Here is a 72,089-nt window from a genome sequence, read left to right on the forward strand (position 1 = left end):
TAACGCGTATGGGAGTCTCCCTCAAACACCCAGCTCTGGCGACGACCGCTGGAACCATCGCTGACGCTGCTGGAGCCTGGAGTTTGCTTCCTGGAAGTTCAATATGATAAATTTCCAGGATTGCAGGTTAGAAGTATGCAAGGAAAGATGTATATTTTATTAAGGGGTTTAATCAATTTCAGTATGCAAGATTTCTGTTAGAGGAATGTTATTAAGATATATATACTGTATATGTGTATGTACGTATGTATGTATGTGTGTATGTATGTATGTATGTATGAATGTATGGTGATGATTCTCACAGTGTGTGGTGCAGTTCAGCCATTACGAAAGAGGTCGAACATGTGGTAATTAAAAAGAATTATTCTGAATCGATCTACAGAGGGAAGTAAGCGCGCGCACACACACGCACACATACACATACACACAAGAGAGAGATGTTTTGCAAATAATCCTATGTGTGCGTATAGATGCAGTGAGGCCACAGCAGTGAGAGCTTAGGATTTTGAAACTGCTGACTGCATTTTAGAGAATGCATGGTTTGAACTTAATTAAAATTTCATTTAATTACTCGCATAACATACGAAGGGCAGCGAAGTAGACTGCTGTAATAGTTTCCCTTCTGACTTGCCATCGATTCATACAGGAAATGGAGATCTTTCTTTAGAAGATAAACTTTCTTGTTGACGTCTAACAACAGAAAAAGACTTACGGCTCGTTGCCCTTCCCCCGTCCACTCGTTCTACGAAGGCACGCCGTGATTTTGTCCGGCTTGTACTGGTAGTAGTCTCGCAACCTGCAGCAGGTGTTGTAAGCCCTCACGTTGTGATAGCTGTAACAGGTCTTGCGGAAGATAGCGTTAGGGGGCGGGGGGGGAGGGTCGGCGCCCTCCGCGGGGCGCGGGTTACACACCCTCCCGCGCAAGTTGCAAAGACGCTGCGAGGGCGAAGGCCCTATGGGAACGGAAGAGGAGAACGTCTCGTTCGTCGTGAATGTGAGGATGACGCAGAAGAGTAGAAGGGTCCACGCCACCAAAAACAGATTACTTTCACGCTGTTGCCGTTGGGTAGCTTCGGTTTGTGCATGGTGCTCACTTTTCTAAGGCACGTGTAATATACTTTATTATAGGAAGATAATACCAGTTACATCATCTTAACTAACAAAATCCTTTCTTCGTCTTTCGTAGGGAAAATAATGCCAGTTACATCATCTTAAGGAACTAAATCCTTTCTTCGTCTTTCGTAGAGAAAATAATGCCAGCTACATCATCTTAAGGAACTAAATCCTTTCTTCGTCTTTCGTAGGGAAAATAATACCAGTTACATCATCTTAACTAACAAAATCCTTTCTTCGTCTTTCGTAGGGAAACTAATAACAGTTACATCATCTTAAGGAATTAAATCCTTTCTTCGTCTTTCGTAGTATTCAATTCGCAAGATGAACAACACACACTTCTTTTTAATATAGCGATAAGTTATTTATTTTTTCAAGCGAATGTTATCATTGCCACCGCTCCTGTGTCATTTCTGTTGAGCTGTTCTGAAGACACCATTGGACAACATCAGTTTGACAATAAATTCATTCAAATCTGATGAAGAATATGACTGTAAGTTATGGATGTTAGAATGTCGAAGAAAGTCTATTTCGTCCCTTCATTTGATGGAAGGTCAGTCTGTTGTATTAAACTTATTTACTACAATAATTTCGTCCTGTTATGGAAAACTAAAAGAATCGTGAGTACAGTAGTACACTTCACTGGTTTCTTACGTGACCTTAATGTGATTCTCTGTAGTTTTCATACATTTCAGTCACCTCGGCACTGTTCTCTTACGCAATGTATTTTTTTTCTTTTTTTGTAATAAATGTCTTGAAAGGCATCCACTTGAGAACGTATTTTTTTCGATTATATATCGAATGAGATCACTTTAGTACGCAAGTTTTTTCAGTAGTTATATCAAAACTGTTTAGTTTAGAACGTAAATAGAAATGTATCGTAATTCACTAGTACTTCAGTACGGACTTGAATCCGCGTCGTTGCTACGGCTTGTGAACTGTACTGTTATAATGAATTCCACTCGTCGGGCAGGTGTTTCAAAATGCTAAATATATGGCAATGAGCTCAGGGTTTGAACACCTGCCGGCAAATGGCAGATTAACGATCAACTTGACAGAGAGACAGATGCTGCGATGATTGTCAAAACAGAGTGGAATCGGCAACATGGCACCAACCGAAAAGTCTTGAGTCGCCACCTCAATCTTGCAAGCATCTTCCCAGTCGGGTCTTCTCTTCCTTATAGGGTTGTTGGATGCCTTAAGAATCAGGGGGCGTTCCCTTTTAAGCAGGTGTGGCCCTGGATGATATAAACAAGACCCTCCTCCTCCTCCCAAGGTTCCCAGTATCCAGTCTTCCAGACGATAAATCCTTGACGTGCCCCTGACTCACCTATACCGTAGATTACAGGTCCGTCTAAAGACCTGTAGGGCGTAAGAGGGCCAATCAACATACCGCGTAGCGCCTTTGCAGGTTTCTGTGAAGGGACAGACTTCAGTTAAGACAGGGCCACTACTTGTCCTGACAGCCGTCACTCATTATCTCCTAGCGTCAGTTCTCTGCAAAGTCTCCGGAGAGATTACTGAAGCGGCCCGACTGGAGGCGCTGATGTAACTGAAGTTTTTCAAACCCTTAAAAGTCCCACCACGGGCTCCAACTTTCCAAATCGTCTACTGCGGATTCCTGGCCAGGAACGAATAGCAATATCTGAAGCTAAATAGAGCGGTCTCTCCGCTTGGGGTTGGTATTACTGAGTAGCAATATCTGAAGCTAAATAGAGCGGTCTCTCCGCTTGGGGTTGGTATTACTGCAATTAAAGCCACATTAGGAGCTGTGAGTTCATTTTTGGAGTAGATTATTTTGAGTTACGTTCCAAAATCATAACATTATCAGGTTATTCCCATCCTTTTGAAGGTATTCCCGTCCCTTTAAAGGTATTCCCATCCTTTTGAAGGTATTCCCGTCCCTTTAAAGGTATTCCACCCATTTAAAAGTATTCACATCCTTTTAAAGGTATTCCCGCCCATTTAAAGGTATTCCCATCCCTTTAAAGGTATTCCCATCCCTTTAAAGGTATTCCCATCCCTTTGAAGGTATTCCCACCTACTTAAAGGTATTCCCATTCCTTTAAAGGTATTCCCACCTACTTAAAGGTATTCACGTCCCTTTAAAGGTATTCACATCCATGAAAAGGCATTCACATCCCTTTAAAAGTATTCCCACCTATTTAAAGGTATTCCCATTCCTTAAAGGTATTCCCACCTATTTAAAGGTATTCACGTCCCTTTTAAGGTATTCACATCATTTTACATTCATATCTTTGAACATGCACGTCTAACTGGCGTATAATCTAGTAGTGCGTTAGCTGACGCATTGCGCTTGTAACTTGGTTGGAAGTAAGTCATCGCTTCTGAAGCTGAAACCGATTGATAATAATCCGTCTATATTCAAGTGGGTGTTTCTTTATCATCTTTGTTCTTTTTCGATGAAACATGGCAAGTTTTCCGTAAATTTTACTCAAGGACAATAGGTTGAACTGATCCTGTGTACGTACTTGTGTAGATAAAATGGTTGGTGGTTGCTTCAACAGTTGACAAGTTAGAAAGCACAAAGATAGAAATCAATAGACGGTATTCTAACGAATAGAGGATCAATGTGTTTTCGCAGCTTGCAAAGTACGATTTTGCTGCAAAATATTGTCCGTCTGTTGAAAATATCTATCTTGAGTTTGTTGCACTGTAGCTTAGAATAAAAAAAATGAGCATTAATTGTGTGCAGTTAGAGAAAAAGGTTGAATTAATTGATCGTCTACGCCTCTTTGCCGTCGCTTTACCAACACTTCATTCCTCAATCCAGCGTTTGCTTTCGTAGAACAACACACACGCACGCACTCACTGCTTAAGAGGCCCACTTTAGCGGCAGACTGTAGGCAAGGTTCCACGTGTTCTAGTGTCGAGGGTCCGTATCGTAGGTGATATTGAAGGGCTTTGCCACAACAATAACTGACGTTAGTCCCTGGAAATGCAATGCTTTGGGAGCGGTTCCAATTCAGTCTGTTATTAATGTTTTTATTAATTATTCCTGGTTTTACACGAGCATATGCCACCGACACGGCTGTGCGTCATAGTTGTATATTGCTTATGTGTATACGTGTATGAATGCATGGTATATATATTTACATAAATATATATACAACACAGATATATATATATATATATATTGATATGTGTAGTACATGTGTCTGCTTGTGTATTTATACTTATTAGTGACCATAGGCCAATATTTCCTTCAGTTTTGACGTAAATGACGAATTTAAGCAATATCTCGTAAACAACAGTACTGGTTCTTGTTTATTACAGTAATACTATTGGTCACATTTTCTGTAGTAAGAAAAACAAGAAGAAGAAAACGAGTTTTAAATCATTCAGGCGCGAGTCTGCCTTTGCAACGGTTCCTCACAGTTTCTCGTATTGAGATTTTTCTACCTATAAACAGTAGTCATCAGTAACTTTCTTAGCAGCATGTTATGTCAGTTCATGACAGGCCTAGCTGTTGACGCATCACTGTTTAATTTAAAGAAAGATGAAAAAATTTCAACGAATAAAACTTGCAATTATTGCCTCTCTCTCTCTCTCTCTCTCTCTCTCCTCTCTCTCTCTCTCTCTCTATTCAACAAAATTGGATCATTAGCGATGACGTCATTCACCCGAGTGCATTTTGACATTTGATTTCTAATTGCACCTGATATGAAGGCTTACAAAAAGCTATATTACGACCAATTTTGTGACACGTTTCTTATTTTCCTGTCGTTTGTATGTTTTATCATGAGGTTTGATGACGGGAATAGTGGAGCCTTCAAAAAGGTGGATTTTGAATGTTTTTAAAATATACATTTTAAGTTCCAGTGACCAAACCTTTTTTTTATTTCAGTGCCAGTTTATCTGTCCAATGCAAAAAAAAAAAAAATTTAGCCAATTTATGCTATTGTACCTGAATCCAAATAAGCGTAGTAGGTTACCCTTTTTGTCACATATTTCGAGCGCCTCAGTGGCGCGATCGGTATGGTCTTGGCCTGCCACCTCGGTGGCCGTGAGTTCGATTCTCGGGCATTCCATTAAGGTGTGAGAGATGTGTACTACTTCTGGTGATAGAAGTTCACTTTCGACGTGGTTCGGAAGTCACGTATAAAGCAGTTGGTCCCGTTGCTGATTAACTATACTGGTTCCACACAACGTAAAAACGCCATACAAACAAACATATGAGCGCCTCACTGGCGTGGTTGGTTTGGTGTTTGCTTCTCACCTCGGTGGTCGCGGGTTCGATTCTCGGCCATTCCATTGAGGAGTGAAAGATGTGTATTTCTGGTGATAGAAGTTCACTCTCGACGTGGTTCGGAAGTCACGTAAAGCCGTTGGTCCCGTTACTGAATAACCACTGGTTCCGTGCAACGTAAAAACACCATACAAACAAACAAACAAACATATTTCAGAATTTCTGACTGTACTTCCCGTGAAATTTGATTTGATATGGTAAATCAATTCAGTCTGATCTCATCTGGCGTTCAAGATCATGAATTATTCAAGGTGAACTTTTATATTTATAAAGATAACCTAGATAGATATACATCCTTTCAGCCAAGTAATTAAGTGTGACCTAACTAATGGTCGTGCGTCTATTGAAGTATTACCATACAAATAACTCATACTTCGTCTGTTAAGGCAACGTAGTTCTACAGTTTGAAAGGGCTTGAATGTTTTGTTTTTCTAACCGGATTTTCAAACGATCATTTATAAATAGTTTGTTTATTTGTTTGTATGGTGTTTTTACGTTGCATGGAACCAATGGTTATTCAGCAACGGGACCAACGGCTTGACGTGACTTCCGAACCACGTCGAGAGTGAACTTCTAATCACCAGAAATACACATCTCTGACCCCTCAATGGAATGCCCGAGAACCGAACTCGCTGCCACCGAGATGGAACGCCAAGATCAAACCGACCACGCCACTGAGGTCAACTATTTAGTTTTGTGTACGTTTATTCAGTGACACGGAAAACCTAACTACGAAACCAACTTAACCATTTATCATCCTGTGCCTTTTGCAAACTGTGTATTGAATTAAATTCCAAGCACTGGGACCTATGAGGTCATTCAGCGCTGAAACGGACATTGACACTAAAAAGGTTTGAAAAGTGTAACAGGAGGAAAACCTCAAAGCAGTTGCACGGGAGAGGGTTAAGGAAAGTAAGATGGAAGAAAGAGAATATAAAAGGAGGTACAGTAAAAGGAACGAAAGGGGGTTGCAGCTAGGGAGCCGAAGGCACGCTGCAAAGAACCTTAAGTAATGCCTACAGTGCACTGCATGAGGTGCACTGACGGCAATACTATCTCCTACCGGGCAATGTGTATAGAGCGTGAACCATAATTTAAAGTATGAATGGTTTGTAGTGGGTGTAGTAGTTCCTAAAGCATCCGGTAAGATTAATGAATGACAGTTCATTCATAAACGAAGCGGACCAGATTGGGACTTTGTTACTACCTCTTTATCAGTGTTGCCATTGGTATGTGTTTACCCTCCAAACTGGGTATAAGACTTACACAAAACCGGGAAAATAAGTGAAATTAGCGTATCTATTTGTAGTATATATACATATTAGAGCATTTTTATCATTATTGCATTACTATGACAACTAGAATTCATGGAAACAGTTTGTAAATGCATCGACGTATGTGTGTGAAGCTCCACTAAATTGGCAACGATGCTCTTTATTGATTGTTAGGCCTACGCTCGGAGATTTTTACGAGCGGGAAATGAATCGAAGCCTATATTCATTCACTCGAAGTATAATATGCTTTATAAATGACGCTCTGGGAAGGAAGTAGTTATGGAAACCTGCTTGATTTGACGTATGGATGTGATAGCAATAGACCGTTTACATTCTGCGCAACTATAACCTTGGCACAGAAATTACGATATTGATTGAATGGACATGAATGGATGCGATCATTTATTTTGCGGCCATGTGATTGCGCAAGCATGCTATTTGTATATATAAGAAAGCATTGCTAAATAAGTAAATGTTTCTTTTAGAAATTTACTGAACAGCATCTCTGACTTATTGTGTGGTTTCGAAAAATAGTGAGACTGCAATTAATGTAGGTTAGTGGTGGTCTGCCTACGCCTCTTAACTTTTTAAAGAGAGCCTATCCACCAGTTGCTCTTGCATAAAGGGAACGTTCCACTACTGTTTCTACGTTCCCTAACCTCCAGCATTCCTCCTCCCCCCTTCCCCCCTTAAAAACGCATCTTTAATTCCCTCTCTTGAATACCGGCCATAGCTTCACAATGAGTCAATATGTACCGAAAGTATTGAGCGGAATTGTGTTGGGGGAATTAGATCCCCTCTTTCTCTCTCTCTCGCTCGTAGCAGAGAATATGGGAGGCAGGGATCTACTACTACTACTACTACCTCCTAGCTCTGTCGTAGCAGTGGAGGAGGACCTTTGATCTTTCCCCCTCCCCTGCCCCCCTCCCCACAGAACAAATACTTGGAAAAATTTAGTCTCCTCCTTCTCCCCTCAGTTACCCTCCAACGGCCCGCCAATACAGGTCGCTTTCGCGCCATATAACGAAGACTCGATGTCCGTTTCCGCGCATTCCTCTCCTCGCTCGAGCTCGCTGAAAAAGAAGGCGTGCATGTGCGAGTCCCTGGACCTGACGCCCTTCGTCTGCGGCCAAGAGGAAGACGTGAGGTTCGTCATGAACCAGATCTCCAGCTACAGCTTCTCCACGAGCGAAGTCGAGCGAGTCACTTCAGCTTCTTCTTCGCCGAAGCACAATAGGAGGAGCACGCGGAGATCCACGTCCAGTCGGCGCTACAGCGGGAGGAAGAAGCCGTCCGCGGTCGAGCAGACGCCGACGACTGAGAAGAAAGCGTTGACCGCGGCAGAACAAGTCGTCCGCCAAAAGGTCGTCAAAGATTACATGAGGATCAGCAAGGTCACGTCGTTGTGAGTGTGAGGCTTTCGTCTCGGATTTCGTCGACGAAAGTTTAAGCTGATACATTTAATCGTTTCCATCGTTCATCACTTTTTTTCTCTTTTTATACTTTATACGAAGTGTAAGATTGTAATGCGTATGCAATGAAGCCGAATTATTACGTAACATCTTTATATTTCTTTTCCTTTACCTCTATTTTTCGATAACGTATATTCAGGCTTGTAATTTCTAGCTATGCATGCGGTAAAGATTGCATAGACTTCGCGCATTCATAAATTGAGGGAGATGTGCCATAATCCAAAAGCTGTACAAAATAGGCCTTTGCAGTGACACAAGTAGATTCATTGATTATCATTCATCTGACGTAATCATAAGAGTTGGGAACAGTCTCTCTAGCTTTTATTTGCGAGGATGGAATCCCACAGGGAAGTATCCTTGGTGATTGTGTGTTTTGAGATAGCTATTAACAACATTGTAGAAGCAGTTTTCTCTCCCGTAAAAAACTCTATGGTGTTGGATTGGCTGTATACTCTAGTAGCCATAAAGCCGCATCAGCCTATAAACACTTGCAGAAAGCTACGTATTAATACCAACAGTAAATGGGCTGATGAAGATTTACGTATATCTTGGAAGGTCACTCACACTAGAGGTTGATCATCATTGGCTCAGTCACTTGCTCCTGATTTTGTGGTGTAAACCCAAATGATTAGTAGCCAGGACCATTCCCTCTTTCCTCAGTCATCCATAACAGAGGACTTCCCTGCTCTATCCAGTGAGTGCTATCATGCTTAATTAACTAAGGATTAGGGGGACCCCATGAATGATTGATTGATTTATGTTTTGTGTGATGTGCACTGGAACTGCTAGGTTGTTCTGTCACATTTAAGCACAATTTAGAAGTTTGTGCTGCTACATGGAAATTCCAGTCTACCTTTACCATGTTAAGATGGGATTCCTCTAGGTCTCGTCAGGAATCATCATCAATTTTCATTCATGGTGACATCAAGATTTGTAGACTTCCAGGATTTATGAACTTTAAATCTCACAATGTCATTGTAACTGTAAGTAAATTTTAAGAAAGCAAAGCAAAGCTGTAAAACAGAATTACAATGTCAGGTTTGTTTGTTTGTATGGTGTTTTTACGTTGCATGGAACCAGTGGTTATTCAGCAACGGGACCAACGGCTTTATGTGACTTGCGAACCACGTCGAGAGTGAACTTCTATCACCAGAAATACACATCTCTCACACCTAAATGGAATGACTGAGAATCGAACTCGCGACCATTGAGGTGGGACACCAACACCATACCAACCATGACACTGAGGCACTACGACGTCAGGTGATGAGAGCAAGGCAGGAGAACACAGGAAGTGTTAGCAGTTTATTTTGACAATTTTCAGTACATCAGATATGTAATACAATTACCAAATGGTCTGAGTCAACAAACTTGCTATAAATATGTGACAACCTGAGCTTGAGATCCAGTATTGGTTGGATGTTTTGAACAAGCATACCATCACCATCCTACATAGTTGCTCAAAAGCTGTGTTGGTTTCTTAATTGCAGAGGAGTGACACGAATGGATCGAAGTAAAGGCAGAAACAATTATTGATAAAAGGAGAGCTAGAAGTGTGATGTCAATGCCCCTTCCATAATAATATTGAGTTTTATGGTCAGTGGTTTAATTAAGCAGACCACAAAGTATATCAGATGTAAATTTAACAACTTCTTTACCATGTAGAAAATGATAAATTACATTATGAAGACACTAAATCAAATAAACCATGGCTCTAATCCAAGTAATGTAGTTACTCCTAGTTTAGACATTACTCTTGTAACATCTAGGCGACAGCAGCAGCTAAATAAGAGGTCAGTGCCTTAGCTCTTGGTGAAGGTGACTGTGCAGTACTTTTTCAAACTGGAGACTTATCTGCTACAAGCCCCTTGCTTTACACATTGTGGGTTTTGTACTATGTTTGCATCATTGTTACCAGAATTGGTTCCTGACTTATATTAACAATCCCTCAGTGCTCTACTGGATCCTAAACATATGAAAAAAACCAGAGGGCATTTAGCATCCCAATTCTAGCCTAAATAGCATTTCAGGCATTTATAGAATTGATGGGGTTGTGAAGAATCACTTTTTTTTATATCAAATTTATTTTCAGCACAGAACCCTTAATCGTATGTGACCTCCGAAAACCCACAAATCTCATTGCCTCATATGGTTTATACCAAAAGAGACGCATGGTAAGTAATCGAGGTAAAACAAAGGAGCCAGATAGCAAATGTCATGTGTCTACCTTTTTCTCTCTGGCAGACAAGAGATTGGAATATTTAGCATGTGGTGTGGGTCACTTGTTCCTCCTATCTACTACCTAGATAATTAACGAGGTTGGGAGATGTGAGCAGCTGGGTCAAAGGCCAAACACATTATTCCAATAATGCTTCCGCTGCATCTTGTATGCTTTCTCTGACAAGAGGCTAATCTGGTTTGTAAAGATATCAGAAATGAGCAAGGAAGCAGAGTGCTGCAGCAACATCCTCCTTGCCTCGAGTGGGTACAGCTCATGCCTCAGTGGGTCTGATGAGTCCTGAGAGTCACTGTTCTCCAGAGCCCATGCTGGCAGAGCTTGAGCAGTATCTATTTTTTTTTTTTTTACCATGCTCATTTGTGATTGTAATAGTCTAAGGGAGGCACCTCAGTTTTATTGATCCCTTCTCAAACACAAAATACTGTTCCGACCTTATCCTTCACTCACAAATGTCCCTGGTGCTGTCAACAGAGGGGAGGTAAAGCATCATGGAAGTCGTAGCTTCCAGGGTTTTACAATCCTCTTTTTTTTTTTTTTGTGAAGTTAAATGGGGGATGGTAAGAGTATGTGTTGTAGACTTGCTTCAAGATAGAAACAGCACATTCAGTGCTGAATTCATTAGAGGGGCGACTATGCTTTTGATAGCCCTAGAGAGGCATACACTTCCTAGCACTTATTCACCAGGATTCTTTTAAGTACCTCAGCTTAGTCTAGAATGGGACTGTAATCCAGTTCAGATGTTATGCTATGCACAGGCAATGGCCTCTTGTGTTTACCTGGATATTCACCTTGGAGTCAGCTATGGCCCAATTGAAACGAATTCACATGTTACTGGTATACCTGGCCAATCAGCAATGCTTCCCAGCTCACAGATAAACACACTCCTAAATGGCACGATCTGTATTCATGCAGAAACAAACATTAGTACCTGCTACAGAAATGCTTTTAGTATAATGCACTGCTACTTTTCAAAAACCCAGTTATAGAATTTGAGTCATGAGGTGCAGCATGGAATAATTGGTCCAACTGCAGCTATATAAAGCACAATTCCTATATGTGGTGAGTTATCAAAGCAAGTTTCATTATAAGCAAACCTACTCTCACATTAACTACTCTAGTTTATTCAGGCCATACACTGCCTTTGGTATACTATATAAATCATAAGGATCTTTGTGTAATTTATGTCTTGCTGCCAACTCAAATATTTTATCTGATCTTCCTAAAAACCCGTCCTTCTTTGAATACCTACTTTCATAACAAATAGTAGACTTAACTGGTAATAACAGCTTCAAAATATATTAAAATAGTTTATTCTAACAACCTATTATGTAATGCCACATATGTACACAGGTGTGCAGAAAATCCTCATGCCCAGTCTTTTATACAAATCATTTATTCTATGAAATAAGCATGGGAAATTTGAACTGGGATGAGCCAATTACATGCTACTACAAAATGATGATGAATATACAATATGGCTTCTTGATGATTAACATGTACTAATACAAACATTAATTGGCTCATGGTTAAGTGATTGAAGATACTGTAGGAAAATGCATCATTCTTATAAGTTTTTCATAACAAAGTACATGGCATTATCAAAACATAATAGCTTACAGCTACCATATTTGATTCACAAATGCTGTGCCTGTATTTTGGTTCACGAAAATAAGAATAAACTTAAGACACGAGGGGGTGAAAGTGCTGCATAAACAGAACAGGGATAACTTATGGCACAGCAAGGATTGGTAGCAAGATAACTAAAACCTTTGCAAAAATGGAAATGTGAAGTGTGATATCATACAGACAGGCACAAACATGATGTAAATTTCTCTTTAAAAATGCACAAATAAAAACTGACACCTTGTCCCCTTGATTTTCACATATTCTTTAAAGTCAGCATCACTATCTCCGTGCATGCATCTGGAACCCATGTAGTACAGTGTCATTACGAGTCACAGAATAATACAAAAATTCAGTACATCTACTGCAAATGCATGCTTTAAAAACAAAATCAAAGCTTACATAACCAATTCTCAAGTAAAGGAAATTGATTTCATTAAAACTCAAACTTCCTATAGTCATTCAAAATAATGCTTGAATTCTACAATTCTAAAAAAATTATCATGTTCAACCAGAGGATATTGCAGGAACTGATTCTGGCAATAAAATCCCTTGACCAACAATGTCAGTGTTACTTTCTCCTCAACCAATATCATCTTTGGGATAAACTTTCCTCTGCAAACTCAAGGAGAACCTTTCAGAAGTGCAACAATAGATACCCAATATTTCAAAGCTTCACTACGACCAAGTATTGAAATCGAATGGCCGTTAAAAGCATCAAACCTTTTCTCTCTCATACCTTGAAACTTCTCAGTTTTTTAGCATTAAGCGAGTTACAGGTTGAAAATATCAAGTCCTATAATCTTCTGAATCCCTCAAGAGTTGTTTTTTACATGATGGGTCAATTAAATGCACAAATTCAGCATTATCGGAGCCCAAAAATGGTCGAATAATATATAATACCAAAACTGCTGTGCATTAAAAAAAAATACATAGCAAAGGAACATGAAGATATGCCAAGGCCAAGGAAAAAATATAACTGAAATTGTCTTGTATCTATAAATACCAAACTTTGTGTAATCTTAACTTCGTGCATTCAAATGACAAATTATCAGTAAGTCCTACAAACAGCAAAACAGTATTATACTGAAAATACATATTCTGCAGCATATAAACACACATTAATACATGAAACCTCAACATCAGAAAAGTTTAAATTAAAGGGGGGAATCTCCCATTACTCATTTCAAAATCGCTCAACCTGAGAAAAGGCAATGAAGCATTCACTCATCTGCACATGAAGGAGAAAGGATTAAAGAGGCAGGCAGGCTATGACCACCAACTAATGGAACCTATTTTGAGTTGTATTACTTTCAGAACTCTGATTATAAAATTCATATGCCTCTAAAAATACAGAAACAAATGGAGCTCCAGTAATAAAGAGTTTTGCTGATCATGTAAAGCTAACGCAAGATTACAAAAATAAATTTTGGCATACAGAGGAACCTCAAAACTTCTGACGCAAAAGGCGTCATATCTTTTATAGCCAGAATTCTATAAAAAAAAAAAAAAATGTTTTTAAAATATCGCTCATGAGGACCTACCACAAAACTATTGACCAAATTCTAGTGAAATCATTCCCATAAATACCATTTTCATATATTAAAAAATAAAAGATGCCAGCACCCTCAAACCAAGTACACAGCAAAGTAGAAATAAGAATGTTTTTCTTGTTAAGTACTCTTAGCACATGGCACCTCTTTAATCACGTATCATGGAACTTGAGCGCTAGAAACTTTTATGTACACATTGTGAATGACTTGAACATCGATGCGTTCAGCTTGGTAATTACTCAGAGTGCAAGCTGAAGAGTTTGGCTACTTCACTTAGGTCATCATAGCTCTTTCCTTCCTTGATTACCTGAAAAGATTTAAGAAAAATGGTTATTGTAGTACAGGTGCTTCCATATTTCAAAGCTAGAAAAGCTACCGAATATATTCCTTGCATAATTTGCACGAGCAATAGCAGCTTTACAATGACTTAAATCCAATTCCTAGTTACAAGGCATTTAATTTTCACGTTGATTTACCAAAGTAAAATTTAAGTAAACCTTCAAGTACCAAAGCTGGGTATATATAAAAGTTTTACAGTATTCATTCAATTCCTTGTAATATTCCTAAACGACAAAAGGAAACTCAAAACAGGAAGTAAAGCTTGATGGAAAGAAAGGAAGCATTAACCAATGAAAAACCTCAGTTTGTGAACCTTACAACACAAAACACACCCAGTAACTCTCCCTCTACGTAAAAGGTGGGGAAAAGGAGTAAATAATTAATAACTAAATTTAATCAATTATGAAGAATGAAGAGTAAAAAGCGTATTAATGCTGTACAGGGTTAAGATAAAGTAGAGGAATGATGGGTGACTGATATGTAAACAATTTTCCTCTCTTAAATACATAACAAGTATGGATTTTCACTTGCTGTTACTCTCATGGTGGCATGACACTGGTAGCTAATTTATCTGGAACAGACTGGTCACAATGATAATAGAACAAAATCCTTCAGTAACAGTGGGCTTTGGTTGTAGCAGTCTCCTGTTATTGCAGGTGACTACTACTACAACATTCTGGGAAATAAAATGTTTTCCAACTTCTATGAAGACTTACCTTTCTGGCAATTGGCATTCGATTGAACACATTCCATAAGACAATTCCAACTACGACGTTATCTCTGAGATAGAATATAACGCCTTTACCGTAGTCCTCACCCTTGACCGGTACATGCGGTGCACTTGAATGTGCTAGGGAGGTTTCACTTGCCATCTATAAATAAAATATATTAAATAAATCGTTCATATTCCTATACCAAATTATTGTGTGGTTAATGTAAAATTTCATTTATAAAACTGCAGAATTTCAATCCTAACAAACATTTAAAACTCTTCAAATGACTTTTGTGAACATAACCACTGTTCTCTTACAATATTCCTAGGCAGTTATTGCTTTTTTTTTCAAAAATCATTTCAGATGGTGACCAAAACATATTTTAAAAATATCAAGGTATATTCAAGGTAAATACTCTATAGGGCAGTGATCTACTTGATACAAAAAAACATGGCTACTTCATAAACTTTGTCAAAGGGTAAACAGAAACAATCAAAAGCACCACACCTCTTCTGTTTCTGATCTTAGTCCTTCTCCTGTCTCTTCAACAACAGCTTTAGGAGTATCTTTCGCAGTTGCTTTTGCAAAAACCCCAACAGTTGGTAGGGATGAATCAACTATACCAATTGCCTCATATCCAACATCTGGACCCAGATCAGACCAGAACATACTCTGATGCCAGTAAGGTTTTCCTGTTAGGAGGAAATGAAAATGTATTATGGCATTATCACACTATCAAGATTAAAAAGTTTCTGAAGTTATGAAACCTGCTCTTAAAATCTTATCAGAGACATAATGTCTGACACAAAAATCTCCACGTTCTTAATCACCTGCACCAGTCATGTTTTCTCCTGCAAGTCTCCCTGATACAATGGCATGGTCATGATGTTCTACACGTCGACGACCCAACTTGATGTCATAAAAGCATGCTGCATCGCCGGCCTAAACAATGAAAATAATATATTTCAGTAGTTTCAGCATATCAAAATATTACACACTACTTTCAGCATATCAAAATATTATAGACATTGTATCATTGAAGAAAAATACAAAAGTAATCCCTCAGTAAAGTACTCCATTATTTCTTTTGACTGTTCATGCATTTCATCATAATGCACAACCTGCTTGACCTAATCAGTATGACGACAACGAAGCTCTCAAAAGGTAAAGAAAAAAAAAAAGGAATGAAGGCCAAAATGCAGAATGATAATTTCTGCAAGAATAAAAATACTTGAAGGATTATTTTAAAAGAAAACCCCCATCCTGCCATTAACCTTGAATAGTGCGAGTTGGTTTGACAAGGATATGTTTGCACAAAAGACAGACAACCTATTTGTATTGAAATTTTTTTTATAAAACCATTGCATTTGTACATACTCAATCATACTTAAAAAAAATTAGTATGACTCACCACCCACAGATTGGAGCGAGCTTCTAATTCTGCATTAACCCTGAAGCCACCATGTGTTTCATCAGTCTCAAGACCTGACGACACAGCTAAATCTACATTTGGTTCCAAACCAACTGCTACAATGACATGGTCTGTAACAATCTGAAAAGTCATTCACTAATTAATTTCACATAACCAATATGTATTCCTGAAAGCAAATTTGAAATGTCTCTTAATTGTAAAGAATTTTCATGCATCTGTATTAAATTTCACATCAATTTAACCTTGTACATTAAGAGATGCATCAATAAGCAATATAATCCTTACCACACTGTTGGTATACAGAAAAACCACATACGTACCTCCTTGCCAGAATTCAATATCAAGGACAACTTCCCATCCTCAGTAGTATTTGCAGTTTTGACATAGGCATTTGATACAATATTTACTCCCTCTGACTGGACTTTCTGGGTAGTCCAAGTGGATAGGTATTCAGGTAAAATTTTCCCCATATTCCCTCCTTCTGGGAAGATCTGTGTTACAGAGCCTTTGGTGCTCTTGGCTGTTGGACAAAAAACGTTTCTCACTAATAGGTAATACTGCTCATTATGATCAGTGTATTTTCATGCTTAAAAACATTAAAAAAATTAGAGCTACATATTATCTTCCTCTATGAAAATATATATATTTTATATAGTACTATCTGTTTTTATGACTTATAAATCTAAAAGTCATTCAATGGAAAACATTTTAAACTGCATCAAACAGTTGCGTAATGAATGACTCAGATATAACTGCCTACATCATCAATACATATCCAGACCTAGTTTCTTCACTACACGAATCACCAACTGTAACTCTCCTAGTTTTGCCAACTGTCTACAAAGTTCAAGAAAAAGCAACATTCATATGGCAAAAAGATTTCCAACGAAGTAATGGAAAATGGGTTCTTACCCATGTGTCCTAAGGCACAAGCAAGTTCAGATCCTAGGAAACCTCCACCAATAATCGTAACGTGTTTTCCTTCCTTGACGACATCATGCAAACTCTTGTAATCAGCAATTGTACGAAACAGTGTAACATGCTTCTTGATATCATCTTCAGCTCTCTCCAAGACAGGTAGTGATTTTGGACTGCCCCCTGCAAATGATAACCTTGCAAATTACTCAAGTGTAAATGACTGAAAACATATATACAAAACATTCATGTAATATTCCATGGTGACATAAAATCATCCTTGAAATCACGTATAACACATGGTTACATGCACAAAATATGGACTAGATTTATTTACCCTATGAAAAACAGATGCATAAAATTTTCAGTATTTAAAATGGTTCTTATTTCTCCTCCTACAGTACTTGAAAACTGTATATATATTATAGATGATTCTGACCTTCCCTGTCATCAAAATTATTCATAGTTTTTATTTAACATGACTGAAATTAATCTGTTTTCAAAACTCCAACAGCACTGCCAACTGTTATGGTGGCCTTCAAAGGTTGAAATATCAGTTATTTTCTCAGTTGTTTGACCTTTAAAAGAAGTGATTATTCAACCCTGCATGCATTAACTTTAAAATAAAAAATTTCGTTACAATCTCCACAAAAGAGTCAAGCTCACCTGTAGCAATAAGGCACTTGTCGTAAGATACTTCGGTCCCATCATCCATGAAAGCACGCTTCTTGTGAATGTCAAGCTTGACAACTTTTCGGCCTTTGAGTATAGCAATGCCTCCATTTTCCCTTGTAGCTAGTTCTGCAACTGGAGTATAATAGTCTTCATGTTCGAAGAAGATGCTGGGAATTAAGAAAATGTGGATATCAAATACAGTGACAAGTAAGGAATATAACAAAAACTAACATATTTGCAACAAAGTATCGAGGAATTTGGCTAAATCGTTAACAAAGGCTTTAAATGGATTAAAACCTAATTCATCATGCCCAGCAAAGAATTGTGCTCACTTCCCTTGGTAAAGGGCAGTAATAAGGGTTCTGCAACGGGTGGCATCAGTTGTGGGATCTACTTCTGAAAGGTTGCTCTCACAAATTACACTGAATAATCTCCAGTTGAGATGCAACGCATTGAAAGTATTACGTTACTTCATTTCATTGGACATGAGTCCGTGGGGTTTAGTGAAATCTGGATGCATGAATGACATTTAATAGCCAGCTGGAGTGTACTTAACTTTTAAGAACTTCAAAAATGCAAACAACAGAAGAATTGTCTTCAAGAAAATGAAGAGAGATTAATTTTTTTTATATTTATACATTTGTATTTGTACTATTTTATTTCACACTGTGTCAGCAAACTATATTATAAATAAAAACTCTCACCTTCTCTCTTTGCCATTCCATTGCTTGAAACGGAGCTTGGAAGGCGTTTCTGGGTCATCGGAATACCACAATTCTTTACTCAATGGTGGTCTCATGTAGGGGCTCTCACCCTCTCCAGACACAACAAGTATCTGTTGAGAAAAAAAAAAAAAAAAACGAAAACAATTTACAGTGTGCTTCACAGAATGAATAAACTTGCTGAAGTATCATCACTTTATAAGCATTACTACAACACATAAATTAAGCAGCTCAGAGGAGATACAATAAGGCAAAAGGATAAATTTAAATCACATGGTATAATAAGTAGTAAATTATTAATGCTTTGGCTTTGCAAAATAAATTAGCATCATAATATATTCAATTTTTCCTAGCATCATTATCATCAATTACGGTAAAAATGCTTTCATTATCAAACAAGGGAAAACAGTCACTTTGTCTAGTAATGCAAAAGTTTGTTTGGGCAGTACTACATGAACTATGTATATTACTTACAAGATAATGAAACACTAATGTGAAATTTACACTGAGAACAAGACATCCATTAGGAAAAATGGTTGAGAAAACTTTTGAACTACAAATTGGAATTTTGGGTAGCCATGCACACATTTTCAACTAATCAGTCTACCTCTTCCAGAGAAATTCACTCAATTTCGAGTTTCTGTAACTATTCCAACAGTAATGTTGGTAACATTCTACTGCAATTATCTTTCAGAGCATAAATCAGAACCTACAACCAATTTGGAGATACATTGCATTTTTTACTCAAATGTTAATGCAAATTTAACTGGGATGATTATGTTTCAATTTCAACTACTCTTGGCAACTCTTAGCAAAGTTACCTAACAACTGTGTCCTTAAAATCACTAAACAGACCTTGGCTTTGGCATCTCGTGCCTTAATGGCCCTAAATGCCGCGACAGATGATGTACCAGCCCCAATGATCAAATATGGAACATGCTCAGGAATGGAAGGTTTAACGGCAGCAACTGAAATAAAAGATAATTTTGAAAATTAATTTTTCTCAAAATTTTTGAAGATAACGAAAAACAAAAACCAAAAATTTGTGTTAAAACAATTGAAACCAATTGGTATTACACAAGTAAAATCTAGATTAAATCTTCAGATACAAAAAGATTAAACAGGAAACCTGATTTTTTAAAATGTTACATTTGGCACAAAAAATAACTGTTAATCCAATGTAAATCCAGCATTAGTTTTTTGATACCCCAATGTGGGAGGGAAGGCCACATTTCTTATTTGCATGCCCAAGGCTACAACTGTCAGCTAAGGTCTCCAGAATTAGGATATATTTCCCTTTACGCTGTATTGGAATACAACACATAGTACTATGTACAGCATAAACAAAGCAGATGTACGCAACACATTACAATGAATTTCTGGTTCACGGATTTAATATAGTACACACAGGGTTAAAATACATATAAAATATGAGTGTCTCAACAAGATAAAGCAGGGCACAACTGAGCACATACAACAATTAGACATGCAGGACATAAAAATTACAGTGCACTCCAAAAAAAAAAAAAATGCATGAAACTATACTTTCCAGAAGTAATATACTCTTAAATTGTATAATTTGGTAGTGGCTATAACCCAAGGATATATTCTATTCCACACATTCCATTTTTCTAAGCAAATCTACTACCTCTTCATCTGTTATATTGTAAACAATAAAGATAGGAATTTATACAATTACAAAATAATAATAATAACAATAATAAACACTCAGAGAGGGGAGGGGGGGGCACTGCAATTCACCTTCCTTCACTACCACATTCTATCTTTAATCCAGAAACAAAACGTAAAATATACAGTAAATGAAAAGATTTATTCATACAAAGAAAAAATGAAACAGGAATGACAATGAAAAAAGAAATAAATGCAAGTCCCCAAAACAGAATTAAGAGTCAATATCACACGAGTGGACAGAAACATCAGTTGATTAAAAAAAGAAATATTCAAGACTCTGAAAACAAACACTAGGATATTATTCTGATGGTCTAAGGAGCTTTCACAGCATTATCTACTCACAATATAAAATTATGATACCGAGTGCCAACCTTGGCCCATGAAGAGTAAAAACTATATTTCCGAACCTCTTTCGTGTTTTTCACAGTAGTTTCAAAATTTAGACTATGACAAAGCAAAATACTACCACCAGACTACACAAAAAACAGACATTTACTTAAAAAGGAAATATGTTATTAAGAACACACAAGAAAGCGGTAGATAAAAAAACCTTATAGTATAATAATTACTTATAACATAACCACCACCAAAGCAGTGCATGCTCAAAAGGCTCAAAAGTTGTAATACTAATACAAACAACATTTAATTTATAAATTTACTATAACAGAGGTAAAGTTCTGTGCCAACTAAATTATGATTCAAAGACATATCACAATGGTGTAATTTTTGAAAACAAGCTTTCAAATATACATAATCATATAAAACAATACGTATTGTTTGGAATATCCAAAATTTGAAATATTCTACTGAAAAATCATAACATTTAACTAGAATGTACAAACAGATTGTAAGCCGCAGCCAATTCGAATGTAATTCAACCAATAATTGATTAGCCATTTCCAACACAGCCATTCTGCAAATTGTTAATAAAATTGATGAGTCACATATTACTGAGGACATAAGAGTGGTATTTCCTTCCACTTATGTAGGTTTGTTTATGCCTACCCTTCTATGGATACAGTTCTTATGAAATTTAGGATAAATATTCACTGGGTAACAACTAACTTTGATGAAACTTTTGGTAAATGTCAATGAACATTCTCTCTAATTTGAGGAAAAATGAAAATAATCTTCATTGATGCCCACAAAAGGCTAATCTCCTGAAGGGGTCGTCCAATTACTATTTTTACAGTATCAAAATCCATTCCTTAGTTTTATCATAAACCAAATACCATACATATAATTGAAATCAATACTACTACTATCACTGATAACATCATCACAGCATAAAAATCACAGCGAATTTCCCACAACCTGCATCAAAATTATTGTAATGTATACAACTACAAATGCTGTGGAAACTAAGTTTTCATTCTTGAAAAGAATAAAAATACTACAAAATTCAAATAGTAATTGATTGCAATCCCAAAATTTCACCCATAATATTACAAAATTGGCCATGAAAACAATATATTACTTTTCAACCGTACACCTCTATAAAAATATCAAAAGCTTCAAGTTGAAAAATAAAGCACAACTACTAAGCACTAGATGTTAATAATGCATAAATACTTATCATTGCAAGTTAAAACAAGACCACAAAACGTGCATGCCAGGCTCTACAAACTTCCAGCAAATAACAAATTATTTGCCGAAAAGAAACAATAAGTCAAGCAAGTTCTAGAATACGTGTTAATCTTTGGATATGAAAAATTTGCAACCAAACCTTCAACTTCTACAAAAATGAAATCGCCCAAGTTTCAGTTCTACGTTCACTACCTGGCTCAGGTTCAGGTTCTGTTGGTGTCTCAAGGGAGGCATCTATAACTGGGGCTTGTTCAGGTACAGGTTCTGTTGTGGGTTCAAGGGGAACATCTACAACTGGGGCTTGCTCAATCACAGGAGCAGTTTTGGCTGGACTTGATTCCTCCTCTGTCACAGGACTGGACTCAACTACAGGTTGAGGTTCAACTTCTACAGGTGCCTCTGTAACGGCAACAGTCTCAGTAACCAGGAGCATCTTCTACAGACACTGCTTAGGGCCCGAAGGCAATACTGCAGGGTTAGGAGATAACAATTACAGAAGTAGCACTTCACAGCAATGAAGAAGAGCGAGCACCTCTCGTAGACATATTCATTAGCCCGTAGGCCATACTACAGGGTTAGGCAAAATAAAGTCTACAGGAAGGTTAGCAGGTTTCACTACCCTGACTTTTGTTACTGATTTAATTGCGTACATACGAATCATACGTCTTCCTTACGGAATTAGACATGTTTACTGATTAATTGCGTACATACGAATCATACGTCTTCCTTACGGAAATAGACAAAGTCTCACACTCCTTACATGACAAATCTCAACAAAGAAGGAAGACCCATACCCCTCGTACATACCAAGTGCGGATCTAACCGAAGCTTTCGGTAGCCACACCCTATCTTTGCAGACAACCCCGTCTGAAACTAGCCTAACTAGATTCAGATATTTTTAAGCAAAAATGAATCAAAATTCAAATCAATTTAAGATAACGTATGCTAGCCACAAATCCAAGTAAATAATAAACAAAAGACAATTAGGATACTTAGGGCAATGAAGTTTCCAAAATCCTAAGACGGAGGTACTGAAAAAACAGGTGTTTTTCAGCACCGGCGACAGAAAAATTTAAAATGAATAGAAAATGGGGAATGGGTTCCTGATACCCGCCTCCCAGCCGGCGGGAATGGGTACTAACCACCTGGCCGACCAACTGCGTGTGTCGGAAAGTTTTTTAAAATTCTGTCGGACTTAAGAAAAAAATACAGCTATATATATTCTGACAGGTAAGTTTTCATGAACAAAACAAAGATTTAATGTCTTTGATCTTGCTTTGAAAAATAATTCCTTAAACCATCTTGCATTAGTATCTACTCTACGATAAAGTACCAGAAAATATAAATTTGCAAATAGGATCACAAAACATTTCTGTACTAACACATCAACATATTCAGCACTTTAATGTTAGCAGGAATACACACAGTTATTTCTCTCCACCTTCTTTTCACATGGACAAATTCTTGACCATGCCATTTCTCAGCGATTTCAGGACATAATCAAGTGTTCAGTATCTTATTTTTATATCTTGCTAAATGCTTCTTCCCCATCTCACCACATGCTCACACTATTTCAACGTTTGAGATAACCTATTTTCCAGTTCTTGGATGACAAATCTCTCATCTGTAGAAGGATTACATCAATGCAATCCAGCCATGAGTCTCAGCATTTTAGTCAACTATCAAAAACCATGTCTTCACTGCATAAATGAGTGAATAAGAACACTATGTTAATATTAACTGCAATTAGAGAACAATCATTATTCCTAGAGAGAGAGAGAGAGAGAGAGAGAGAGAGAGAGAGAGAGAGAGAGAGAGAGAGAGAGAGAGAGAGAGAGAGAGAGAGAGAAACCTAAATTTAATCGTCACATGCAATATAAGGAATTATTTAGATTTTGATGATATAGTTTTAATCCTCAGGTTCCTTTTGCTTAATATTTGAATATTTCTATAAAATCAGATCAACAAAACTGGGCAGCACACAACTCAAGAATGAGAGAGAGAGAGAGAGAGAGAGAGAGAGAGAGAGAGAGAGAGAGAGAGAGAGAGAGAGAGAGAGAGAGAGAGAAGAGAGAGAGAGAAGAGAGAGAGAGAGAGAGGCCTTTTTGCTCGAGTTTCAAATAAAGTTTTTTAATTAAAGATTCTTGCCCACTTTCCACAAATAAAACACATTAAAACACATATGAATACACAATAAACAATAACCTGAAAATACTAGGTAACAGTTTATTAAATGACATAGTATGTAAGTATTGCTGGGATACAAATGCCAAAGATGTTTGGGAACAGTGCCAAGACTGAAACTGAACCAAGCAGGCTCAGTGCCAAGACTAGAGGTTCAATGGCTGCTGCCGACCAAACAACACCAGTGCACTGGTGAAGATGATAGAGCTGGCAAGGAAAATCTTTGTAGGCTTCTCCTGATGTTAATTTTCAAAGTGATACCTACAACTAGATGGTTTGTACCCAACCTATTCCTAATGTATTTCTATGTGATTATACGAGCAGCTGTTTCATTTTGTTTTACTGAACTACTTCGATACAGCAAAAGGGAAAGTCTTCAAATGCTGCAGTATGCAAAATTTATTTTGAAAATCAATCAACACAGCCTTTCTAAATCATGTTGACCTATTTCATTTGTGAGAAGTCAAGAAATATAACTCTCAACCAAAATATTCATACCAAACCTTGGTAAATATTCTCAACCTTATTATTTGAGCAGGGTGAGCGAGGTAAGTCTTACTCTAAAATCTAGTTTTTGATAACGGCCTCTTTCAAGGTTCAAATAAAAACTGACAGAAAGATATTGTTTATTTGTCACTGAAAGAGCTAATGGAATTCTGTACAGTTAAAAGAATACAAGCTGGTTGTTTTGATAAAGTTTTGTACAGTAAAAGAATTACAACAGATTAGGATTAATTTACAAAATATACAATTCCCAACTCTATATATACTGTATATTTTCCTTGCCATCTCCTATACTACTTGTAATCTTTCCCGAAAATAAAATATTACAAATAGTATTTCTAATGTGCTCTTGCAAAATATACTTTATCTCCTTCCCACAACCAAGTCCAGCAATTTCAGAAGAATTAAGAGACAAAACCCGTTGACTTAAGCCAGCATATTAAAACTTTCAAAAATTTGCTGTCCTACAACATATGGGTTCTCTCTTGCAAATTCCCTACAGTTGATTACAGTGCATAAATAAGGCTACACAATGTACTAGTCTACAACAGTAGAAATGGCTGGAGTAACTTGAAAAGAAAAGTGAAGTAAAGAATGCTGAAACCTAAACAGCTGGCGACACCTCAGCAGTAGTGGTAACAGATTCAACTACTACTTCAGTAACAGCTTCAACAGCAGGTTCTGCAGTGGGTTCTACAAGAGTCTGTTCTGCAGCAGGTTCTACAACAGTTTGCTCTGCTGGTGCAGGCTCTGGTGTAGCAGGTTCCACTACAGCAGGCTCTGGTGCAGCAGGTTCCACTGCAGCAGGCTCTGCTAGTGCAAGTTCTACTACAGCAGGCTCTGCCGCAGCAGGTTCCACTGCAGCAGGCTCTGCTGCAGCAGGTTCTGCAACAGTGGGTTCTACAACAGACACCTCAACAGTAACAGCTGCCTCAGCAGAAATTGTTAAACTCTCCTCCCCTACATTACTTTCTGAAGGTGCTACAACAGTTATCGTTGGCTCACCTGGCTCAGGCGTGGGTTCTACCGCTGGTTGTGCAGGTGGTTCTGGTGATGCTTCAGGCTCTTGTGCAAGCTCGCTAACTGCCATAAGGGGAGAAAAAACACAAAACGTACAGCAATACTGATTTCCCTTCCAATAATATGCCAAAACTTAAGTCAGTTTACTATTACTATACTTCGGTACATACATTTATAAGATACCTAACTTTCAGAAGGCTGCAAACTGTGATTACCATTTATAAACTTCCTCCTGTATTACTCTTCCTAAATCTTGAAAAGACATTCCACCACATTTCCAACTTTTAACTTGGAATTTGCCTTTTCAAAAGGAGAATTATGGTTATGTCTACTGTATTAACTAAGAAACAATATGACAATAATGGAAGTAATTATTCTTCAAACTTGATTTGTGGTTATTTAACACCCCTTAATTATTCATCTTACCACCAATAACTCCATTTCTATGAATAACCTGCCAATATCTTACCACCAATACTGAACCTCTCATCCAGCATATTTAACTCTCAGACTAGGGTACATAATTTCTTTTTTGGTAGACTTTAAAAAAATATATTGTGTCTTTTTAAATATTTGCATGAGCAACCATTTCAAGACTCACTGGAGCACAAGCAACCGAGTCTTTCACAGCTCTTGCTTGTAGTACCTGTTAAAAGATTCTAATGAACTCTGTACAACCAGGCACTCTCTCTTAATACTGTACGTGTGATGGCTAGTCTAATTCTAATGTGTGCTGCTGTGGTAAGGGGAGGGAAATGGATAACTGGGGTTAACAAGCCTAGCAACTTTCCCCACCCCCAAATACTATAACGGAATTATGATGAAATAAGTGAAGTAATTAAAAATTATTAAGATGCCCTCAGCATTCTTGCAGAGAAGTCTGGAAATCCACAACAAGCTACCAACAGCACACGAATGATTGAAAAAGTGAGGCAAATGACTGATGGGTACCTCACAAAAGAAAATTATTCCAACTCTGAATTGAAAGGAAGTTGTATGTTAAAGTTTGCCAGTTATTCTTTAAAACGTTTCTGGGAAAAGAAAGAAAGAAAGAGGAAAAAAAAACTCACCTGGTTCTGGAGCTGGTGCTGGAGGCTCAGGTGCAGCAGGTTCAGGGGTTGGCTCAGGTGCAGATTCTGCCAATTCAGACAAAAATCTAGGTAACAGCAATTCAAAGTTTCTAGTCAGTGTGCTTAAAATGTTCTCGTATGTACTGAAACTAATTCTCAATTTCAGTGTGTAATTATTGTATTTACTAGCCGAGTGGTTAATATGATAATTAGCCATTGGATTGTATTCGAATGCATGCCGTAATCTTTACTCGAAAACCGGCTTCATTGCCAACTGGTGCATAAGGCAGTAACTGCCACGTGGGTTCTTTGTCAAATACCTATGGGTTAGATAAGTGTGATCAGTTTACACTTTTTTTCCTGAATGTACAATCCATAATTGGTGTAATCTGCATTAATTTTATAAATTCAACTTCAGTATTCCACAACACAGGCATTTACTCCACATAACAGGTTTCACATAGTGACATCACTGACTCGGACAGCTATATTTGACCTAATAACTGCAGCTTGGGCTACTTTTATCATCATTTCCTTTAATGCTTATATGTGCACAGACTCAGTAGTGTATCTCGGATATGCAAACAAGTGCAGATAGGAAGATGGCTGTTATAAGTGAAACACAGCAAGTTTGTTGCCAACGATCGTAACCTAATCCGGCACCCCAACCGTTCAGTTTCTAGAAAACTTCATCCCAGCAATAGCTTTCCTACAGTTCATTTGTTAATTGCATAATGAAATTTTGAAGAATCAGTACTTTCAAGCTCACTGACCGTAGCATTCTTCATACCTCTCACAACTTTCTCTTGTCTTCAGTCTTATTAATTTTCTCTTATATCAATTTAAGTATATCCTTCAATATTGTTTTGCTTTTTATTATTTATTACAATACAGCCCTAAAGTTTCTTACCACTTTTTTATAAACATGATAAAATCACAACAACATGCATTATAGAAATCAGAAAACTTCCGTCTGTCAAGATTGAGGTATGAACGAACTAAGAGCTCGAGAACATCAGTAACCCCATGGTATGTCTACCAATGCTTCACTAGGGCTGGGTAGGTCTTTGGTAAAAACTGACAATTATAAGAAGCTGCATTTTGCAATGCCTGGAAAATCTGCCAAGTTGTCAAGCCACCAGCCATTTTATAAAACTCAAGTACATGGCAAAAGCACTTCAGCCTAACTGAAATAGGTACTTTTTGTCCATTTTAAAATTATCTTTCCATCAGGAATGGGTTATGATGTTGGACTTTTTGTTCATTTCCTTTCACCCTCCTTACATCATCTGAATTTGGCACGACAGCAACGCATCCAGGAACTACCAACTTCATTTTCAAAATGTGTCAACTAAAACACAACAGGAGGGACGATGCCATAGGCTACAGGTCTTGAGAACAAATTGCAAGCAGAAACCACCTCAGGAGAATTTACACTACTATAGCAAAGGGTAAATTGAAGAGGATCTAGTTACTGGGTACCGGAGTTTTTGTTAAACAGGTTTCACCCACAATTCAGCAAAAAAAAAATATATATAAATAAATAAATAACATACAGGGCCTCATGCCTGCTTGAGACTCAGTTTTTCTGAGAGCTTATGAAAAATTTAAGTGGTCTTAATGAATTTTGTCATCTTGTCTCACTGGTTGTGTCCATATGATTTTAACCAGTTCATTCAAAATAATTCAAGTATCCCCAGTTGCTATTCAGTAGGGTATGAAAGGCTTTAAACATAGCACTGACTGCGTTTCATGTTGCTGATTAGTAACCAAGGAAAAGATGTACTACATGAACTCTAAAAATTCCTGCTAAAACACAAAGCATTTACATAAGCAAACAAAATATTCCCCACTCATTATCCATCACTTCCATGACATATGTGCCTTACTTTCACTGAAAATCCACACATACCTATTTAATATATCTTTCTGTTATTCTAATAAATAATTATATCTTCTATAATGTAAATTCCACTTTCACATTTTCTTGAAACACTTGACAGCTTTCTGTATTATTTTCTTTTGTTGGTGAAAAAGCCAACACCCACAAACTGAGGAACTAACACATCCTCTAGAGTCCGAGGCTGACCCAGTAAGCAGTAAAAATGATTAAGCACTCTCTAGCAAAGGTAGTACAAGTACTTTTCAAATTTTTTACCAGATGAGGCATACTTCTCTAAGGTTCTATTTCATAAAAATAAAGCATACGTACATGGACTGCATTTTTCTTCGAGTCTAGTAGTCATTCATTCAGTATTCAAGCTTCAGCAACATAAAAGTGTTACATCACTCAATTACCAAATCAAATTTGGCTCAATCCCATGAGCATGCAAATGGTGCCTCATTACGTATGTGTACCTTTGAAGTAAGACTGGGTTCTACATATATGCAAATTTTCAAAAAATATATGCAAATTTTCAAAAAATACCTGATACACTACTAAAAATAATCAACCCCAACATCCAAAATTATTTTCTATTAATAAAAAAAAAACCGTTTCCCATACAACTAGCATCATGTCCCAATTATAAAGTGCAGTGCATTCATCACAAGGTAACAGAATTGCCTTTCAGTGACTTACAACTGAAATATTATTACAAAACGGACCAACCCAAAGCTTCGTGCAAGGCCCACATGAATTTTTAATGTGCGGCCTGGCCACTGCACCTGGAATATCTGTTCAGGTAATGGCCTCCTACCAGTGCCCCTCATGCAGAAAGTGTTCAATGAAACAACCTTAATATTTTCAGGCACTTTTATTGTGCTTTTACGACTATATACCATTTTATTTATATATCTACAAACACTATAAAACATAGTCCTTTTTCACAAGCACCAACATATGTGCATTTAAAAACATACTGGGAGGCCCTTCCCAGTAGCAGGCCATTAACCATAACAGAATTATAGTTGAGCAACAATTAAAAAAAAAAAAAAAAAAAAAAAAAAAAAAAAAAAAAAAAAAAAAAAAAAAAAAAATTTCAAACTATCTACAAAAAAAAACTATCCTGACAGTTTCACATGTAGTATCCTGAGGTATGTGTTTGTACTGGGTTTATGATTATGGAAATTGGCAACTCAAAAAATACTGATCCTAGCTTCTGAGATTTCAGATATTTCATCGGGAAATTCTTTATAGATTCCATTTGAAAGAAAAAGTCAGGGGAAAAAATAAAAAGCTAGCTCTCACTACCTTCAGCAGGAGCTGCTGCTTCTGTTTCTGCAGCTGCTTCTGTTTCTGCAGCTGGTGGTGCTTCTACTGGAGCAGGAGCAGCTTCTTCTACAGGGGCTGGAGGAACTTCCTCTACAGGCGCAGGTGCTTCTTCAACAGGAGCTGGCGCAGGTGCTTCTTCAACAGGAGCTGGCGCAGCCTCTTCTACAGGGGCTGGTGCAGCTTCCTCTACGGCGGCAGCTTCTTCTACGGGCGCAGGAGCTGCTTCTTCTGCAGGCGCAGGTGCAGCTTCCTCTACAGCAGCAGGTTCTTCTGCAGGCGCAGGAGCCTCTTCAGCCGCAGCTGGGGCTTCCTCCACTGCTGCAGGCTCTTCAGCGGCTTCTACTGCAGGCTCTTCTGCAGGCTCAGCAGCTGCTTCTATCTCCTCTTCACCTGAAGCTTCCTCCTCTTCTGCTGGTGCAGCTTTCGGAAACTGGACCTTACCAGGACCGAGGCCAAGGTTTACTAAACCAGATTGTTTTGCCTGAAAAAGAAAATACATTTTAATCTAAGCCCATTATAATATATTATTATATTAGGTAATCATAGTTATACTGGGTATTTAATAATCACACACCTAATCTCAAACATTTCCATCTAAAATGATACCAGTACTGTGCCTTGTGTACACCTGCAATTCAGTCCTGAAATGCTCTCCTTAGGAATGTTTTCTACATTGCTCCTTCTAAAAAAAATGTCAAGATTCTTGACAATAACCTCTAAAGCCCCACCTGTGCAGTCTCGTCCATTCCATTTACTCTGTTCAAACAAACTGTCCAAAATCTTTATTTGGTCATCTTTCACCAGTCTTTTAGCATCAAATCCTTAAGATCAGCCATGAAAGTGCCTATAAACTCTGAATAAGTCGCCAAGTTCACCAACGTATATGTGCTTTTTATACTTGGCAGAAATAATCTTTTTCTGTAAGATTTGGATGATATCCACCCGCAAGACTCAAGGGGTGGAATGGGAAAAGATGGTAAAGAGGGAATGAATGATTAAGAGACATGCATAACAGGATGAAGCATAATAATAATAGCAAAGAAGTGCAGCATTTAGAGGAGTTCTAGACAGGTGGCATTAACCACCTTCAGTGATATAAAGTGTGTGGTGATACTTAAGGGGGCCGGCCGGCTATTGCCCTTTTTTAAGGACAGGACTTTGATATTCATACCACTTAATAAGGTGACTTGGGACATCTCCAAACCGCATATGATTTTCGCCTCTGACCTTCGGTTTTGTGACGCCAGGGCGATTTATCCCGAAAATAACCATTTTTCAAATTCTATCTCCTCCCTTGATATTTAATATTAACACCTGGGATTACTACCATATATAGACCTGATGTAGACCTCCAATCGAATGGAGAGTTTTTTTCTAAAAGTAATTTTTTTGCTAGATATGAATTTTTCAATATGGTCAAAAAATAAACCCTATAAATCACGAGAAAAAAATTTATAAAAAAAATACGAAACAAAAATTGGAAAAAAGGGCTCTATTTGATTGTTCTATAATGTCTTTCTGAGTTATATACCAAATTCCAATGTTATAGCTTTAAAACTAAGTGAGAAGATAGATTTTGAAGGTCAATAAGTATAGTTTTGAGATACGGGCGTTCAAAGTTTTCCTTCGTATTTCTATAAAGACAATATTAATAAATAATGATTATTATGAATGTATATTTGTTTTTTGTGTATTAATAAACCAAAACTATTTTATTTATCATAATTTAATCATAAATGATGATCCCTTTGCTCATATATCGCAGCCTGGGCACTGCTTGAGGCAAGATGGGGACTCCTTCCTACGCAATTCTCTCTCTCCCTTCACTAACTCTGCTTATTACAGCAAATTTTCTTCTTCTGTGTGTTAGCGAGATGTTTTCCTTGTATTTTCCTCTTTGGCATGATGAAATTCTTGCCCGAAACAAAGATAAACAAACGTAAAAGCAAGAGAATGCCAGAGGTGAAAACTCAAAGGTGTACTTCTTTTTCAACAAAGACAATTTAATAAATCATGATTATTATGAATTTCATATTCCATTTTGGGTATTAAAAAACCAAAACTTTGTTATTTATCATAAATGAAGATCTCTTTGCTCAAAGATCGTAGCCTTAGGCACAGTGTGACGTGTGCTGTCAAGCAAGACGGGGGCGTTACTAAGCATATATTATGATATTCTGTAATAATACTTGAGCGATTTTTCTTCGTCTGTATGTTAGCGAGATGTTTCCCTTGTCTTTTCCTCATTGGCATGATGAAATTCTTGCCGAAACATACATAAACATACATGAAAGCAGGCGAATGTCAGACGTGAAATGGAACGTGTAGACTACTTGACGTCTGTGATCGCACTAAGTCAGGACTGGACTTGGTACTCAGCTTGAGCCTGAAGTCTCCTTCTCGATTCGGGGAATGTCTACAGATGCCATTTCTCCCAATTTCTTTGACAATAATTATCAAAATTTACGATAATAGAAGAAATATTGCATTTTCTTGTACGGATCAATGTTTTAGGCTTATTGAGTTACGTTAACTAATTACCCTGTAACTACGAAAGTAAGAGGAATTTTGACGAAATATTTCGTATACGTATTCTCAATTGCCATATGAAGCTCCATGAATTTTTTCATGACTTTGCATTTTTCGCCCTATACCTCCATATATAGAGGTTCCGGCCGGCCCCCTTAAGGGGGTCGGCCGACTAATACCATTTTGTAAAGACAGGACTTTGATATTCATACCACTTAATAATGTGACTTGGGACATCTCCAAACCGCATATGATTTTCGCCTCTGACCTTTGGTTTTGTGACACCAGGGCGATTTATCCCGAAAATAACCATTTTTCAAATTCTATCTCCTCCCTTGATATTTAATATTAACACCTGGCATTACTACCATATATAGACCTGATGTAGACCTCCAATCGAATGAGGAGTTTTTTTTCTAAAAGTAATTTTTTTGCTAGACATGAATTTTTCAATATGGTAAAAAAATAAACCCTATAAATCAGGAGAAAAAAAATTATTAAAAAAGACGAAACAAAAATTGGAAAAAAGGGCTCCATTTGATTGTTCTATAATGTCTTTCTGAGTTATATACCAAATTCCAATGTTATAGCTTTAAAACTAAGTGAGAAGATAGATTTTGAAGGTCAATAAGTATAGTTTTGAGATATACAGGCATTCAAAGTTTTCCTTCGTACGTATTTCTATAAAGACAATGTTAATAAATAATGATTATTATGAATGTATATTTCTTTTTTGTGTATGTATTAATAAACCAAACCTATTTTATTTATCATAATTTAATCATAAATGATGATCCCTTTGCTCATATATCGCAGCCTGGGGCACTGCTTGAGGCAAGATGGGGGACTCCTTCCTACGCAATTCTCTCTCCCCCCTTCACTAACATGGCTTATTACTGCGAATTTTCTTCTTCTGTATGTTAGCGAGATGTTTTCCTTATATTTTCCTCTTTGGCATGATGAAATTCTTGCCGAAACAAAGATAAACAAACGTAAATGCAAGAGAATGCCAGAGGTGAAACTCAAAGGTGTACTCTCTTTTTACAAAGACAATTTAATAAATCATGATTATTATGAATTTCATATTCCATTTTGGGTATTAAAAAACCAAAACTTTGTTATTTATCATAAATGAAGATCTCTTTGCTTAAAGATCGTAGCCTTGGGCACAGTGTGACGTGTGCTGTCAGGCAAGACAGGGGCGTTACTATGCAACCCTCCCCTCTCTCTTCACTAACTACGTGTATATTATGATATTCTGTAATAATACTTGAGCGATTTTCCTTCGTCTGTATGTTAGCGAGATGTTTTCCTTGTCTTTTCCTCATTGGCATGATGAAATTCTTGCCAAAACATACATAAACATATGTAAAAGCAACCGAATGTCAGATGTGAAATCAAACGTATAGACTACTTGAAGTCTGTGATCGCACTGAATCATGACTGGACTTGGTAGCTGAGCTGAAGTCTCCTTCTCGACTCGGGGAATGTCTACAGATGCCATTTCTCCCAATTTCTTTGACAATAACTATCAAAATTTACGATAATAGAAGAAATATTGCATTTTCTTGTACGGATCTATGTTTTAGGCTTATTGAGTTACGTTAATTACCCTGTAACTACGAAAGTTAGAGGAATTTTGACGAAATATTTCGTATACGTATTCTCAATTGCCATATGAAGCTCCATGAATTTTTTTCATGACTTTGGATTTTTCGCCCTATACCACCATATATGTATAGGGGTTCCGGCCGGCCCCCTTAAACTACTTCCTATTTGCACTCATGACTTACAGGAAAGGATGCCAGGACACAGAGTTGAAAGGCAGATGGCGAATGGAGCCTCTGGTTGCTGAGATGGCTCAATAGGAAACCATTGTGAATGAAAAATGATATTGTTAAGATACAATAAAGTTTGTTCATACTTACCTGGCAGATATATATATAGCTGTATTCTCTTAAGTCCGACAGAATTTCTAAAAACTTACGACACACATAGTGGGAGTAGGGTGGTTAGTACCCATTCCCGCCGCTGGAAGGCGGGTATCAGGAACCATTCCCATTTTCTATCAGATTTCTATCTCCACTGTCTCCTGAGGGGAGGTGGGTGGGTACTTAAAATATATATATCTGCCAGGTAAGTATGAACAAACTTTATTGTATCTTAACAATATCATTTTGTTCATGAAACTTACCTGTCAGATTTATATATATAGCTGAATCCCACCTTTGGCGGTGGGAGAGACAGAAAAGGATTTTAGGAAACATATAAATGTAGATGATTGACATCTTGGTTCCTTACCTGTTAGCATAGCTGACTTCGTGATTACTGTCACCCAAGCCTGCATCTGCTTCACTAGAGTTACCAACAAGGTAGTGACCTGTGTAGTTGGTGCGCTCTAGATGATCTGTCAACGGGGACGAGACCACAATGTGACTAGACCATGACCATACTTCTGAGGGCAACGAGGCAAAACCACCACCTAAGTTAGCCTAACAAAATACTCCCATATACCAAAGGTTAAAAGAAGGGACGACCGCATTTGGCGGCCGACCCTACAACCATAAACATTACAATTATTAAAACTCACCTACCCTTTTCTATGGGAAAGGATGAGTGCTACCTCCTGCCCCCAAAATAGTGTCTGCGGCGACGTATGGTCCAAGAGAGTAACAGTTTTCATGTCGTTCTCACCTCCCGTAGGTAGTGCGAGGTGAACACTGAGTTACTCCTCCAAAAAGTGGCACTTAAAATGTCTTTGAGGGCCATATTTTTCTGAAAGGCTATCGAGGTCGAAATAGCCCTTACTTAGTGCGCGTTAACTTTTAACAGCCTAAAGTCACTGTCTTTGCAAGAAGAGTGCGCCTCCTTTGTGGTGTTTCTTAAAAAGAATGCCAGTGCATTCTTGGACATGGGCATACGTATTTGGTCTCTTGACCGAACACCATAAGTTCTCCGCAGAACCTCTACAATCCTTTGTTCTACGAAGATATTCTCTAAGAGCCCTAACAGGACACAGGACTCTTTCTGGCTCTTGACCAATGATCTCTGCCATACCCTTGATCTCGAACATTTTAGGCCAAGGATTGGAAGGGTTTTCGTTCTTAGCCAGAAAAGACATAGCCAAAGAGCAGACCGCATTATGCCCTTTGAAGCCGACGTGTTTACTAATAGCCTGTATCTCGCTAACTCTCTTCGCCGTCGCCAGAGCAGTTAGGAATACAGTTTTCTTCGTCAAATCTCGCAAAGATGTAGAGTAAAGAGGTTCAAAGCGACTTGACATTAAAACTTGAGGACCACATCCAGGTTTCCCCACGAAGGTACTTTGGTAGCGGCACCTTGGTGGTCTCGAAAGATCTCAATAGATCATGGAGATCCTTGTTATTAGCGAGGTCAAGACCTCTATGGCAAAAAACCACAGATAAGACACTTCTGTAGCCTTTAATGGTTGACACTGCAAGCTTCAGATCTCGTCTAAGATAAAGTAGGAAGTCGGCGATCTGGCTCACAGAGGTCGTGGTAGAGGAAACTCCTTTCTTTCTACACCAGCTTCTAAAAGCTGCCCACTTCGATTGGTAAACCGCGATTGATGAAGGTCTCCCTGCAGTGGCGATAGCTTTAGCCACAGGTTTCGAAAAACCTCTCACTCTGGCCAACTTCTGAATAGTCTGAACGCAGTCAGACTCAGAGCGGAGAGGTTTTTGTGGTACCTCGTTCGAAGTAGGGCTGTTTGAGTAGATCTCTCCTTAACGGAAGAGATCTCGGAAAATCCACCAGGTAGGACATCACCTCTGTGAACCAGTTCGCTGCAGGCCAAAAGGGGGCGATTAACGTCAACCTCGTCCCCTCCGAAGCTGCGAACTTTCTCATCACTTCCCCCAGAATCTTGAAGGGGGGAAATGCGTAGAGATCTAGGCCCGTCCAATCCCATAAAAGGGCGTCTACTGCTACTGCCCCCGGATCAAGAACCGGGGAGCAGTAAAGAGGAAGTCTCGCCGTTCTTGATGTTGCAAAAATGTCCACCAAAGGACATCCCCAAAGACCCCACAGCTCCTGGCATACGTCCTGATTGAGGGTCCACTCTGTCGGCAGCAACTGTCCTTGTCGACTGAGGAGATCCGCACGGACGTTCTCGACTCCGGTAATGAACCTTGTCAAGATCGTGATCTCTCTCACCTTCGCCCAAAGCAGAATCTCTTTCGCTAGAGCGAACAGGGAGCGAGAGTGTGTTCCTCCTTGTTTCTTCAAGTATGCCAGGGCGTGGTGTTGTCCGATTGACTTGGACTACTCGACGGGAAGGGACTTTTGTCCTGAAAGAACTGGAGCGCTAACTGAACAGCTGCCAGCTCTTTGAAGTTGATATGCCAGGCTACCTGTTCCCCTCTCTAGGTGCCTGACACTTCCTCCCCCCCTAGTGTTGCTCCCCACCCCGTGGATGACGCGTCGGAGAACAACACTAGGTCGGGGTTCCGAAGCTTGAGGGATATGCCCTCTGACAGCTTCCACGGATCGAGCCACCATCTTAGATGGCTCTTTACCTCTTCTGAGATGGTTAACATCATGTCGAAGTTGTCCTTGTCTGTCCAGCTGTCCGACAGGAAGAACTGAAGAGGTCGGAGATGTAGCCTCCCCAGGGAAACAAACTTCTCCAGCGAGGAAATGGTCCCCAGCAGACTCATCCATTCCCTCACCGAGCATGAATCCTTCCCTAGAAAGGCTGACACTTTCTATACCTTGTTGCTGACGTTCCTGGGACGGAAAAGCCCGAAAAGCCACTGAATCCATCTGAATCCCCAGATACACGATGGACTGTGTTGGGGTCAGATGTGACTTTTCGAAGTTCACCAGATGTCCCAGGGACACAGCTAAAGACAGAGTCGTTTGCAGGTCCTTCAGGCACCGGGTCTGTGAAGAAGCTCGTATGAGCCAGTCGTCCAGATAGAGCGAGATCCTGATGTTGGAAAGATGGAGCCACCTCGCCACATTCTTCATTAAGATGGTGAAGACAAATGGGGCCGTACTCAGTCCGAAACAAAGAGCCCTGAACTGAAAGACCTTCCCTTTCAGGACGAACCGAAGGTACGTCATAGATTGGGGATGTATCGGGACGTGAAAGTAGGCGTCCTGAAGGTCGAGTGATAACATCCAATCTCCAGGTCTTAAGGCCCCCAGAAACTGACTCTGAATATATATTTATATAATAGATTTATATATATATATATATATATATATATATATATACCTATACTATACTACACGTGTGTATAGTAATAGTAATAATATATAGTAATAATATATATAATATATATAATTATATATTATTATATTATAATTATATATTATACTTACTAACCTTGTGTAGTATAGTATAAGAGGTTTAGACGACTTACGTCCAAGACCGGCCGCCACCCTCACCGATTGTTTCGGTACAAGAAACAATCTGTTGTAAAATCCTGGCGTTGCCAGGTCTAAGACCTGTTCCACTGCTCGCTTCTCGAGCATCTGCTCGAGCAGGTCGAAGAGTATCTTCCGCTTTTCTCGAGGATATGGCGGGGACAAGTCCCTGGGAGTGGAAGTCAGCGGGGGCGGCTTTACGAAAGGGATCTTGTACCCCTTCTCTATGATGTTGAGAGACCAGGTGTCCGCCTCTCTTTCTCTCCAGGCTTCTCCAAACAACTGCAGCCTGGCTCCTACCGGTGACTGAAGGAAGGATCTCTCACTTCTTGCCCCTAGACTTAGCCGGGGCTCTACCTCTAGGAACACTCCTTCCTCGGGGTGACGATCTAGCGGAAGTCCCTCCACGAAAGGGCTTCTGTTTTCTATTCAATTGGACTCCTGAAGACGTGGAAGGGCCAGCAGGAAGTCTCGACGACTGGGCCAAACCGGTCTGAGTGGCTTTTTTTCTTTTTCCTGAAGACTTACTGCCAGATCCTTCACCATAGCCTGGGGGAAGAGATGACTCGAAAAAGGCGCATACAAAAGTTCTGTCCTCTGTGAGGGAGAGACAGACTTAGCCGCAAAATTGCAATAGAGCGATCTTTTCTTCAACACGCCTGCTGAAAAATGAGAGGCTAACTCCTCTGAGCCATCCCTGACGGCCTTGTCCATGCATGACAATACACTGGACAGCTCCCCCAAGCTGATCGAATCTGGCTTACGAGACTGGTTGTCTAACACTCCGAGACACCAGTCTAAGAAGTTAAAGACTTCCAAGGACCTAAAAAGTCCCTTCAACAGATGGTCAAGTTCCGAAGTCGTCCACGACACTTTAGCTGAGGCTAAAAGAGATCTCCTTGAGGCATCCACAACACTGGCGAAATCTCCTTGCGCTGAAGTAGGAACCTTCAATCCAAAGTCACATATGCCAAGCTATCGATCCAATAACAAAAAACCAAAAAGTCAAGAGGATACTCAAGCCAATGAAAAGTTTTCCAAAATCCTGAGGCGGAAGTGCTGTAAACAGTTGTTTACAACACCGGCGACAGAAGAAATCTGATAGAAAATGGGAATGGTTCCTGATACCCGCCTCCCAGCGGCGGGAATGGGTACTAACCACCCTACTCCCACTACGTGTGTCGTAAGTTTTTAGAAATTCTGTCGGACTTCAGAGAATACAGCTATATATATATCTGACAGGTAAGTTTCATGAACAAAAATCCATTTTTGCTGAGGAAAGATATGCGAATGAAAAAAACTCAAATAGTACATGGAAACCCAAAATTGAAAAATCCATCATGGTTTATAGAGCATAAGTTTTCACTTCTGCAGAAATAAGACATACAAACTTGGGGCACATGTAAAATGGGTAACTTTATGTTAACAAAACAAGAGCATGGTAATTTAGCATCCTACACAGTCCATACTATATCTTAGTAAGTTGCAAAACTTTAAAGATGGTAATCATACCTTGGCCTGAGGCTGTTGTTAATGGCATTCAAACTCATATCTTTTGTATGTTTTTCACATCCAGCCATCCTCAAGTCAGACAGATGATTTTTATAGATTGTGACATTCACTCACCCCTTGCTAGATGGCAATGTTTGTACGTTTTTTAAATCCAGCCACACCAACCACCTAACAACATTGTACATTTTTGAGATCATCCAGATGACAACTCATGTAGGAGTTTTGACAACAAGCTACCTTAAAGCTAAATTTAATTGAATCAAGAAATCCAGGCCATCCAAGGGTACTTTCTGGCAATTTAGCACTTATGACAGAGAAGAGAGAAAGTTGGAGTGGTTGACAGCAAAATAAAGAGAGATCCAAAAACAAATGAAATGAGGAACAAGCACCTAAACAGCAACAGGTATTGGACAGTAAGACTGAATAAAGGAAATGAGAAGACAAAGCCAGATGACATTTGTAGATTTCCGACATCTAGCCATTTGACACCTCCGTTGACTCCTTTTTAATATTTTACCAGGTTTAATTGTTAAAGATGTTGATAACCCATAATTATATGGGCTGATGTGGAAACATTGTTTTGGTATCACTGATGGACAATACCTGACTGGGGGATGAGCTGGGAAAAATTCAGCTACAGTAAAGCCTCATGCTTAACAGATAGTAACCATCTCTTGTTAACAATAAGTACAAGGCACAATTCTTGGTATGTATAGTTGACTGTGTGATATGTACACTCTTCACAAAAAAAAGTTACAAAACTCTCAAGTGCATTGCATCACCAGCAACAGTGGGTCTTGAAAACTATACAAAGAACAAATCCTGACCTTTTGCATCTCTTGTGCCTGGTACCAAAGACCCACCCTTTTCCGCCCTTGTGTTGTTGATCTAGGTTTTTCAAACATGCCCTCCACACTAGCATTGTATGTCTGTATGTCATAGACTTTTCATATTAGCACTAACCTGCTACTAACAGTTTCTTTGGCTACAGCTAACATACAACCTTCCAATGCCTGTCATTCTCTAAACCAACCCAATGCAAAGTTTTAAACTTTCCTACTGATAAGCTCAAGAACCTGTGCTGTATTTTCATAACTATAGTACAGTAATAAATAAAGTCTTAAATATAGCAAAATAAATTTACCTAAGGTTCAAAATACACTACTGTGCCAAATGTTACTTTATTTCTCATTGTTAGGCTATTTGGCTTATCAAAGGTAACCAAACAGTGTTAAAACAATGAGCAAAAAGTAATCTAAAATAAAAATTTACAATCACTCACCACAAACAATGTGAAACCTAGAAATCCAGCACCAAAACCAAGATGGAAATTGTTTCTTCTCTGCAACCTCTGGTACGACTGTTGCCATGATCCCTGGGGGACTGGAAGATCATTCATGGTAGGTGGTTTGTATGAATGGTCTCCATATCCCCTAATAGTTTGCTCTGCAAAGAAATTATACATCATATAATACCTATTCAATTTTCCTCCATATACCATCATAATCAAAATTTTATGTGGCAAATTCTTCAATTTAAAGGTATAGCAGCTTTACATTTTTACTCACTGCATACTATGTAGTTAAGTACTTGTATAAGATTTACTTTTGTCCACAATGCTACATATCTGCCATGGGGCCTTGAACCAATTTACAATGAATACTGAAGAGCAAATATAAAAAACTCTTGACACACAGACTTTTAGTATTATGCAGCTCTAGCTCCTCTAAGCTCTAAAAGAAATTCATTCAAATAAGTGAATAAACATTTCAATATATGTTCTACAAAACTTTCACCATACTCAAAGATCAACATTCTAAAAAAATTTATACCATTTACCCAATGGTAATTCAAGGCAATAACTCCACACGGACTGCAAGGAACGGTCCCACGAATACAAAAGCCGGTAGATCTATATAACTATCCCGTGGCGACCTAGACTATGGCAGTAGCAGTTTTTCTATGCAGTTTTACTCCTGAACAAGAATTTAAAGTAATATTTATTCGTTAACTAAACTATTATTTACCTTTGAACTCTGTATGTCGGTACATCGCACCCGTTGGTACCGTCGTGTATTGCCGCGGAATACTCACATAGAAATACCCAAAAGCCACTTGGGAATGGGGGCATCCAATGTATCTCATCGTATTTAGTACTAGCACCTGGGGGTTAATTAGTCGACCCCCCAAAATAACGGTAAAATCTTGACATGCAACTCAAATATATACTATTAGAAACTGTAATTTCCAAAGAAATACCCGACGCAGAGCTTATTACCTAGATCTACCTACCCAACTTACCTTTACCTAACTTTACTTCAGATGCCCTGTCCAGCCTGGCAGGGAAGATTTGGCCCCCCTTCGTTAGATCTATATTACTATTCCGCAGCGGCCTAGACTTTAGCAGTTGCTGTTTTTCTATGCAGTTTTACCTCCTGAACAAGAATTTTAAGGGTAGATCTAGGGTACCTATATGCGGCGGCCCAGACTATGGCAGTTGCGGTTTTTCTATGCAGTTTTACCTATTGAACAAGAATTTAAAGTAATATTTATTCGGACGGCTGTGATTAACCCCCAGGGGCCAGTGCTAAACATGGCGAAATACACTGGACGCCCCAATCCCTAGTGGATGTCGTATCCACGGTTACGTTTCTTGCAGGGTAATTCCAAAGAATAGTTCCACACGGACTGCAAGGAACGTAACCGCGGATACAACATCCACTAGGGATTGGGGCGTCCAATGTATTTCGCCGTATTTAGTACTGGCCCCTGGTGGTTAATTACAGTCGTCCGAATAAATATTACTTTTAATTCTTATTCAGTAAGTAAAATAACATAGGAAAACGTCGATTGCCATAGTCTAGGCCACCGCGGATTGCATCTGTAGAAATACCATTTTAAGTAATAATTATTCGGATGACAGTAATTAACCCGTAGGGGCTTGTACTGAACATGGCAAAAATCACCTGATGCCCCAATTCCTGGTGGATTTCGTATTCTCGGGGACGAACGATGCGGAATGCTTAAATAGAAATACCCTCCCCATTCTAGATAACCCCGACACCCTGCCTTCTACCTTTAATATCTTCGCCAAGTTATGTAGCTTAGTTCACAAGGCTGTAGCTTACTTTTAATCACAGTTAGGTTAGGTTACGCTAGATCTACCTTTTGTCATCTTAACCCATTAAATATACGTCTAAATGAGGGATTGTACACGTACCATACCCATAAAACCCCTACAATCATACGGTACGTAACGGTACCGTTTAAGGGTATCTAGGGGGAAACATCAGTACAGGCCAACCCTCATCACGGTAGACGGGTCTTATTCACTCGATATTTAATTGGTGAAACATGAATACAATTGCAACTCTAAGCATACCATTTAAAAGACTGAAGTTTCGTCAACATATTGTGATATATGAAAGCCCCATACGAACTAAAATAAGCATGTGAGCTCTTCGTAAAATATGTTTTCAAGGCAGTTTTGAAATCCAATATGGCGGCTACGTTTTTCATGGACGGTTCTCATCAGTGACGGACACCATCTTTCCCCAGCCTTCCCAGCACTCATTTGAACAATGTTAGCGTATGTATGTAACGTTTATTGATCTTACTCAAGATTGCAGTTGTAATCAGCACAATAAAACAACATTTTGTTGCCTATATTAGTGAGAAAGATGAAAATGAAATTTCATTATTATTAAAATGAAGTTTTTATTGTATACTTACCGAACAATTATAGAGCCGTGATTTCCACGAGCGGCAGGATACTAAATTCAAATTTAGCGCGTCGGCGTCGCCAACACTGGTGGTGATGACGTCATCTCCCTCCACTCGCGGGAGAACCAGGTACAACTGCCCAGGTGAATCCAATTCTTTCTGCCCGTCCGTCCACCTAAGGGGAGGAGGGTGGGTATAATCATAATTGTTCGGTAAGTATACAATAAAACTTCATTTTAATAATGAAAATTTCATTTTTATTGTAGTGTCTTACCGAACAATTATAGAGCTGATTACACATTTATGGGAAGGTGGGATTCAGTGGACCACTAGTATTTTTAAATGGTTACATTTATTGCAATACCAGTAAACACTCAAGGTGTCTGTTGTACCTTACCTTGTAAGAGAGCTACAGCAGACTGTTACTGCCTCTGGTCGGTGCTCTTCTTACTATTGTAGAGGAATTGGAATTTGACCAAAGTTAGCCTCTACAGGAGTGGAATCCTTCCGTAGTTCAAGCGAGTCAAGGCTGACTGACGGAGGATAGTAACAACAAAGATTGCCCTTGCCCTGGGCTAAGACCAGAAATTCAATCATACAAAACATTTGTCACCAACACCAGATTTAAAAACATATATACCCAACCATTGTAAAATCTGACCTAACAGACTGGTGAGTATCCCAGGTACTCAGTACCCCCAGCTTCCCTTGAACTCGACAACCTATTCAAGGTGAAAAGTTAGCATAGAGGTGACGACCCTGTGCCGTTTCTCCCAACACCATGCCAGAAACCGCCACCGGACCTAACGTTTTACAATTCTCGAAAAACCGTTTCTATCTCTTTGAGATAATGACTCGCAAAAACCGAATTCGATCTCCAGAACGTGCTCTGAAGATCGAAGCTAAAGATAAATTCTTTCTGAATGCTAAAGAAGTTGCCACTGCTCTAACCTCGTGAGCTTTAACTCTCAGAACGGAAAGATTGTCGTTCTCGGACTGCGAGGTAGCTTCCCTGATAAGCTCTCTAATAAAGAACGATATAGCATTCTTAGAAAGAGGACGAGAGGGATTTTGAACCGAGGTCCAGAGCTTAGAAGATTGTCCTCTGATACCCTTAGTGGCAAACAGATACTGCTTAATAGCCCTGACTGACATAAGAGCCTTTCTTCCTCCTCATGTCCAACCAAATCAGATAAGTTCCTTACCACAAAACTCCTCGGCCAAGGATTAGAAGGATTCTCATTTTGGCTAGAAAGGTCAAAGATACCGAAAATACAGCATTGCCTTGAGAGAAACCGACTCTTTTGTCTATAGCGTGCAATTCGCTGACACGCTTAGCAGAAGCTAGTGCAATAAGAAAGAGTGCCTTCTTAGTCAAGTTCCTGAGTGAAGCCGACTTCAAAGGGGCTCAAACGGTGCCCCACATGAGGGAACTTTAGCACAATCTAAGTTACCAAGCCACGTATCTTGCGGGAGCTTAGTGGTTTCGAAAGACCTAATGAGGTCCGACAGATCTGAATTGGAGGAAATATCCAAACCTCGATGTCGAAAAACCGAAGAGAGCATGGCTCTATATCCTCTGATCGTCGAAGGAGCCAGTTCTTAGAGTTCCTAAGAAATAGAAGAAAATCTGCTATTTCTGTTAAGAGGGTCGCAGAAAGTAGAGACTTTAGCACTTCTACACCACTCTCGAAGATTCTCCACTTCCCTTGATAGAGTTTGTTAGAAGACTCTCTCCTACAACGAGCGATAGCTTCTCCGCAGCTCTTCTTGAAAATCCTTTCGCTCTGACAAGATTCCGGACAGTCTGAACCCTGTCAGAGCTAGAGCGGACAAGTTTTGTGGAACCTCTTGAAGTGAGGTTGTTTGAGAAGCCACTTCTCTGGAGGAAGAAGTCTGGGAATCTACTAACACTGGAGAAGGTCCGGGAACCACTCTTTCCTGGGCCAAAAGGGAGCGATTAACGTTAGCGTTACATTGCTGTGCGACATGAACTTGTTCAGCACCTCTCTTATTAGACCGAACGGAGGGAATGCATAAGCTTCCAGACCCGACCAATCCAACAGCATTGCGTCCACCGACCAAGCTAGAGGATCTGGGACTGGAGAACAAAAGAGAGGAAGACGGTTGTTCCTCGATGTCTGCGAACAGGTCTATTGACGGTCGTCCCCAAAGGCGCCAAAGTTTCTGACAAATCTTGTTGTCCAAAGTCCACTCCAGAGGTAACACTTGCTGTTGACGACTTAACTCGTCCGCCAGGACGTTCATCTTTCCCGGAACAAATCTCGGGACTAGCTGAACCTTCGCTTCGTTTGACCACAGGAGGAGATCCTTGGCTACTTCGTACAGAGAGAAAGACTGAGTCCCCCCCTGTTTCCGCACGTACGAGAGAGCCGTGGAGTTGTCGGAATGCACTGCCACTACTCGGCCTTCTACTAAGCTCCGAAACTGTCTGAGCCCTAAGAAAATTGCTAACAGTTCCTTTACATTTATGTGGAACTTCTTCTCCTTCTCCGACCAAGCTCCTGAAGTCCGTTGATTTCCCAGTAGGGCTCCCCAAACCTGTGTCCGATGCGTCGGAAAAGAACTGTAGGTTCGGGAGGATGGGTCGTAAATCTAACCCTTCTTCCAACCTTGCTCGAGAGAGCCACCACCTTAGGTCCTCTTTTATTTGATCTGTGACAGGAAATGGTAATCGAGTCGTTGTGTCTTTCTGCACCAAGAGGCTCTCAGGAAAAACTGCAGAGGTCTCATGTGCAGTCTTCCCAACGTCACAAATTTCTCCACTGACGTCAATTTGCCCAGGAGCCTCATCCACTGATTGGCAGAACTTACCTTTTTGTCCAAGAACTCCTGAACTGTCTCCAGACAGCTTGAACCCTCTTCGGGACAGAAAAGCCCGAAAAACTTGAGCATTCAGAATCATCCCCAAATAAAGGATGCTCTGAGATGGAACCAACTGGGACTTCTGTTTGTTGACAGAATTCCTAACTTTCTGGCAAGATCCAGAGTTGTTCCAAGGTCCTTCATGCACCGACTCTCTGATTCCGACCGGAGAAGCAATCGTCCAGATAGAGGGAGATTCTTACTCCTAAATGTGTTAGCCAGCTTCCTATCGGGGATAGAACCCTGGTGAAAACTTGAGGAGCGGTCGCTAGTCCGAAGCAAAGGCGCCCGAAACTGAAACACCTTGCCTTCGAACATGAACCTCAGGTACTTCCGAGATTTCTTGCGATGTATCGGAATGTGAAAATAAGCGTCTTGCATGTCCAGAGAGACCATCCAATCCCCCTGTCTGATGGACTCCAGAACCGACCTTGAGTGGTCTCCATATGAAATTTTGTTTTCTGGACATGCAAGTTCAGGGCGCTCACATCCAAAACCGGCCTCCAGCCCCCTGATGACTTGGGAACTACAAAAGGCGATTGTAAAAGCCTGGAGGAAAATCCCTTCTATCTGTTCTATCGCTTCTTTGAGACAAGCGCTTCCACTTCTGCGGCTAGCGCCAGAAATTTGTCTGAGCCCGGAGAGTATGCCTGGAATGGAATTGGCACAGGTGAGAGCGAGGGAGGTGAAACGAGAGGAATACGATAGCCGAACTTGAGTACTTGCACTACCCAGGCTTCTGCTCCTCTCTTTTTTCCCATTCCTCCCAAAACAGAGCCAGCCTGGCTCCCACTGGTGCATGAAGAACCGAGCTTTCATTTGGAAGGTTTGTTAACCTTGGCCGAGGCCTAGACCTGAGGTCGCAAATTCGATTTCGGCCGAAAGAAGCGCTTTGGGTTTTCTCCCTCGAAAAGGCGCTTGGGCCAGAGGAGAAACCGAAGGAACAGTCTCCACAGGAGCTTTAGGTCTCTTAGTAGACTGTCAGTAAATCCGAAGTAGATTTCTTATCTAGCGCAGACGAAATTGACAACACTACATCGTCTGGAAAGAGGTTATCTTTCACAAAAGGAGCAAACAAGAGAGCAGACTTCTGTTGGGACGTAACCCTTTTAGAAGCAAAGGAGCACCAAAGTTGCCTTTTCTTAAGGGTACCAAAGGCGATGAGTGAAGCTAACTCATCACATCCATCCCTAATGGATTTGTCCGCACAGGACAGAACACCAATCCAATCCTCCGCTAACTCCTGGAAAGAGAAGGACAGTCTTCGATCTTGGCCGCTAAAGCGCCAATAGTCCAATCAAGGAAGCTAAAGACTTCCAAAAGTTTAAATTGATTCTTTACAACGTGGTCCAACTCAGGCGCTGTAAAGAAAACTTTCGCTGCGGCGAAAGCAGATCTTCTAGAGGAGTCGATTAAACTGGAGAAGTCTCCCTGGGAGGAGGCAGAAACTCCCAGAGAAGGAGCTTCCCCAGTTACATAAAACCTATACCTCTTACGAAGCAACTTAGAGGGAGGGTAAGCAAAAAAGAGCCTTCCCTAAGTCTCTTTTCATAGACATCCATTTCTCCGTCTCTTTCAACGAATGTCTAACCGCTTTAGATAGAACAAGCTTTTGGGAGGAGAGGGTCTGAAGTTTTTCCTCCTCATCAAAAAAGTCGAAGTTGGGGAGCGCGGAGCCGCTTTCTCAAAATAATCTGGATAAGATACCAGAAGAAATCTAAGGAGACGTGAATAACACGAGAGGTGATGTGAATCCTCCTCCTCTACTTCTTCTTCATTCTCCGATACCGCCGAAGAAGTAGACGGAACTACAACCGGATCTGAAGGTTTCGAACCACCCTTGGACTCATTCATCCAGTTGGTTAACATCTCTAACTGCTTGCGCAAAGGCGCCAGAGACGAATCAAAAACAGTTAACGTAGGCTTGGAAGAGCCTAAATGTTCAGCAGGAGGCGGAAAAACTACTTGCGCCTCGCTCGGAGCCGCCGAAATTCGAGGCGAAACAGGCGCATCAGGCGTAACAGAGAAGGGAAAAAAAAAAAACGAAAAAGCGCCTAAAGAAACACCCTTTCTAGAACTGCACTACAGCGCTAAAACCACAATCTCTACTAGTAGATGGAGCCGAAAAAGGCACAGATTGAGGCGACGAACGAGCCGCTAACGGCCGAGGCGCAACCCTACTCTCAGGCTCCTTATACCGCTTGACTGGAGGAGGCGAAGAATCGGCGCCTGAACGCCTCTTTAAGGGACGCGAAACCGGGCGAATCTCGCCAAGAGCGCCGTGCGACCGGAGACGAATCGCTTGAATCATTTGAAAGGCGTCTGACCGCAACACCTTTCCAACGCTTAACCGAGCCCTGTGAGGCGCAACAGGCTCAACAAGAGAGGCGCCTGTCTGTGTGGGCAAATCCCGATCGACTCACCCTTGGAACTATTCCGTATGATCTTCTCCCCGGTGCGGGGGAGCTGGACAGTGACCTTTGTCTAGGAGACGTGTCAGGACAGACAGACGCACCCTCAACTACACTCTTACCTGAGGCCGCTTTCTCCAAAAACGTCTTAACTGAATTACCAAGTTGCAAAACCGTATTCGCTAGTACCGAAAAATTTCTGATCTAACCTCGATTTCCAGACTGGCAATGGTGTCGGAAGAAACTACACGGGAAGCCGGAGAAGTGGGATTAGTAGGAGGAATAGGAGGTGTAGTTAAAGGAGACATAACAATTTGAGGAGAAACAGAAGGAACAGATGCATCGCAAGACGAAGCAGAGCTAAGTCTACTTTCCCTAAGCGCTGCTTTTCTAATTCTGTCTTTAGCTAATTTCTCCGAGTATGAACTAAAAAACTTCCATTGAGAATCAGTCCAATCACTACACTCGTTACATGTTCGATCTGCTGAACAAACAAATGTCCCCTACACTTAAACACATTTAGTGTGAGAATCATACTCTAGCTTGGATAATCTAGTTTTACATCCTGAGATGCAAAACCTAACTCCCGACGGACTATAAATCCGACATGGCAACGCCTAAATAAAAAGCAAATAACAACAACGCAAAAAAAGAGTACTTCACCAATTCCGAAGATCAAATCCACAAGAAAAAAGCGAAGCAAAGTTATCCAACCGCACCGACCACCGATGTTCACCGGACGCGGCAGGAAAAGAATTGGATTCACCTGGGCAGTTGTACCTGGTTCTCCCGCGAGTGGAGGGAGATGACGTCATCACCACCAGTGTTGGCGACGCCGACGCGCTAAATTTGAATTTAGTATCCTGCCGCTCGTGGAAATCACGGCTCTATAATTGTTCGGTAAGACACTACAATAAAACTTGTTATTCCCGGGGTTATGGTTGGAACTGAATTCATTCTTACCTTGTAATCGGCGGTTTTTATCCTTACTGCCATCACAACTGAAACTCCACCGTGCTTATTTGATTGTTATTATACACATGTTTTTGGTCTCAGTTCACTCCACATTGCACTTTAAACCCGTTGCTGTTCCTGGTTTCTAAGCGCGCGCGCCATAAACACAATTACAAACAGCAGACGACGACAGACGACGAAACTGCAAAGTTTTATTCCCTAAACTGTTTACTTTACTCGTTATTTAGTTTAAATTTACATTGTTATTTAAAAATTTTGATTTAATTCATGTATATTATCCCTTTTTGCAACCAAATTACCCCGAAAAATTACAGATATTTCTAACGTAGAATAAAATCAAATGTTTCTAACGTTTTCGTACATCTGGGCTGCCGAAAACCATAGAGGAACGAATACGGAAAAGTGCATAGAGGAAAGACTACGTTTTTTTTTTTTTTGCTTTTTTGTTTTTGCTAGCACTCTTTTTCATTGATTTTCAGTCTTTATTAGTATTTTGAATTTCTTAAATTAAGTTCGTATGCCAGAAATAAATGTAACCTTTAATGTTGCATGCTTTAATGTTTGGCATGCTAAGAATGGCAAAATCATCGTTGCCACATTAGTGGAGGCTTCACACATACGCCGTTCCATTATTATAAACTGTTTCCATGAATTCTAGTTGTCATAGTAATGCAATAATGATAAAATTGCTTTAATATTTATGTATATATACTTCCAATACATAGCCTAATTTCACCAATTTCAACGTTTTGTTTATAGTCTTATACCCAGTGGAGGGTAAGCACATACCGATTGGCCACAGTGAATGTCCCTTCCTATTCCGTCCTCTCTCTCTCTCTCTCTCTCTCTCTCTCCTCTCATTCTCTCTCTATCTCTCCTCTCCTCTCTCCCTCCCTCTCTCTCTCTCTCTCTCTCTCTCATTTTTTAAATTTTACATACCTATGTCCTGCTTAACTTTTATTTTTGCGAGCACTAGTAAATGCACCTACATTCATCATTACGACTGAATTAAAAACTTGAAAGTATTTAATTAATGCTATACAAGTATGAAATATATTTTCTTGTTCATTTTTCGAATTACGATAAAAGACGACGAGAGAGAGAGAGAGAGAGACGAGAGAGAGAGAGAGAGAGAGGAGAGTTGAGTGGATCAGTTGTATAAATATACGGTCAATGGGCAGGTAACAACCGAGTGAATCGTTAGAATATATCCACCAATGTAAATAAGTTTAAACTGCAACAACTTTCAGAGAGAGAGAAGGGAAGGTGAAGGAAGGAAGAAGGACAGGGGTGGCGGTGGAGGTGGGGGGAGAGGGTAGGTGGAGCTGTTTACTGGTGTACGTGTTCCTATCCATTTCTGGATAATGGAGTTTTGGTCTATTAGTACAAGGACAAGTGTAGTTATTCTTTACGATTAGTGATTCACGATACCCTTATAAATTACGGCACTGGGGTAATTGCACTAAAGAAAATCTCGCTCTGTTACGAGTGTTCGTTTAACAGAAATAGGTATTGCCCAAAACGTGCTTGCACTGTCTCTGAAAAATCCATAGTAGACATGCTGCTTAGTTGTCAATCAAGTTTTTATAACCAAGTATTTTTTTACAAGCTAGCTATTGAATAAATTTGTATATTTTTCTCAGTCAAAACATATGCCCCTCAATGCTAACTTTCCTCTTTTGAACGACTTTCTGGTCATTGCAAATTCGGCTCCATAATTTCTTATGGTGCGAAAACAGACAGAGGCTCATGGACCGAAAACGATTGCGTCACACTATGGCGATAATCCAGCAGTAAAACATCTTCATATATCCAAAAGTAAATAATAAAGATATATATGCGCATTACGATTATAACAATTACATGTATAGCTGATAACAATCTGCACGAATAACTGGTAAACTGTTCTGCAATGACAGTTGAGTATAGCAATTATTTACAATAGGTACGAAAGTCAAGATGTCGTGACGTCATATACAGAACTTGAAAGAACGTTCTAATTCAGAAAAATAATTACTTAAATTTGAGTCAGAGTCGAGTTACTTTTTCAATAACGAATATTTCAAATTAATCATCATAAATATGTCAAATATTGATGTTTTACTACTTATTTAAAAATTAGCCAAGAGCACGCTTCTCGTCATCTTCTACCCCAACAGCTGTTTACGCCTGGCTTGTTGTTGATGAGAAATCGTGTTTCGATTGTTGTGATAAAAGTGCTCCAGCGTCTGTGGGTACAAGTGGTGTGCGGATTTATCACAGGAAATGGTTAGTTTATTGACACAAGCTACTCCGTAAACATCGAGATGGCGTCAATCTTCTAAATACCTCGAGTTATAAGTAAAAATGTTGAACGCGTTTTGGTGAGATTTGCACTACGTTTGAGACCGTTTTCAGTACCCTCTGTTTAAATCTGTTTAAATCTTAAAATTTGGCCTTAATTTCTAACTTTGGGGAAAAAATACTTAACCTTCGAAAGGAGAGTAGAGGTCTTTAGCTCCGTTTCTCACCAACAACAAGTCGCGACTGATGCCCATCTCGGGTGTCAGGACGCGTTATAATGTACTTTTTCGGAGGGTGGCTTGCATTGATGGTAGCTGGCCTGCGTGGCTTGCTGTGATGATCTACCCTACTTGTAACTTTCGTCATTTAAGGGTACTTGCAATTTAGCTAGTATAATCCATCTTAACCAGACAGAAATGTTCGTCTACATGAGGGATTGTACACGTACCATACCCATACGACCCCTACAATCATACGGTACGTAAAGGTACCATCTAAGGGTACTTGTAACTTAGCTACCTACGTAATAGGTACATGCTCACGGAACACTTAAAAAACACGTCGGCTTTGGCCTTCAATAAAGTTGCGAAAATAAAAGAACTATCGGGTCTAATCTGGGTATTTCTTTTTCTAAATAATCATTTGAGTAGAGTATAACGTTTAGAATGTCAAAAGTCTACGAAGGTAGACTTGAATAAAGTCTAAAAAAGTCTAAACTCGTTGGTGATGACTTCATCAGCTGATTAGAAAACCGTCCCATGCGCCGGTTCGCGAGAGAGATCTTTTCGCGAAATCCCTCGAAACGACTCAATTCGCGGATCGTTTTTTCAGCTGATTTAATTAATAGCATCTTCGGTCTCACCTTTATCGACGCCTCTGCTTCTGACATGGCGAACTGCCCTCAAAGTCGGCCGTGTGATCCGAGAGGCTGAGGAGCTGCACCGATACATCTTTCACTGGCGGTCACAGATAGAAATGGACGGTCGGTGTCTTCTCGTTCCAGTAATGTGCTGCGATGTGTCTTTGCGCTAGGCGAGTGCTCTTATGTTTCTTCTATATTTCTCGTTTTTCATCAAATCTTATTATAATTTTTGTGATATATGATGTTTGATATGAAAATAGAAACCGCGATTGCATATTGCTTACGCTCTGTGGTGAATTCTATTGGAGAGAAATGTACGTTTATAGCTTATTTTGCGTGCCACGTATATAAATTCACCCTATTTTAAGCAACATATCTTATTTAACAATTTTCCATAAATTAAACTCAACTTAAATCATATGACTTCATTAAAAAATACATTGTTTACACTGCTTTAAAAGACTTTGGATGACAGTCATTCATGACTCGCTTTCTTACGTTAGGCAAGGTTACGTTATATAACATATACAATTTTCGGCAACTCTCCGGTTGACAGAGTTGCCAGCTTACGTATTTAGGCTTTCTAAATAACCAAATGAATGAGATTATTATATTCATTTTTGCTGCAGAACTCTTTAGAAGCATGTTATTTCTAAAAGGAATTTTGAATTGCTGTAATAACAATACTCTTTAGGTGTGCTTTGGACGCTTAAGCTTAATCAAGGGACTTAAAATTAAACACCTGCCCTAAACCAGTGTATGAAATTACTTAATTAACAGATCGTGGAGGGTATAGTAACTTGATTAACCTGATCCCTGTTAGTCCTGGTAATGTTTTTGCAATCTATATCACACACACATACCCTATAGGGGTTAGACCACTCACTTCACCAGGTGAAAAGTTCACAGTATGGTTCCCAATCGCTCAGGAATTATTATGTAAATTCATCAAACCCTGCTGAATCTTTTTAGTGCCTCTCGTGACCTACGGAGTAAATTATGTACCTGGTGTTTGCCACCTAGGAGGAGAAGGGCTTGGCACTAGAAACCTTAGCCCAAAAGATTTGCTGACAACTAAAATATCAAGCAATCGACCACATCTGAAAGGAATATTATATAATTAATACATTTGAGAAGAGATAGGAGAATAGCCTCGTAATTTTTAGAATTTGTGTATAAGCAGTGCACGTTGTATGTGTCTTGCATGGACGTAGATAACTTACTATAACACTGTACAACATTGGTTGAAATTCGTGTCGATCTATCTACTGGTCTACTCGTAGGAAGTGTAAATCGGGCTAACTTCGATTATAAGATGTGGACCAGTGTGTGTGGGCGTGTATTTACTTCATTCGATCTTGCTGTTGGGTGCTCTTTCTGTGAGATAGTCCTATTCGAGAATATTATCCTTTTTTAAACTGTATATTGATACTATTCTACTTTGTATAATATAGATGCTTTCATGTCTTTGTAATGTTTCAGGTAAATCTACAACAGATTTCTTTAAAAAGTGCTCTACTGAAAACTACTTTGATTCCGTGAAGAGTATTTTTAAAATTACATGGGCGTGGAATCGTCAGCATTGCTTCATCAAGTTTAAATTGTAGTTCTATTTATTATTATCATTATTGTAAACTTGAATCTCGTATATCTACAAATTCATAACTCTAGTACTTCCCACCATTCTCCTTCTATAAAAACAGGTATTGCTGTAAAAGCAAACTAGCTTTATGTCGTCTCGAGTGCCAGGCCTAGTCTAATGGCGCACACCAATCCCCCAAATACGCACTACACCGAAACTTACCATTACTTAAAAGGATAATCAACTGTTCAGGAAAACAAATTTACAGCATAAGAAAGAAGGTAAGGTGTTTCATATTTATTTACTTTTTTTATCGTAGTAATATGCGTCTACGGCAAGACCATGCCACAGCCGGCTCCAGTGAGACTGCGGTTAACTGGGTCAGTGCTCGATCGGTTAGTCGTCGTCACTGTTACTACGATCTTTAGACTGTTGCCAGTTTGTTAACCACATTGCAGTGGGCTCCTCTCTCTCTCTCTCTCTCTCTCTCTCTCTCTCTCTCTCTCTCTCTCTCTCTCTCTCTCTCTTCATTGATTTCCCACACTCACTTTCCTCCAGTTCACTTGAGGATGGAATTTGGGGTCCCATAGATAGTTCCTACCAATAGTATGTATTTTATCCTTATAATTTTCTTTATTTATCTCGCTTTCTTGAGTTATTCCAAGAAAATAACATTTTCTTATATTTAAAGAGGATTCTATGGTTAAAATCTATACAGTGCTTTTGCATTTATCCTTCTTGTATTATTCAACGAAAGTCGTGTATAAGTATTAAGTAACGAGTTTATTGCACGTTAGCAATGTGCAACTCTCTCCTGTGTCTCATTAAAACACAAATCATATTCTTGCATGCACCCTCTCTCTCTCTCTCTCTCTCCTCTCTAAAACACATTATTATGGTGTGTGTGTGTGTCCGTACGGATATGTATAAACATACTTATGTTTGAGAGAGAGAGAGAGAGAGAGAGAGAGAGAGAGAGAGAGAGAGAGAGACTCCTCATAAGAATTAGAGGCAGGGAGAAAGTTGCGGGCTGCCCACAGTCAAGTGTACCCACTGACTTTGGGTACGTACTCTTTGTACTATGTGTGCACATACAAGCGCGCAGCCTAAGTCTAGCCCCCCCCCCCCCCGCCCCCCCAAACCCCCCCAGAAAAGTGGGTAACCTCAGAATCATTCAAGCGCTAAGAAGCCCAGTTATTGAATTTCATTACCTTCCTATATATTTCTCTAAAATTCGTAAGAGCGTAATGGAAAACATAGGCCTATGTCTTGATTAATCCAAGATTTTCAGTGATTTTCTATATTTTCCGGCCTTCAGACAGGCCCAAAATTATCCTTATAACAAATAATACAAGAGGAATTGAACACGAACGTTATTCGTATATATATATATATATTATATATATATATATATATATATATATATATATATATATGTGTGTGTGTGTGTGTGTGTGTGTGTGTGTGTGTGTGTGTGTGTATAAACATAAGAAACGGGCTTTTATATAGATAAATAAGAAAAGTTATACGGAGAATCAACCAACAGCGTAGTACTGCGAACTCGGTAGAAATCTCAGCTGTAGAGTTTTTTAATTCTTCACTAAGTAAGGTCTGTACGGGCTCTTTCTCACAAGTGATTGTAATATAGACATGAAGCGCAATAATTGTTAAGAGTAAGTTGACCCCGTTTCAAAAACTGGTTCTTATTCATGCTAAGTAATCTGTGAACCATGAACGTAGAGCCATATGACTTGTGAGCATCAGGTCGTGGATGCTGCAATAGTTAACAAAATTAAACCTGAGTAATAGAAAACGAGTGCTAATGTATATATTGGACGTCCGAGCCGTTTGTATCTTGAATAATCCTTCGTTGTGTCACTGTTTTCAAAGATATTACGCATTCTGTAAGCAAACTGATGTCAATTTGAAAATATAAAGCCTTATTCACGATACAAAAAGGCATAACAGTGAAGAATAACAGAAAATGAAACCGTTTAAAACTCTCATTTGACCTAAACAATGGCAGCCGATGCTGTGTGGAGTCGGTGTTCGTGTTCGTTAAATAATAACGGTTACTCCCCAGGTATAGTTCTTCTTTTGTAAGTGTCGGCGTGTAGTGTACATAACATTCATCATAAATTTTGTGATTGCGAAATTGGATTAAAAACGGAGCAAGATTATCACAATGGACGTCAGCGCCAAAGTAAGTAGGCCTACAGCTATTATGTCAATTAACCAATTCCAATTTATGTAATACTAGGCTTATGTTTTTTTACTTTAGACATGTAAGGCAATTTTATATTAAAATAGACAGTTATAGACTTCTTTAGCGAAATATCTTCACTGTAATTCATTTCTCTTGGTAACTTGTCGTCAGTAAATTAAACAAATCACTGTCGACGGCCATGACCTACCCTAGTTCTATGACGCTGTGAAGACCAGAGATTAAGACAGGTAGCTGGGTACTGATAATTTATTTACTTGTTGTTGTTTAGGATTAAGCTGGCTTTATGCCAGCACGGGCTCTTGCTCATAGAGCAGCCCGTAGATTTATTTACAGACAAACTGAGTTGACATAGACAGGTGCGGACGGATATGTAGTGCAGTCTCGCACCGCAAACAGAAATGACTCCGAGACGGTAAATTTGTGTTTTCTTACAGACATTCATTTAGATTTAATAAAGCGTACAAATAATGGAATTGCATGTGTTATACATCGGCGGAAAGGCCGCGGAACGCTCTATCGGATGGAAGTAAGAACAACGCGACTTGATGATTGGTTACAATGAAAATAGGGAAAAAGCGTTGTCCTTACAAATACTCCACCCCAAGACAATGATTATGGAGTAATTATTGGATGACAATCTTGAGGCAGGGGCGACCCCGTGTCCTTGTGACACTTGTTGTGGGGCGTCCTCGAGTATAGTCCTTACAAATACTCCGCCCCAAGACAATGATTATGGAGTAATTATTGGATGACAATCTTTGAGGCAGGGGGCGACCCCGTGTCGTTGTGGCACTTGATGTGGGGCGTCCTCGCAGTGGAGTTTTCAGAGACCTAAACTGTGGCGCCGTATTGAGTCCGTTAAAGGTTCTCTGAAGGTGAGCGGCCGTATTTAGTCCGTTAAAGGCTGGGCCTAAACCGCTTGTGTCACCAACTCCGGGAGGTCACCAGTTGTGAGGACCAGAGATTAAGACAGGTAGCTGGGTACTGATAATTTATTTACAGACAAACTGAGTTGACATAGACAGGTGCAGTCTCGCACCGCAAACAGAAATGACTCCGAGACGGTAAATTTGTGTTTTCTTACAGACATTCATTTAGATATAATAAAGCGTACAAATTATGGAATTGCATGTGTTCTCTATCGGATGGAAGTAAGAACAACGCGACTTGATGATTGGTTACAATAAAAATAGGGAAAAAGCGTTGTCCTTACAACGCTAATCCTATTATACTTTGGTTTTCATTTTTCCACAGAAATGCTAATTATAACTTGGTATGCTACCAAACGGAAGTATAATAAAGTCAAAGCGTTTACCCCATCATATTTGTTGGTTTGTTCAACCTAAATTTGTTTTGAAAAAAAAAAAAGTTTTCATTTTTCCACAGAAATGCTAATTATAATTTGATATGCCACAAAACGGGGCTATATTATCAATGAAACCGTTTACCATATCATTTTTGTTAATTTGTCCCACGTTAATTTGTTTTGTGAATGAAAAGGATACAAAAAAATAATTAATAAAAATGGCCGTTCTGACCGACAGAAACACCGAGTTGGCCTAATAGGTCTATTACAACCACACGCGGTCTGTTGTATGATTATATTTAAGCATCGTAATCCCATGTCAGTCGTTTATCCCGATTTGATAAATGCCGTTGAATATTACAGTCTCCGTGGGAGTAAATGCGATTTACATTTGATTGATGAAATAGTCCTATTCCACACCTGGGAGCCGATGGCTATCGATGAGCAACAGCTCAGCAAACGGAACTTTTAAGTTGCTTTTATAAACATTCATCGCAAATTCATTGTGTTTCTGGTACTAACAAATTATACACAATATTATGAAAAAACAGGACGCATTATTTTCTGAATAACTGCCATTTGTTTAGGTATAATTTCAACTGTATTTTTTTTTTTTATGAAACGTCGGTATAGTACTAGTGTAGTGTCTTGTAGCATCGCAATATACTAACACTTGTTGCTTTGGTGAATGTATGTATATTTAAGTATAAGTGTCCCGCTGAATTAAACTTAAAAAAACTTCTTAATTTGTTAACGCTTCGCTGTGGCCAAATCCGCAGGTCCTATAGTCGGCGAAATAGGATGGGAGGGAAAAGGGATAGGGGGTAATAAGGCTAATGGAGTCCAGTTAAAAGGGTTGTCCGCTAGACGTGTCAGCTACCATCACCACCTGCTCTCTCTCTCTCTCTCTCTCTCTCTCTCTCTCTCTCTCTCTCTCTCTCTCTCTCTCTTATTTACACAAATTATATATATATATATATATATATATATATATATGTATATCTATATAGGTATGGGATATATATATATATATATATATAGATATATATATATATATATATATATATGTGTGTGTGTGTGTGATGGGTGTGTGTGAGTGTGTATAGAATTGCATAATATAATATGATATCAATGTAATTGCTCATATTTCATTTTGCATCGTTGCAAGCACTCAGTTTTGATTGATAAGCGTGGCATAAATATTAGGCCGAGAGCGTAGTATACCATGCAGCTTGGTAAACAAATATCCACTTGAAATTCTCGACAAGCCACGTAAAGCACTTAAGACCTTATACGCGTAAATACTCCATCTTAAGTGCTCTCTGATAACCAAAGTGTCAATCGAAAGCAGAATGAAAAAGTGCATTTCACTTCTACGTCCGTTTAGTGCATGCGACGTCTCCAGGTGCTTGCTTATCGGCCTATCATAAGTATTGCGGCGATGTTGCTAACCTGAAGCGTTTATGATGCGTTTATCCGCCTAAACTATAGTCTAGCTCGGTAAAGTTGATACAAAATTCGTTTTATAAAGACAGTTTGCGAACTCGGCACTTAAGTCAGCAACAAAAAAAAAAAAACAAAAAAAAAAGTTTTAATTGAATGAGCATTAAGTAGAAGTGCACTTTCTCGCCAGCGAGATAGCGCGGGTTTACCTCGCTGACATATTGCAAACCCATGAAAGCATGGAAGCCTTTTAGATAGTATCTATGTACGCGTTTTAAAGGAAAATTATAGTCTGGTGACGATATAGATTCACATATATATACATACGTATACAATCCTTTAGCTACAAATGTCATTAACCACGCTATACTTCGGGGATATCCCTGAGGACGTGGTGTGTGTGTGTGTGTGTGTGTGTGTGTGTGTAGACTCGAGTACTTGTCTGTCGCTTTCTCTCTAGTTATTTGTTACTATAGTGCTATAGGTCTCTCTCTCTCTCTCTCTCTCTCTCTCTCTCTCTCTCTCTCTCTCTCTCTCTCTTAAACAGAAAATAATGGAAAGATCTGCTTTCTCGACAGAATAAAAGAAATAAGTAATAAGGGGACTGTGCACTAACTTTTTTTCATTATAAATCTTTAAATGTCAGCTTTTATGCTTGACTACAAATTGGTTCTACTTTCAAAATATTGATGAAATTCACCGAGAAATAAATACAGTTTCTGTAAAGGAAAAAATCGAAAACAATCCAGTAGTTGCGTTTGCTGAACGCACTTTTTTATCCACGCCAGGACTGACTGAGCCACTTGGCATGGCGCCTATCAATGCCGTGTCACGGAGGCTAAGTTTAAGCGGAATAGATAGCGAGTTTAGTCAGTCTGATCTGCCAAAAATACAGATCTCAGCTCACCTTTGCATCGTAAGGCTACTTTAGCAATCCATTTTGTTTCTGTTTGCGTGTATGTCGACGGACAGATGGATGCAAGTTAACCATCCCAGACGTTGAAGATGGTATTAGATAATGAAAGATAAAGATAGCAGTTGAAGCCGTAGACTTAAAAACTGGGAGATAGTGAGCTTGGTATCGGTTTGACATTTTGACGATCATTATCCTGAGGATTTAGACTGATATGTCGCTTCTTCAGATCTCATGGAATGAGGGTCATTCATTGCCTTCAGTCTCCCACACAGTGTTGCTACGTCTTGTCATTGTCTCTCCTCCAGTAGGGCGTGGCCTTTGGAGGCTTTCTACGGGTTTCAACCCATTTTAAGGAAGATATTGCTAGACCTATGCGCTTTTTCTTGAACCCAGCTGACATAGGTATCCGTTTATAGCCTATCGAACGTCAGCACCACCCTGTCACGTGTGTGACCTTTTATCTTGTCATTCTCCTGTTTACTTTTCTCATGAACGACATTTTAAATCGTCAGTTTTTTTTTCCTTTTAACCTGAAAAGTTTACACGACCTTCACTCTAGTGCACTATCAGTGTTATGACGTCAGTAAGATTGACTCGGTATTTCAGTCATGTACCCTTAACCCGCCAAATTAGACTAATCAGTATTTAGGACAGTGTTCTTGGGCGTGAAAAGGCAGGCTTCGCAATTCTGACCTTTTTGTCAGAAATGTGCTTGAGTAAAATTATTATTTTCTAAGTTGGAAGGAAATTACTCATCTCCAAAAAGTTAGTAAATGCTCTCGGTTACTTTTGAAGAACTATAGATTTAAATAATTTAATTTGGATTCGTAAGCTTATTTAATAAGAACAAATGCGTTATCTGAGCACCTTCTATCAACCTGTAAAATCAGATAACCGAAAGATATAGTAATTACGATACTCTTCACTGTTTTTAGAGGACAATTTATTAGCTATTGACCCGCTCCTTATAGGAAACAAGACTTCAGGAATCGCTGAAATTTGCAGAATTGAGAAAATTTCAACTCTGTCGAAAGTGGCCAATGAAAAGCTCGGCGAACCGAGCAATCCGTGAATTGCTTTTATCCTTTTGGAGATTTATAGCTCACGCCCTCTGCCAAATGTGACACCGTTTGTTTTTACAGCGAATTCGAGGCTGCCAGCAACCATCTACTTCATTACTTCGCAGTGTTTACCGGGCGTGGTACTACACGTAGAATCGGGTTTATGCCAGAAAATTGCAGCAAGAGTTCATTAGGCTTAGATTCAGAGCGTTGTGTCCAAAGTAGTAGCAAAATGTGAAGCTCCATGGAAGCATTTTTTGTGCCTTATGACATTTATTGTATAAAGGTCGACCACTTCTCTTCGTTCAAGTTTCTTTGGGAAATGTGTTGACGTAGGTTGAGGTAGCATATCGTTATTATTATTATTATTATTATTATTATTATTATTATTATTATTATTATTATTATTATTATTATTATTATTATTATTGGTTGACTAAGGCCTATATTATTTTCATTATTATTATCAAACCTCTATATAATATATAGGTCACTTGTTCGTATAATTACTCTGCGATTGGTGAATTATTACACAACATGATAAACTGCAATGAAATCAAACCCACATCATAATGTTATCCATCCATTATCTCAGAGAGAGAGAGAGAGAGAGAGAGAGAGAGAGAGAGAGAGAGAGAGAGAGAGAGAGAGAGAGAGAGAGAGAGAGAGAGAGAGACTGACTGTGTTGTACGCCAGTGCAGTGAAAATGTACTGGTTATCTTTAGATGCATTGGAGTAGTTTTTTTTAAAGCGTTGGCTGTGATGACGTCAGACTCTCATTGTAGATAAAAATACTACATGAGTTTAGGCGACATTGTTTCAAGGGGAAATCAGTGGCATGTTAGGCCGATATCGATTGTACTACAGGAATTGATGCTGTATTTTGGATATTAATAATGAAATGTTATAAAAATCAGTATCAATATGAAACGTTTAAGTTTCAAGGGTTCTGAATAATCTTACGTGTTCAGAGCCAGAGAACCTTACAAGTTTATTATAATAACTACAGCACTATGGCAAAATTGGCCTGAAAATTGTCTTCCGGAAGTAGAAAAAGCCTTATTATTTATGAGAGAAGTTAAAGGTACCGTCGTGACGAGATGATATGCATTCTCTTATGCTTGCCAAACGCAGCTTTGAAGCAAAACTGAAGCGTTGGTCTGAATTAGTTTGAGATACGTCTATCTCTCTCATACGCCTCTTGGTTGAACGATTTGACAAATTTCATGATAGCGTACCTTTTAAAGATACAGCTAAGTGTCAAATTAACTTTTTTTTTTTTTATTTACAGTTCCTGTAGCCTGAGGTTTAATGTGATGTGGGAGTTACGTGAATTTCGGGAGAAATTGCGTTAAGAAACCTCTGCTTGCATGCAACTGTAACTGACTTGCATGTTGGCCTAACGGATAGCAAACAGAATACTACGTGAGATGCCAGCTATCATTCTCAGATGCTGGCTGGCATACGTGCGCCATTGCACATAACATTAAAGAACACTATATAACCTTCCACTACACGTTTCATGAAGGATTATACATTCTAAAGGCTGGTCTATATCGAATATGTATATTTGGTACTACAGAAAATTAATAAACTGCGGATATTTTTAGATATAGACAAATTCAGATGGGATACACACACACACACACACACACACACACACACACACACACACATTCACTGCTGTATATATTCTTGATTGACGAACCAAGGATGAAACTTCGATACGGAAATCTTCCTTTGTATTTTTTTTTAAAGATTTAGTAAGCTTTCAGTCAGCGAATGTGCTATTTTACAATTTTTCGTCTAATAGTTATAGGCCTATGTTGATTATGTATTGTTTGAAAATGGTACACTAGAGATCAAATATTTTACGATTACTTTTTTGGGGCGTAACGCAAATTATATTTTCATTAGCATTGCAAATGTGATTGATGCACAAGTGTGCGTGATTTGATTGAAAACCTGTAGGTATCGCATTTAAGGCTTCAGTAAACAGTTTTTTTTTAGTTGATTGTGAATATTAAGTTTTCCAGATTGAATTTCAAGTTCACATATAATTATTATTGGTAATTTTTCATAGTTCTATCGCTGGTTGCCTATAGAACTTTGTGGCCTATACGAGAGATAACCACTATGTAGGCCTATGACTAAGATCTGTTCAGTCCTCTTTCATTTTTCTAAACAATAATTTCGACTTTCAGGTTTACTGAAATCTTTCTTCTGGTTACCTATGGATAAATAGATTTAATATGTATTTCAGAGACACTGCTGTTGTTAATCTTTTTAGCTGGGTTGTAGCTTTGGGGCAGGTCAGTGTGCGCCACAAACGGTTTCGGGGAATGAGTCTAGTTCTGGTTTCTAGATTGGTTGGTCCTCTCTCTCTCTCTCTCTCTCTCTCTCTCTCTCTCTCTCTCTCTCTCTCTCTCTTGGCGACGATGAAGAGAGAGATACATACATTTGTCAGTGTGTTGCATAAAGTCTGCTCACGTTCTACTGGTACAGCTGTTTTGGCTAATGGCCAAAGTAGGATGCGAAGTTGAGCTTTCGTCAGTAAGGTCTAGCCGGAGGGAACGGCTATTTCCTTTGGCTAGCCTTACGACCAAGTCACAAGACTCTCTCTCTCTCTCTCTCTCTCTCTCTCTCTCTCTCTCTCTTCTATCTCTCTATCTCTTCTCTCTCTCTCTCTCTCTCTCTCTTCTCTCTCTCTCTCTCTCTCGCTCTCTCTTCCTTCTCTCTCCTCCTATCTTCCGTCGTCTCTCTCTCTCTCTCTCTCTCTTGTGGTGCACGGAAATTAAGAGTGATCACGTAATGATTACCTGTGCAGGTGACTGTGTGTGAACATAATCCATACATACCCATTATATACTATATATAATTGTATATGTATCTATTTTTCTATTATCCCCCCCCCCTCCACCCAACAAGACGACAGATATAAGTAGTGTTTATACAAAGTCTTTAGTTGTTTCATAAGTTATATTCACGTTTATTATGACGTAATGTAGATACTTGCTTTGGTTTGTTAATTTCTCAGTGTTACTACTGAATGAAATACAAGAAACTAGGTACTAATTTAGAGATTAAGTATATAGTCTCACTTGGAGGGTTATGCAGATATTTGCTCATAGACCTATCATTTAGATGTAAGTTTATTAAATGGCAGGTAGTGAGTGACTCACCCAATCTGTTACATGATTAATAATGGGTTAGCCTATTTGGCAGTGATCGTAGTGTTACGTAATACATATATATTTTTTTTTACTTTCATCAAGTAGCTTAGAAACATCTACCATATTTCTATATTTGGATAAGTAGAGCTAATTTTGTCGTGGCATCGAGTTATATTTAGAGGGGCAATGTTTTCTTAATTGTGATAGCTTCTCAGTAATAATATGTGGTGTTTTATGTAAGGTGACAGTTTAGAGAAAGACCCTTGGTGTCGGGTATGATCATCATGGCTGTAGACAATGGAAATATGATATGCGTGGAGGCTAACCACGAGATGTCAAGAGTTATAAGGTTAGGTCCTATTTCACAGGTGGTGTAGGCTAGAAAGGGATGTTTAACGTCCTTTATGCTGGTAATGAGGACATTCAATGTCAGTCAGCGTAATTTTTAGTCATTTATTTGAACGTGTAAAGCTAAAAACCAGAAGAGTTTCATAAGATTGAGGAAAGAAATGAGGTTGTAAAATTCATAACAAATTCTTGTGTGTCGAGTAAATGCTTCAGTTACTAATCCTACCAACGCTTGAGTCACTATTTTTGTAGTGAATAAAATACTGTACAATAACATATAATATTTAGCCCATGATAATCAGGTAAGCTGCTTTTCAGTAAGCAGTAGATTCTTACTCTTACAACACCCTTGTTACATTGAGGTCTGTAGATTTGAGCCCTCTTGTGGTATTTACTGAACACAGGAAGACCTCTCCTTTAGGGTAGTCTTACTGGACGCAGGAAGACCTCTTCTTTAGGGTAGTCTTACTGAACACAGGAAGACCTTTTCTTTAGGGTAGTCTTACTGAACACAGGAAGACCTCTTCTATCTCGTCCCCATCAAAGTCTATAAGAAAGTGCAATTAGTGGAGTGAATCCTAATGCCATCTATCCAGCCAGGAATTGGGTTCCTTGCTGCAAAGTTTAGTGTAAGAGTCATGCTAATGACCAACTTCAAGTCTTGAGCTACTTCTGCTAAAGGGATATGCAGTTCATGCACAGGGGAATATCCACCACAATTCTTGGCAAATCCCAGATGCTGAGACTGGCAAGTTTTATTTCTTATTTACTGGCAATAGGAATTGTTAAGAAATGCAAATTCTTCTTCAATTATGGTATTAGGGGTCAGAAGTGGTGACTGGGCACCAGCATGTCTTTAGTCAGATTTCCAGCTTGGCACCTTTAACAATTCTGATAAGTAGCCTTCAGAAATCTTTGTGTGCTATACAAGTGAGATATAAATGGGTAGTCAAGCTATTCTTTCCATTTCATCCAGCCTGCGGATGAAATGGTATGTTCAACCTCTCCACCTCCTTCTTCTCCTCAATTGCTCTTTTGCAGTCGGGGCATGGGAAATATTTTACTCCTTGATTATTTTGCAATCCTGACCTTCTTTTGTGACACTATTGGTTACATTCAGTGGAGAACCTTGTCTATGATAAATAAATGACTAAAACCTGTACTAACATTTGACTACATAAACGTACATTTAACTACATAACGGTACATTAAGGGTGAAAAAAAAGATGACAAATTTCTGTACATTATATTTGATAATGAACTCCTCTTTCACATTCACATCAATCACAGTTTATAGACTAGATATGTAATATGTGACTAGACAACTGTTAAACATTGGTTACCTGTAAAATAAGTTGAAACAAACATTAGCTTAAGAACAATCTTGAAATAAGGGAAAACATGATTAGCAGTAATTATAGAAAAATCTTTAAATAAGGAAAAACATAATTAGCAGAACAATCTTTCAAAAGCCCAATAAAAACTGGGCTCTGTGATTTCCAAACTAAAGAGCTAATATTAAATAACAAACAATAAAGAATTCTTAAACAATATTCAGGTATAACAGTAGTTTCAAGCATGGAAAGTCTTTGTCAGTAGTTTCTAAAATGCACCCTCATTTACCATTTGTACTGTATTGTTTCATGAGCAAAACTCCCTATAATCAACTGGCAGATTATTGAAATCAGTTTGGATAAAAAATGACAGTGCCTACTCTTACAAATAAATAATGTTAGTTTTATATTTTAACATTATACAGTTTGGTATTAATGGTCAAGATAATTTCCATTTGGTCCCTGTATTTAGTGACAGTATTGAAGACCCACAAACAGAACTAAAAACAAATGTGACATAAACCTTATCTTTGTCCTGATTTTAAGTATTACATTGTTCCAAGACTGACAAGATAGCTTAGAAATCTAGCTTCATACCAGCAACAAAAACTTTTACAAAAGATTATCTGACATGACATTATGTATTAACAGCATTACCAAATTAATTTCACAGGCACATGGAAATAAAATGTGTTGAATACTGTAGTGCTTACCAAAATGTGGACCACATCTATTGATAAGCTCCTAAATTTTTGTGTAAACTGCCTTATTTCACAGGAATTTATCAAAAATCACACATTCCATAACATGTAAGGGTATGGACCTATTGTTGTAAGTGATTAAGGCTAAGTGAGCAACTGTTTGTCATATTATTTGCTTGATATCACAGGGAATGTTAGTATTTAAGAGGGCAATATAAAACTAAACGAACTAAATGAGCACTTAAAAAATTTAAATTTGTATCTTGATTATGTCACATGTCAAGTCATTGTTTATAGGAGGGCACCTACTCAAAAGGTTCATTTAAACACTAATAAAGAAATTGCTATAGCTAACCAAGAAGTGTCAGGTAGATTTACCTCAGCTTTACTCAAAGGGTACACAAATTTGAATGCTTGGAATTTTTCCCACATGAGAACAAGAACAAAGTATGAATAATTTAAATAAGTGAATGATGAAATTATATTCATGAAGATATTTCAGTTGAGACATGAGAGCCAAGGAAATTTGTCTCTCCTTTTGGAAACCAAGCTATATAGTATTAGATTTCATTTTATTAAAGGAGAACTTTTCCTTTTGAAGTCAACAAAATACTGGAATACCCAGCAGGCTATTAAATAGCAAAGAGTATAGCACCAACGAAGCTGGCAAAGAGTAGGAATGGTCGAACAAAGAGTTAGGTGACAACATTGTCTCCTAACTTCTACTTCAATAACAAGTTCAAGGGCAGTGCAATAACACTGAAAAGAGACAAGGAGGTATTAGCATAGGTAAAGTTTGACCAAATTCTTTGAAAATAAATTAATTCAAAGAGACTAAAGATGCACAGCCTATCAAGGACTTGATATGTTATCGAAAAAAATTTCTTCCAATGTAGTAGTATGAAGACAACACTAGTAATTTTGCACCTATAAGGTGTTTAGGCATACAGTAAAATAAGAAGTTTACAGGTTACATAGACATTTCCTTATAAATAGCCATGCAAAGCCCGAAAATGTATCCAGAGCAATCTAGCTGTAAGGAAGACTAAAACAAAATACTAAACATTACCATGTAGCATGACTAAGTACTCTTTCACTTTGCTGACACCTTGTGTCTTCTATGACAGTACTATCAGGATTGGCTACAGGCAAGTAATCAGATGTAGTACCAACAGATGATAGTACAACCATTGTTGCAGGCTCGGAATCACTGCGACATTCCGATGGTGCACAGGCTTCGCGGTTGGAATTTGCATGAGTAATGGTTTCATTTACAGTTATGTTTTCTGACTGTAAAACCGAAGAAGAATGAAGTGAGGTGGCTGCTATGTCACTAATAACTTCAGGAGGCTGAAGTACTGCAGTATTGTTGAGGATAGGAACAGTTTCCACTTCCTGAGCTGTTGGCACTTGTGGAGATGGAAGAAGTTCTGAGGCTCCAAGTACTTCCTCCTCAGTTCTCAAGATGTGAGATTCCTTTGACAAAGGACCTGAATCTGGCTGAATGTTGTACTGTGTATTTTCTAACAAGCTAGTTTCTAAGACTGGTTCTGCTGACACAGTTTTGACTGAGTTCAGTTTGTCATGAGGGAGGATAATCTGGAAAAAATGAAACTGAAGATTAATTTACAGTTTGAAAATTCATAATAAGCTATTTTCCTTGATAACAAAAATAAGAAATGCATACAATTCGTCACTGCTAACAACATGAAAATTAGCCAGTTGAAAATTCTGAAACTTAAAGTACAATACATATTAACCTCGGTAGCAGATGATCCAGAGTTATCCAGAAGTTGTTGAGATTCAGTGAATAGGAGTGACTCGGGAAGGACCATTAAACTGAGAGAGTTCATACCAGCAGCCACTGATTGCACTGGCATATTAGCACCATCTTGACATTTGCTGGCCAAGTCCTTACTTGCGTTCTTAATTCGTTTCAGCAGATGCCTTTTCACATGTCTTTTTAAATCGCACAGTTCGAGAAAAGCCTTTCCACACTGTGAGCACTGAAAACAGATATTGACATATTTTACCCAAAAAGTAAGCTTAGAGGTTGATCATATTACTGTACAACCCTTGGCATCCTTATTCCTGTACTACCCTCATCAAGGATGTCAAGCTTAAGTTTATTTAGTAATTATAGCAATAGAATTATGAAATAATTTAACAAGATGATATCTGCTTGTTTCTGAGGCTGTTTAATTATTATGCAGTAACAAAGCACCATTAACTCAAAGCAGCTTAGTATAAGACAAAATGTATCCGTCATCTTCAATACCATAATAAAGCTATTAATCGTACTACATATAGACCTAGATTAGTATCTTGAAAAACCAAATGTAAGAGGAAAATTAAATTTCGTTTGGTTCCTAAAACTTTTTATCATATACAATAAAACCAAGTACTATATTAAATGGATTTCAACAAATCTATTTTCTTAAGTTTACAAGAATGTATTACATTTGATTCCCTTTGTCTAAAAACACCAAATGACATCTGAAATCTGCTGTTTCAAGATGCACAGTCATGAAAAATAAACTTTATTTGCAACACCAAGAAGTTTCTAAAACTTCCCTAAAAAGTAAAGTAAATTCCAATCTGGGTTACAAGATTTGCAAAATATGAGAAATCCTGCAACAAAGATCTTAAAATAATGTTATTTGGTCCAGGATCTAGGAATTTAATTTGAATTTTCAATCTCTATAATGAAGGCAAAAGTAACAAACCCTATGTGACTTTGTTCCCTGATGGATTAATCGATGTCTACTCAGAGCTTTGGATGTGGTGAAAGTTTTGTGGCAAGTTGAACAGCAGTATGGTCTTTCACCAGTGTGACTTCTAATGTGACCTGTTGTGCAAGAAGAAAAAGAAAGAATGACAGTATAAAGTAGTAGAGCTGTATTTCAATACAGTTGATCAAGTAAAGTGAAAGATTACTTCAATTGCATTTGCTGACCTCCATAAGGCAAAGTTAATAGTAGTTAAGCCAACGTCCATATTTATTATTTTAAAGGACCCCTGGCCTTCAGATTCGATGCTTAATCTTCTGAAGCTTGGATTAATTCTTTAACAATTTTTTTGTCACATCTGACTGGAGAAGACATGGGGCTTTCTCACACCACTAGAAGCTAAAGCCATAATAACAGTGGTCAAGATAAAGTTCATCAGGAAGGCTTCTTCACATGGTATGTGTGTAGAACTAGAAAGGTTTCTCAGAACTGGATAAAAATCCTAGGAAGGTCTTAAGCATCTTTATCGAAACACTTGCACTTATAGCATAGTTCACTCGGTGAATCCAAACTTATGCCCTTGCTCTTAAATACTTGCCAGAGGGTAAAACATTACTTCCTGATGGTGAATATAGACTACTTCCTTGATCTAAATAGAAATAATAAAAAATCTGCCAAGGTGGCACAGTGGCAGTGAGTTGACTTATCACTTACACTAATATAGTGTTACTGTAGATTGCTTCCCTAAGCTGCAAATGATGCTGGTGGCCTGGCAAATAACCTCTTAAGATGAGGCATTAAACATATAAACAGACTGAAAAATGTATTCATGTAACATTACATTACTGTATTCAGTACAATACTGTATTTCATTAAGCAAATGTCAATAAAAATGCTAAATCAACAGACAGAGAAGCGGGACAGTAAGTGCACAGCATTTTGTAAACTATGTTAAGACAGACACAAAGATATTAATGATCCTTTTTTCCATATTGTATGAGTTTTGTGTCTTGTGCAGGCCATGTAACTTGATATTTTAGAGTAAACGATTGTTACAAAATAGCCTTTAGTGTTGGCCATTAGTTAATTTATATGGAACTGCTGTACACTGTAAGCAATGAGAGTTGACTCTAGGGTATCATGTAGGCAGTCAAATAGGATATTATATGTACAACACTGAAAAAACACAAACCTTGGTAATTTTGACTATTATTAAAACCCTTGTTACAATGTGGGCATAGAAACTTTGATGAACTTGCATGGACTGTTGCTACATGGCGCCGTAAAGAAGACCGACTTTGTAAGACTGCATTGCACTGGTCACATACATAACCTTGGTTGTCTGAAAAAAATAACAGTGTATAGCCTAATAAAAATACTAACCCAAATTACAGATTAAAAATTCAAAATTGCTAATAGTTTTCTGTCATAAAAACAAACCTTTTATTTGATGCATTATTGCTCACAGCATGAATGGTTATTCAATAAATTAATCAATGTTGAAAGAAGGGCTTGCTGCTATGCCATTCTCCCAGTATGAGACCAATTTTTGAGGTGTAAATGAAGATCCAAATATCTCCCTCAAAAATTTCATCATGATGTCCCAGAATTCCAAAGAGTATGTTAAGGAAAGACTATTTGCCCTCATAACTTAAAGGAACCTTAAACAGGAGATAACAAAAGGTTTCTCATTAGAAATGGGGAAAAACCTGCCATTCTAGGAAGCAAGCGCAAAATATGTCATAATTTGCCTGGTAAAGGTCCACTGCAGAAATCTGGTAAGGTCATATAGTCCTTTGTATCAGAGCCTGCGAAAAAGCTCTTATGACTTGAGAAATCACTGGATATTCTCTTGGGAATTGGAGTTTTCACAAAATTTGCTGAAATGGCACTTTTCATTTTTAAAAGCTTTGAATGATGATGTCCAATAGGAGAAAAATATCTTGGGAAAATTCCTGGATAACTCCTTGTGCAGGAACTTCTTTGGGGATAAATGACAGGATTTATGAGCACGTGGATCCAGAAATGAATAATAGCATGTCAACTGCAGGAGTTTTCTGTAGAAATCAAGATGATGTGGTTGATATCATGGAATTCCCTGATTCCCTCTTGCCAAGGGTATTTACTTTCTGTTGGCTCACAGCTCTGCTCTGCTGATCTCATTGGATTCTTTGCAGCATCCTTTTAGCTTCAGCTGCTTTGTATCCAGTTTCCATTCCAAGGCATCTGTCCAACTAGCCTCTCTAGTTTTCACCTCTTATTTGCAAGTGAGTTCTGGAGCTAGCTTTATAAGTACGTATAAAGATTTTTCTTTAGCTTTATAAGTACGTATAAAGATTTTTCTTATGTCAAGATAATACCATACTCAGTATTCACATAAAGGTCACAGTATTTCATAAAATTATGCACAAGTTTTTGCTTTTAGCATTAAAAATTGTCAAGACCTTACCTCCATGCATATTCTTCATATGGGTCTTCAGGTGAGCAGACTGTGAGTACCGCTTATGGCAAACATTACACTGGAGACTTATCCTGTTAACTTTTTGATGGGTTCGTTCATGTTTCAGCAAACTGGAAAGGAAGAACTTTTTTAATTGCATCTGAAACTGTCCTGTGCATACATGAACAATATTTAAGGAGTTGTGCATAGTATTTTAATGGGACATGAAATCTTCCATGTATTTGGGGTTGGCATCAGACAGGGAAAGGAGCAATCAATCAGAAAAGTAAAGTAAGAGGATGGAAGCTGAAGGAATTCTGGTATCATTATGATTAGTACAGTATTATAAGTGGTCGCACAACAATACAGTCACATTACTAGAAGCATAGTGCTCTCCAAAGGATTTGTTCTTAATGTGAATTGGAAAAGGGACAAGGCAAAGTTGAAGAAATTGTACAGAAGTGAAAAGACATAATAGAGAATGGATGAAAATGGGTGAGGGGACACTGTAAAGAATATTTAGTACCATCTAATGTGCTGTGCAAGGCATACCTTATGTGGTAACCTCCTACAGGGAGAAATTCATGGAGAATGGCAAACATAGAGATTCAAACCAATTAAGAATCCAGGCAAAAAGAGTTCA

The 72,089-nt window shown here is 38.7% G+C and overlaps 3 protein-coding genes across 4 annotated transcripts in view; all 3 read right to left on the reverse strand.

The window, feature by feature from the left end:
* The window catches only part of LOC135209633 (uncharacterized), a 6,554-nt gene extending 3,817 nt beyond the window's left edge, over positions 1 to 2,737 (reverse strand). Inside the window, exons 1-2 of the mRNA XM_064242347.1 lie at positions 713 to 2,737; positions 1 to 90 (exon numbers count right to left, since the gene is read on the reverse strand). The exon at positions 1 to 90 is cut by the window's left edge and continues 67 nt beyond it. The gene's annotated coding sequence lies outside the window, so the exon portion shown is untranslated. The remainder of the gene's footprint in view (positions 91 to 712) is intronic.
* An 8,924-nt stretch (positions 2,738 to 11,661) lies between these two features.
* Positions 11,662 to 52,345, reverse strand: LOC135209635 (apoptosis-inducing factor 1, mitochondrial-like). 2 transcript variants are annotated; one of them, XM_064242348.1, is made up of 16 exons: positions 52,187 to 52,345; positions 40,329 to 40,492; positions 29,591 to 30,092; positions 26,398 to 26,463; positions 25,313 to 25,390; positions 21,812 to 22,018; positions 19,196 to 19,308; positions 18,323 to 18,453; positions 17,610 to 17,785; positions 16,941 to 17,126; positions 16,349 to 16,548; positions 16,008 to 16,148; positions 15,427 to 15,538; positions 15,104 to 15,288; positions 14,600 to 14,755; positions 11,662 to 13,851 (listed from the first exon to the last, which is right to left on the reverse strand). In XM_064242348.1, the coding sequence occupies exons 1-16, from the start codon at positions 52,272 to 52,274 to the stop codon at positions 13,780 to 13,782; spliced, it is 2,577 nt and encodes an 858-aa protein (XP_064098418.1). In that variant the 5' UTR covers positions 52,275 to 52,345; the 3' UTR covers positions 11,662 to 13,779. The 2 variants fall into 2 exon arrangements, with proteins under 2 accessions (XP_064098418.1, XP_064098419.1); XM_064242349.1 differs by lacking the exon at positions 21,812 to 22,018.
* A 13,128-nt stretch (positions 52,346 to 65,473) lies between these two features.
* LOC135209636 (myoneurin-like) overlaps positions 65,474 to 72,089 on the reverse strand; it is an 83,602-nt gene continuing 76,986 nt past the window's right edge. Inside the window, exons 3-7 of the mRNA XM_064242350.1 lie at positions 71,456 to 71,577; positions 70,199 to 70,348; positions 69,004 to 69,125; positions 68,038 to 68,283; positions 65,474 to 67,876 (exon numbers count right to left, since the gene is read on the reverse strand). Of these exons, the coding sequence (XP_064098420.1) occupies positions 67,343 to 67,876; positions 68,038 to 68,283; positions 69,004 to 69,125; positions 70,199 to 70,348; positions 71,456 to 71,577 (1,174 nt within the window). The 3' untranslated portion in view covers positions 65,474 to 67,342. The remainder of the gene's footprint in view (positions 67,877 to 68,037; positions 68,284 to 69,003; positions 69,126 to 70,198; positions 70,349 to 71,455; positions 71,578 to 72,089) is intronic.

This window comes from Macrobrachium nipponense, chromosome 38, assembly GCF_015104395.2.
Source record: "Macrobrachium nipponense isolate FS-2020 chromosome 38, ASM1510439v2, whole genome shotgun sequence".
Classification (NCBI taxonomy): Eukaryota; Metazoa; Arthropoda; class Malacostraca; order Decapoda; family Palaemonidae; genus Macrobrachium; species Macrobrachium nipponense.

Bases quoted from the DNA above. Each gene is read 5' to 3' on its own strand.
- LOC135209635 (XM_064242348.1), bottom strand. From the start codon at position 52,274: ATGTATCGGTGCAGCTCCTCAGCCTCTCGGATCACACGGCCGACTTTG. The intron at 26,464-29,590 runs GTAGTGAGAGCT...CTGAATTGGCAG, and splicing joins AGCAGCAGCTCCTGCTGAAG to AATCTGCACCTGAGCCAACC. The intron at 13,852-14,599 runs GTAAGTCTTCAT...AAATCTTTTCAG, and splicing joins GAATGCCAATTGCCAGAAAG to GTAATCAAGGAAGGAAAGAG.